Here is a 70,107-nt window from a genome sequence, read left to right as displayed (position 1 = left end):
TCGGCAGAGGACTTGCTAAGGGTAAATAGTCTTAATTTTTTTCTCCCCCCCCCCCAAGTTAGGTTCTTGTATTTTAGGGTGTGCTAAGTTAGTGAAAGTAGAAGAGAAAAAGGTTCAGGTACAGTTAGGCACAAAGCATGCTTTCCTAAAAACGGACTTGTGTCTTTTTCCTTTTTAGCATACCAACCCCTGGCAAGATGTAATCATCGAAGGGTCCAGTCTGCTAAACAAAGACAGAGGCTGGCATAGAACTCGGAGGAGGACTTGCCAAGGGTAAATAGTATTACTTTTTTCTTCCCCCCCCAAGTTAGTTTTTTTGTCTTTTGGGTTGTGCTAAGTTAGGGAAAGTAGAAGAGAAAAAGGTTCAGGGACAATTAGAAATAAGCAAAGCATGCTTTCCTAAAAACGGACTTGTGTCTTTTTCCTTTTTAGCATACTAACCCATGGCAAGACGTAATTATTGAAGGGGCCAGTCTGCTAAACAAAGACAGAGGCTGGCATAGAGCTCGGCAGAGGACTTGCTAAGGGTAAATAGTCTTATTTTTTTCTTTTTCTTCCCCCCCAAAAGATAGGTTTTTGTCTTTTGGGGTGTGCTAAGTTAGGGAAAGCAGAAGAGCAAAGGTTTCAGAGACAGTTAGTAGCAAACAAAGCATGCTTTCCTAAAAACTGACTGTTGTGTCTTTTTCTTTATAGCTTACCGACACCTGGCAAGACAGAATCTGCTAAACAAAGACAGAGGCTTTCCCCCCCCAAAAAAAAGATAGGTTTTTGTCTTTTGGGGTGTGCTAAATTAGGGAAAGCAGAACAACAAAGTTTTCAGAGACAGTTAGTAGCAAACAAAGCATGCTTTCCTAAAAACTGACTGTTGTGTCTTTTTTTCTTTATAGCATACCGACACCTGGCAAGACAGAATCGGCGAAGGGTCCAGTCTGCTAAACAAAGACAGAGGCTGGCATAGATCTCGGCAGAGGACTTGCTAAATGTAAATAGTCTTAATTTTTTACTTCCCCCCTCCCCCCCATGTTAGGTACTTGTAGTTTGGGTTGTGCTAAGTTAGGGAAAGTAGAAGAGAAAAAGGTTCAGGGACAATTAGAAATAAACAAAGCATGCTTTCCTAAAAACTGACTTGTGTCTTTTTCCTTTTTAGCATACCAACCCATGGCAAGACGTAATCATTGAAGGGGCCAGTCTGCTAAACAAAGACAGAGGCTGGCATAGAGCTCGGCAGAGGACTTGCTAAGGGTAAATAGTCTTAATTTTTTCTTTTTCTTCCCCCCCAAAAGATAGGTTTTTGTCTTTTGGGGTGTGCTAAGTTAGGGAAAGCAGAACAGCAAATGTTTCAGAGACAGTTAGTAGCAAACAAAGCATGCTTTCCTAAAAACTGACTGTTGTGTCTTTTTCTTTATAGCTTACCGACACCTGGCAAGACAGAATCGGCGAAGGGTCCAGTCTGCTAAACAATGACAGAGGCTTTTTCTCCCCCCCCCCCCCCCCCCCAAAAGATAGGTTTTTGTCTTTTGGGGTGTGCTAAATTAGGGAAAACAGAACAACAAAGGTTTCAGAGACAGCTAGTAGCAAACAAAGCATGCTTTCCTAAAAACTGACTGTTGTGTCTTTTTTTCTTTATAGCATACCGACACCTGGCAAGACAGAATCGGCGAAGGGTCCAGTCTGCTAAACAAAAACAGAGGTTGGCATAGAGCTTGGCGGATGACTTGCTATGGGTAAATAATCTTAATTTTTTCTTTCCCCCCTTCCTAAGTTATGTTTTTGTCTTTTGGGGTTTGCTAAGTTAGGGAAAGCAGAACTGCAAAGTTTTCAAAGACAGTTAGTGGCAAACAAAGCATGCTTTCCTAAAAACTGACTGTTGTGTCTTTTTTCTTTATAGCATACCAACACCTGGCAAGACAGAGTCGACGAAGGGTCCAGTCTGCTAAACAAAGACAGAGGGTGGCATAGAGCTCGGCAGAGGACTTGCTAAGGGTAAATAGTCTTAATTTTTTTCTTCCCCCCCAAGTTAGGTTCTTGTATTTTAGGGTGTGCTAAGTTAGTGAAAGTAGAAGAGAAAAAGGTTCAGGTACAGTTAGGCACAAAGCATGCTTTCCTAAAAACGGACTTGTGTCTTTTTCCTTTTTAGCATACCAACCCCTGGCAAGATGTAATCATCGAAGGGTCCAGTCTGCTAAACAAAGACAGAGGCTGGCATAGAACTCGGAGGAGGACTTGCCAAGGGTAAATAGTCTTCATTTTTTCTTTCCCCCCCCCAAGTTAGTTTTTTTGTCTTTTGGGTTGTGCTAAGTTAGGGAAAGTAGAAGAGAAAAAGGTTCAGGGACAATTAGAAATAAGCAAAGCATGCTTTCCTAAAAACTGACTTGTGTCTTTTTCCTTTTTAGCATACTAACCCATGGCAAGACGTAATCATTGAAGGGGCCAGTCTGCTAAACAAAGACAGAGGCTGGCATAGAGCTCGGCAGAGGACTTGCTAAGGGTAAATAGTCTTATTTTTTTCTTTTTCTTCCCCCCCAAAAGATAGGTTTTTGTCTTTTGGGGTGTGCTAAGTTAGGGAAAGCAGAAGAGCAAAGGTTTCAGAGACAGTTAGTAGCAAACAAAGCATGCTTTCCTAAAAACTGACTGTTGTGTCTTTTTCTTTATAGCTTACCGACACATGGCAAGACAGAATCTGCTAAACAAAGACAGAGGCTTTCCCCCCCCCCCCCCAAAAAAAAAAGATAGGTTTTTGTCTTTTGGGGTGTGCTAAATTAGGGAAAGCAGAACAACAAAGTTTTCAGAGACAGTTAGTAGCAAACAAAGCATGCTTTCCTAAAAACTGACTGTTGTGTCTTTTTTTCTTTATAGCATACCGACACCTGGCAAGACAGAATCGGCGAAGGGTCCAGTCTGCTAAACAAAGACAGAGGCTGGCATAGATCTCGGCAGAGGACTTGCTAAATGTAAATAGTCTTAATTTTTTTCTTCCCCCCTCCCCCCCATGTTAGGTACTTGTAGTTTGGGTTGTGCTAAGTTAGGGAAAGTAGAAGAGAAAAAGGTTCAGGGACAATTAGAAATAAACAAAGCATGCTTTCCTAAAAACTGACTTGTGTCTTTTTCCTTTTTGGCATACCAACCCATGGCAAGACGTAATCATTGAAGGGGCCAGTCTGCTAAACAAAGACAGAGACTGGCATAGAGCTCGGCAGAGGACTTGCTAAAGGTAAATAGTCTTAATTTTTTCTTTCCATCCCCCCCAAAAGATAGGTTTTTGTCTTTTGGGGTGTGCTAATTTAGGGAAAGCAGAAGAGCAAAGGTTTCAGAGACAGTTAGTAGCAAACATAGCATGCTTTCCTAAAAACTGACTGTTGTGTCTTTTTCTTTATAGCTTGCCGACACCTGGCAAGTCAGAATCGGCGAAGGGTCCAGTCTGCTAAACAAAGACAGAGGCTTTTTCTTCCCCCCCCCCCAAAAGATAGGTTTTTGTCTTTTGGGGTGTGCTAAATTAGGGAAAGCAGAACAACAAAGGTTTCAGAGACAGTTAGTAGCAAACAAAGCATGCTTTCCTAAAAACTGACTGTTGTGTCTATTTTTCTTTATAGCATACCGACACCTGGCAAGATAGAATCGCGAAGGGTCCAGTCTGCTAAACAAAGACAGAGGTTGGCATAGAGCTTGGCGGAGGACTTGCTATGGGTAAATAATCTTATTTTTTTCTTTCCCCCCTTCCTAAGTTAGGTTTTTGTCTTTTGGGGTTTGCTAAGTTAGGGAAAGCAGAACTGCAAAGTTTTCGAGTACAGTTAGTGGCAAACAAAGTATGCTTTCCTAAAAACTGACTGTTGTGTCTTTCTTTCTTTATAGCATACCGACACCTGGCAAGACAGAATCGGCGAAGGATCCAGTCTGCTAAACAAAGACAGAGGCTGGCATAGATCTCGGCAGAGGACTTGCTAAAGGTAAATAGTCTTAATTTTTTCTTCCCCCCTCCCCCCCATGTTAGGTACTTGTAGTTTGGGGTGTGCTAAGTTAGTCAAAGTAGAAGAGAAAAAGGTTCAGGGACAGTTAGGAACAAACAAAGCATGCTTTCCTAAAAACTGACTTGTGTCTTTTTCCTTTTCAGCATACCAACCCCTGGCAAGATGTAATCATCGAAGGGTCCAGTCTGCTAAACAAAGACAGAGGCTGGCATAGAGCTCGGAGGAGGACTTGCCAAGAGTAAATAGTCTTATTTTTTTCTTTTTCTCCCCCCCCCCCCCAAGTTAGTTTTTTTGTCTTTTGGGTTGTGCTAAGTTAGGGAAAGTAGAAGAGAAAAAGGTTCAGGGACAATTAGAAATAAACAAAGCATGCTTTCCTAAAAACTGACTTGTGTCTTTTTCCTTTTTAGCATACCAACCCATGGCAAGACGTAATCATTGAAGGGACCAGTCTGCTAAACAAAGACAGAGGCTGGCATAGAGCTCGGCAGAGGACTTGCTAAGGGTAAATAGTCTTAATTTTTTCTTTTTCTTCCCCCCCAAAAGATAGGTTTTTGTCTTTTGGGGTGTGCTAAGTTAGGGAAAGCAGAACAGCAAATGTTTCAGAGACAGTTAGTAGCAAACAAAGCATGCTTTCCTAAAAACTGACTGTTGTGTCTTTTTCTTTATAGCTTACCGACACCTGGCAAGACAGAATCGGCGAAGGGTCCAGTCTGCTAAACAAAGATAGAGGCTTTTTCTCCCCCCCCCCCCCCAAAAAAAAAAAAGATAGGTTTTTGTCTTTTGGGGTGTGCTAAATTAGGGAAAGCAGAACAACAAAGGTTTCAGAGACAGTTAGTAGCAAACAAAGCATGCTTTCCTAAAAACTGACTGTTGTGTCTTTTTTTCTTTATAGCATACCGACACCTGGCAAGACAGAATCGGCGAAGGGTCCAGTCTGCCAAACAAAGACAGAGGTTGGCATAGAGCTTGGCGGAGGACTTGCTATGGGTAAATAATCTTAATTTTTTCTTTCCCCCCTTCCTAAGTTATGTTTTTGTCTTTTGGGGTTTGCTAAGTTAGGGAAAGCAGAACTGCAAAGTTTTCAAAGACAGTTAGTGGCAAACAAAGCATGCTTTCCTAAAAAACTGACTGTTGTGTCTTTTTTCTTTATAGCATACCAACACCTGGCAAGACAGAGTCGACGAAGGGTCCAGTCTGCTAAACAAAGACAGAGGGTGGCATAGAGCTCGGCAGAGGACTTGCTAAGGGTAAATAGTCTTAATTTTTTTCTCCCCCCCCCCAAGTTAGGTTCTTGTATTTTAGGGTGTGCTAAGTTAGTGAAAGTAGAAGAGAAAAAGGTTCAGGTACAGTTAGGCACAAAGCATGCTTTCCTAAAAACGGACTTGTGTCTTTTTCCTTTTTAGCATACCAACCCCTGGCAAGATGTAATCATCGAAGGGTCCAGTCTGCTAAACAAAGACAGAGGCTGGCATAGAACTCGGAGGAGGACTTGCCAAGGGTAAATAGTATTAATTTTTTCTTCCCCCCCCAAGTTAGTTTTTTTGTCTTTTGGGTTGTGCTAAGTTAGGGAAAGTAGAAGAGAAAAAGGTTCAGGGACAATTAGAAATAAGCAAAGCATGCTTTCCTAAAAACGGACTTGTGTCTTTTTCCTTTTTAGCATACTAACCCATGGCAAGACGTAATTATTGAAGGGGCCAGTCTGCTAAACAAAGACAGAGGCTGGCATAGAGCTCGGCAGAGGACTTGCTAAGGGTAAATAGTCTTATTTTTTTCTTTTTCTTCCCCCCCAAAAGATAGGTTTTTGTCTTTTGGGGTGTGCTAAGTTAGGGAAAGCAGAAGAGCAAAGGTTTCAGAGACAGTTAGTAGCAAACAAAGCATGCTTTCCTAAAAACTGACTGTTGTGTCTTTTTCTTTATAGCTTACCGACACCTGGCAAGACAGAATCTGCTAAACAAAGACAGAGGCTTTCCCCCCCCAAAAAAAAGATAGGTTTTTGTCTTTTGGGGTGTGCTAAATTAGGGAAAGCAGAACAACAAAGTTTTCAGAGACAGTTAGTAGCAAACAAAGCATGCTTTCCTAAAAACTGACTGTTGTGTCTTTTTTTCTTTATAGCATACCGACACCTGGCAAGACAGAATCGGCGAAGGGTCCAGTCTGCTAAACAAAGACAGAGGCTGGCATAGATCTCGGCAGAGGACTTGCTAAATGTAAATAGTCTTAATTTTTTTCTTCCCCCCTCCCCCCCATGTTAGGTACTTGTAGTTTGGGTTGTGCTAAGTTAGGGAAAGTAGAAGAGAAAAAGGTTCAGGGACAATTAGAAATAAACAAAGCATGCTTTCCTAAAAACTGACTTGTGTCTTTTTCCTTTTTAGCATACCAACCCATGGCAAGACGTAATCATTGAAGGGGCCAGTCTGCTAAACAAAGACAGAGGCTGGCATAGAGCTCGGCAGAGGACTTGCTAAGGGTAAATAGTCTTAATTTTTTCTTTTTCTTCCCCCCCAAAAGATAGGTTTTTGTCTTTTGGGGTGTGCTAAGTTAGGGAAAGCAGAACAGCAAATGTTTCAGAGACAGTAGCAAACAAAGCATGCTTTCCTAAAAACTGACTGTCGTGTCTTTTTCTTTATAGCTTACCGACACCTGGCAAGACAGAATCGGCGAAGGGTCCAGTCTGCTAAACAAAGACAGAGGCTTTTTCTCCCCCCCCCCCCCCAAAAGATAGGTTTTTGTCTTTTGGGGTGTGCTAAATTAGGGAAAGCAGAACAACAAAGGTTTCAGAGACAGTTAGTAGCAAACACAGCATGCTTTCCTAAAAACTGACTGTTGTGTCTTTTTTTCTTTATAGCATACCGACACCTGGCAAGACAGAATCGGCGAAGGGTCCAGTCTGCTAAACAAAGACAGAGGTTGGCATAGAGCTTGGCGGAGGACTTGCTATGGGTAAATAATCTTAATTTTTTCTTTCCCCCCCTTCCTAAGTTAGGTTTTTGTCTTTTGGGGTTTGCTAAGTTAGGGAAAGCAGAACTGCAAAGTTTTCAAAGACAGTTAGTGGCAAACAAAGCATGCTTTCCTAAAAACTGACTGTTGTGTCTTTTTTCTTTATAGCATACCAACACCTGGCAAGACAGAATCGGCGAAGGGTCCAGTCTGCTAAACAAAGACAGAGGCTGGCATAGATCTCGGCAGAGGACTTGCTAAAGGTAAATAGTCTTAATTTTTTTCTTCCCCCCTCCCCCCCATGTTAGGTACTTGTATTTTAGGGTGTGTTAAGTTAGTGAAAGTAGAAGAGAATAAGGTTCAGGTACAGTTAGGAACAAAGCATGCTTTCCTAAAAACTGACTTGTGTCTTTTTCCTTTTTAGCATACCAACCCCTGGCAAGATGTAATCATCAAAGGGTCCAGTCTGCTAAACAAAGACAGAGGCTGGCATAGAGCTCGGAGGAGGACTTGCCAAGGGTAAATAGTCTTAATTTTTTCTTTTTCTTCCCCCCCAAAAGATAGGTTTTTGTCTTTTGGGGTGTGCTAAGTTAGGGAAAGCAGAACAGCAAATGTTTCAGAGACAGTTAGTAGCAAACAAAGCATATGCTTTCCTAAAAACTGACTGTTGTGTCTTTTTTTCTTTATAGCATACCGACACCTGGCAAGACAGAATCGGCGAAGGGTCCAGTCTGCTAAACAAAAACAGAGGTTGGCATAGAGCTTGGCGGAGGACTTGCTATGGGTAAATAATCTTAATTTTTTCTTTCCCCCCTTCCTAAGTTATGTTTTTGTCTTTTGGGGTTTGCTAAGTTAGGGAAAGCAGAACTGCAAAGTTTTCAAAGACAGTTAGTGGCAAACAAAGCATGCTTTCCTAAAAACTGACTGTTGTGTCTATTTTCTTTATAGCATACCAACACCTGGCAAGACAGAATCGATGAAGGGTCCAGTCTGCTAAACAAAGACAGAGGCTGGCATAGAGCTCGGCAGAGGACTTGCTAAGGGTAAATAGTCTTAATTTTTTTCTTCCACCCCCCCCCCCCCCCCCCCAAGTTAGGTTCTTGTATTTTAGGGTGTGCTCAGTTAGTGAAAGTAGAAGAGAAAAAGGTTCAGGTACAGTCAGGAACAAAGCATGCTTTCCTAAAAACTGACTTGTGTCTTTTTCCTTTTTAGCATACCAACCCCTGGCAAGATGTAATCATCGAAGGGTCCAGTCTGCTAAACAAAGACAGAGGATGGCATAGAGCTCGGAGGATGTCTTTCCAAGGGTAAATAGTCTTAATTTTTTCTCCCCCCCCCCCAAGTTAGTTTTTTGGTCTTTTGGGTTGTGCTAAGTTAGGGAAAGTAGAAGAGAAAAAGGTTCAGGGACAATTAGAAATAAACAAAGCATGCTTTCCTAAAAACTGACTGTTGTGTCTTTTTCTTTATAGCTTACCGACACCTGGCAAGACAGAATCGGCGAAGGGTCCAGTCTGCTAAACAAAGACAGAGGTTGGCATAGAGCTTGGCGGAGGACTTGCTATGGGTAAATAATCTTAATTTTTTCTTTCCCCCCCTTCCTAAGTTAGGTTTTTGTCTTTTGGGGTTTGCTAAGTTAGGGAAAGCAGAACTGCAAAGTTTTCAAAGACAGTTAGTGGCAAACAAAGCATGCTTTCCTAAAAACTGACTGTTGTGTCTTTTTTCTTTATAGCATACCAACACCTGGCAAGACAGAATCGGCGAAGGGTCCAGTCTGCTAAACAAAGACAGAGGCTGGCATAGATCTCGGCAGAGGACTTGCTAAAGGTAAATAGTCTTAATTTTTTTCTTCCCCCCTCCCCCCCATGTTAGGTACTTGTATTTTAGGGTGTGTTAAGTTAGTGAAAGTAGAAGAGAATAAGGTTCAGGTACAGTTAGGAACAAAGCATGCTTTCCTAAAAACTGACTTGTGTCTTTTTCCTTTTTAGCATACCAACCCCTGGCAAGATGTAATCATCAAAGGGTCCAGTCTGCTAAACAAAGACAGAGGCTGGCATAGAGCTCGGAGGAGGACTTGCCAAGGGTAAATAGTCTTAATTTTTTCTTTTTCTTCCCCCCCAAAAGATAGGTTTTTGTCTTTTGGGGTGTGCTAAGTTAGGGAAAGCAGAACAGCAAATATTTCAGAGACAGTTAGTAGCAAACAAAGCATGCTTTCCTAAAAACTGACTGTTGTGTCTTTTTTTCTTTATAGCATACCGACACCTGGCAAGACAGAATCAGCGAAGGGTCCAGTCTGCTAAACAAAGACAGAGGCTGGCATAAATCTCGGCAGAGTGCTTGCTAAAGGTAAATAGTCTTAATTTTTTTCTTCCCCCCTCCCCCCCATGTTAGGTACTTGTAGTTTGGGGTGTGCTAAGTTAGTCAAAGTAGAAGAGAAAAAGGTTCAGGGACAGTTAGGAACAAACAAAGCATGCTTTCCTAAAAACTGACTTGTGTCTTTTTCCTTTTCAGCATACCAACCCCTGGCAAGATGTAATCATCGAAGGGTCCAGTCTGCTAAACAAAGACAGAGGCTGGCATAGAGCTCGGAGGAGGACTTGCCAAGAGTAAATAGTCTTATTTTTTTCTTTTTCTCCCCCCCTTCCAAGTTAGTTTTTTTGTCTTTTGGGTTGTGCTAAGTTAGGGAAAGTAGAAGAGAAAAAGGTTCAGGGACAATTAGAAATAAACAAAGCATGCTTTCCTAAAAACTGACTTGTGTCTTTTTCCTTTTTAGCATACCAACCCATGGCAAGACGTAATCATTGAAGGGACCAGTCTGCTAAACAAAGACAGAGGCTGGCATAGAGCTCGGCAGAGGACTTGCTAAGGGTAAATAGTCTTAATTTTTTCTTTTTCTTCCCCCCCAAAAGATAGGTTTTTGTCTTTTGGGGTGTGCTAAGTTAGGGAAAGCAGAACAGCAAATGTTTCAGAGACAGTTAGTAGCAAACAAAGCATGCTTTCCTAAAAACTGACTGTTGTGTCTTTTTCTTTATAGCTTACCGACACCTGGCAAGACAGAATCGGCGAAGGGTCCAGTCTGCTAAACAAAGATAGAGGCTTTTTCTCCCCCCCCCCCCCAAAAAAAAAAAAGATAGGTTTTTGTCTTTTGGGGTGTGCTAAATTAGGGAAAGCAGAACAACAAAGGTTTCAGAGACAGTTAGTAGCAAACAAAGCATGCTTTCCTAAAAACTGACTGTTGTGTCTTTTTTTCTTTATAGCATACCGACACCTGGCAAGACAGAATCGGCGAAGGGTCCAGTCTGCCAAACAAAGACAGAGGTTGGCATAGAGCTTGGCGGAGGACTTGCTATGGGTAAATAATCTTAATTTTTTCTTTCCCCCCTTCCTAAGTTATGTTTTTGTCTTTTGGGGTTTGCTAAGTTAGGGAAAGCAGAACTGCAAAGTTTTCAAAGACAGTTAGTGGCAAACAAAGCATGCTTTCCTAAAAACTGACTGTTGTGTCTTTTTTCTTTATAGCATACCAACACCTGGCAAGACAGAGTCGACGAAGGGTCCAGTCTGCTAAACAAAGACAGAGGGTGGCATAGAGCTCGGCAGAGGACTTGCTAAGGGTAAATAGTCTTAATTTTTTTCTCCCCCCCCCCAAGTTAGGTTCTTGTATTTTAGGGTGTGCTAAGTTAGTGAAAGTAGAAGAGAAAAAGGTTCAGGTACAGTTAGGCACAAAGCATGCTTTCCTAAAAACGGACTTGTGTCTTTTTCCTTTTTAGCATACCAACCCCTGGCAAGATGTAATCATCGAAGGGTCCAGTCTGCTAAACAAAGACAGAGGCTGGCATAGAACTCGGAGGAGGACTTGCCAAGGGTAAATAGTATTAATTTTTTCTTCCCCCCCCCAAGTTAGTTTTTTTGTCTTTTGGGTTGTGCTAAGTTAGGGAAAGTAGAAGAGAAAAAGGTTCAGGGACAATTAGAAATAAGCAAAGCATGCTTTCCTAAAAACGGACTTGTGTCTTTTTCCTTTTTAGCATACTAACCCATGGCAAGACGTAATTATTGAAGGGGCCAGTCTGCTAAACAAAGACAGAGGCTGGCATAGAGCTCGGCAGAGGACTTGCTAAGGGTAAATAGTCTTATTTTTTTCTTTTTCTTCCCCCCCAAAAGATAGGTTTTTGTCTTTTGGGGTGTGCTAAGTTAGGGAAAGCAGAAGAGCAAAGGTTTCAGAGACAGTTAGTAGCAAACAAAGCATGCTTTCCTAAAAACTGACTGTTGTGTCTTTTTCTTTATAGCTTACCGACACCTGGCAAGACAGAATCTGCTAAACAAAGACAGAGGCTTTCCCCCCCCAAAAAAAAGATAGGTTTTTGTCTTTTGGGGTGTGCTAAATTAGGGAAAGCAGAACAACAAAGTTTTCAGAGACAGTTAGTAGCAAACAAAGCATGCTTTCCTAAAAACTGACTGTTGTGTCTTTTTTTCTTTATAGCATACCGACACCTGGCAAGACAGAATCGGCGAAGGGTCCAGTCTGCTAAACAAAGACAGAGGCTGGCATAGATCTCGGCAGAGGACTTGCTAAATGTAAATAGTCTTAATTTTTTTCTTCCCCCCTCCCCCCCATGTTAGGTACTTGTAGTTTGGGTTGTGCTAAGTTAGGGAAAGTAGAAGAGAAAAAGGTTCAGGGACAATTAGAAATAAACAAAGCATGCTTTCCTAAAAACTGACTTGTGTCTTTTTCCTTTTTAGCATACCAACCCATGGCAAGACGTAATCATTGAAGGGGCCAGTCTGCTAAACAAAGACAGAGGCTGGCATAGAGCTCGGCAGAGGACTTGCTAAGGGTAAATAGTCTTAATTTTTTCTTTTTCTTCCCCCCCAAAAGATAGGTTTTTGTCTTTTGGGGTGTGCTAAGTTAGGGAAAGCAGAACAGCAAATGTTTCAGAGACAGTTAGTAGCAAACAAAGCATGCTTTCCTAAAAACTGACTGTTGTGTCTTTTTCTTTATAGCTTACCGACACCTGGCAAGACAGAATCGGCGAAGGGTCCAGTCTGCTAAACAAAGACAGAGGCTTTTTCTCCCCCCCCCCCCCCCCCCCAAAAGATAGGTTTTTGTCTTTTGGGGTGTGCTAAATTAGGCAAAGCAGAACAACAAAGGTTTCAGAGACAGTTAGTAGCAAACACAGCATGCTTTCCTAAAAACTGACTGTTGTGTCTTTTTTTCTTTATAGCATACCGACACCTGGCAAGACAGAATCGGCGAAGGGTCCAGTCTGCTAAACAAAGACAGAGGTTGGCATAGAGCTTGGCGGAGGACTTGCTATGGGTAAATAATCTTAATTTTTTCTTTCCCCCCCTTCCTAAGTTAGGTTTTTGTCTTTTGGGGTTTGCTAAGTTAGGGAAAGCAGAACTGCAAAGTTTTCAAAGACAGTTAGTGGCAAACAAAGCATGCTTTCCTAAAAACTGACTGTTGTGTCTTTTTTCTTTATAGCATACCAACACCTGGCAAGACAGAATCGGCGAAGGGTCCAGTCTGCTAAACAAAGACAGAGGCTGGCATAGATCTCGGCAGAGGACTTGCTAAAGGTAAATAGTCTTAATTTTTTTCTTCCCCCCTCCCCCCCATGTTAGGTACTTGTATTTTAGGGTGTGTTAAGTTAGTGAAAGTAGAAGAGAATAAGGTTCAGGTACAGTTAGGAACAAAGCATGCTTTCCTAAAAACTGACTTGTGTCTTTTTCCTTTTTAGCATACCAACCCCTGGCAAGATGTAATCATCAAAGGGTCCAGTCTGCTAAACAAAGACAGAGGCTGGCATAGAGCTCGGAGGAGGACTTGCCAAGGGTAAATAGTCTTAATTTTTTCTTTTTCTTCCCCCCCAAAAGATAGGTTTTTGTCTTTTGGGGTGTGCTAAGTTAGGGAAAGCAGAACAGCAAATGTTTCAGAGACAGTTAGTAGCAAACAAAGCATATGCTTTCCTAAAAACTGACTGTTGTGTCTTTTTTTCTTTATAGCATACCGACACCTGGCAAGACAGAATCGGCGAAGGGTCCAGTCTGCTAAACAAAAACAGAGGTTGGCATAGAGCTTGGCGGAGGACTTGCTATGGGTAAATAATCTTAATTTTTTCTTTCCCCCCTTCCTAAGTTATGTTTTTGTCTTTTGGGGTTTGCTAAGTTAGGGAAAGCAGAACTGCAAAGTTTTCAAAGACAGTTAGTGGCAAACAAAGCATGCTTTCCTAAAAACTGACTGTTGTGTCTATTTTCTTTATAGCATACCAACACCTGGCAAGACAGAATCGATGAAGGGTCCAGTCTGCTAAACAAAGACAGAGGCTGGCATAGAGCTCGGCAGAGGACTTGCTAAGGGTAAATAGTCTTAATTTTTTTCTTCCACCCCCCCCCCCCCCCCCCAAGTTAGGTTCTTGTATTTTAGGGTGTGCTCAGTTAGTGAAAGTAGAAGAGAAAAAGGTTCAGGTACAGTCAGGAACAAAGCATGCTTTCCTAAAAACTGACTTGTGTCTTTTTCCTTTTTAGCATACCAACCCCTGGCAAGATGTAATCATCGAAGGGTCCAGTCTGCTAAACAAAGACAGAGGATGGCATAGAGCTCGGAGGATGTCTTTCCAAGGGTAAATAGTCTTAATTTTTTCTCCCCCCCCCCAAGTTAGTTTTTTGGTCTTTTGGGTTGTGCTAAGTTAGGGAAAGTAGAAGAGAAAAAGGTTCAGGGACAATTAGAAATAAACAAAGCATGCTTTCCTAAAAACTGACTGTTGTGTCTTTTTCTTTATAGCTTACCGACACCTGGCAAGACAGAATCGGCGAAGGGTCCAGTCTGCTAAACAAAGACAGAGGTTGGCATAGAGCTTGGCGGAGGACTTGCTATGGGTAAATAATCTTAATTTTTTCTTTCCCCCCCTTCCTAAGTTAGGTTTTTGTCTTTTGGGGTTTGCTAAGTTAGGGAAAGCAGAACTGCAAAGTTTTCAAAGACAGTTAGTGGCAAACAAAGCATGCTTTCCTAAAAACTGACTGTTGTGTCTTTTTTCTTTATAGCATACCAACACCTGGCAAGACAGAATCGGCGAAGGGTCCAGTCTGCTAAACAAAGACAGAGGCTGGCATAGATCTCGGCAGAGGACTTGCTAAAGGTAAATAGTCTTAATTTTTTTCTTCCCCCCTCCCCCCCATGTTAGGTACTTGTATTTTAGGGTGTGTTAAGTTAGTGAAAGTAGAAGAGAATAAGGTTCAGGTACAGTTAGGAACAAAGCATGCTTTCCTAAAAACTGACTTGTGTCTTTTTCCTTTTTAGCATACCAACCCCTGGCAAGATGTAATCATCAAAGGGTCCAGTCTGCTAAACAAAGACAGAGGCTGGCATAGAGCTCGGAGGAGGACTTGCCAAGGGTAAATAGTCTTAATTTTTTCTTTTTCTTCCCCCCCAAAAGATAGGTTTTTGTCTTTTGGGGTGTGCTAAGTTAGGGAAAGCAGAACAGCAAATGTTTCAGAGACAGTTAGTAGCAAACAAAGCATGCTTTCCTAAAAACTGACTGTTGTGTCTTTTTTTCTTTATAGCATACCGACACCTGGCAAGACAGAATCGGCGAAGGGTCCAGTCTGCTAAACAAAAACAGAGGTTGGCATAGAGCTTGGCGGAGGACTTGCTATGGGTAAATAATCTTAATTTTTTCTTTCCCCCCTTCCTAAGTTATGTTTTTGTCTTTTGGGGTTTGCTAAGTTAGGGAAAGCAGAACTGCAAAGTTTTCAAAGACAGTTAGTGGCAAACAAAGCATGCTTTCCTAAAAACTGACTGTTGTGTCTTTTTTCTTTATAGCATACCAACACCTGGCAAGACAGAATCGATGAAGGGTCCAGTCTGCTAAACAAAGACAGAGGCTGGCATAGAGCTCGGCAGAGGACTTGCTAAGGGTAAATAGTCTTAATTTTTTTCTTCCACCCCCCCCCCCCCCCCAAGTTAGGTTCTTGTATTTTAGGGTGTGCTCAGTTAGTGAAAGTAGAAGAGAAAAAGGTTCAGGTACAGTCAGGAACAAAGCATGCTTTCCTAAAAACTGACTTGTGTCTTTTTCCTTTTTAGCATACCAACCCCTGGCAAGATGTAATCATCGAAGGGTCCAGTCTGCTAAACAAAGACAGAGGATGGCATAGAGCTCGGAGGATGTCTTTCCAAGGGTAAATAGTCTTAATTTTTTTCTTCCACCCCCCATCCCCAAGTTAGGTTCTTGTATTTTAGGGTGTGCTAAGTTAGTGAAAGTAGAAGAGAAAAAGGTTCAGGTACAGTTAGGCACAAAGCATGCTTTCCTAAAAACGGACTTGTGTCTTTTTCCTTTTTAGCATACCAACCCCTGGCAAGATGTAATCATCGAAGGGTCCAGTCTGCTAAACAAAGACAGAGGCTGGCATAGAACTCGGAGGAGGACTTGCCAAGGGTAAATAGTATTAATTTTTTCTTCCCCCCCCCCCCCAAGTTAGTTTTTTTGTCTTTTGGGTTGTGCTAAGTTAGGGAAAGTAGAAGAGAAAAAGGTTCAGGGACAATTAGAAATAAACAAAGCATGCTTTCCTAAAAACTGACTTGTGTCTTTTTCCTTTTTAGCATACCAACCCATGGCAAGACGTAATCATTGAAGGGGCCAGTCTACTAAACAAAGACAGAGGCTGGCATAGAGCTCGGCAGAGGACTTGCTAAGGGTAAATAGTCTTAATTTTTTCTTTCCATCCCCCCCCCAAAAGATAGGTTTTTGTCTTTTGGGGTGTGCTAAGTTAGGGAAAGCAGAAGAGCAAAGGTTTCAGAGACAGTTAGTAGCAAACATAGCATGCTTTCCTAAAAACTGACTGTTGTGTCTTTTTCTTTATAGCTTGCCGACACCTGGCAAGTCAGAATCGGCGAAGGGTCCAGTCTGCTAAACAAAGACAGAGGCTTTTTCTTCTCCCCCCCAAAAGATAGGTTTTTGTCTTTTGGGGTGTGCTAAATTAGGGAAAGCAGAACAACAAAGGTTTCAGAGACAGTTAGTAGCAAACAAAGCATGCTTTCCTAAAAACTGACTGTTGTGTCTATTTTTCTTTATAGCATACCGACACCTGGCAAGACAGAATCGCGAAGGGTCCAGTCTGCTAAACAAAGACAGAGGTTGGCATAGAGCTTGGCGGAGGACTTGCTATGGGTAAATAATCTTATTTTTTTCTTTCCCCCCTTCCTAAGTTAGGTTTTTGTCTTTTGGGGTTTGCTAAGTTAGGGAAAGCAGAACTGCAAAGTTTTCGAGTACAGTTAGTGGCAAACAAAGTATGCTTTCCTAAAAACTGACTGTTGTGTCTTTTTTTCTTTATAGCATACCGACACCTGGCAAGACAGAATCGGCGAAGGATCCAGTCTGCTAAACAAAGACAGAGGCTGGCATAGATCTCGGCAGAGGACTTGCTAAAGGTAAATAGTCTTATTTTTTTCTTCCCCCCTCCCCCCCATGTTAGGTACTTGTAGTTTGGGGTGTGCTAAGTTAGTCAAAGTAGAAGAGAAAAAGGTTCAGGGACAGTTAGGAACAAACAAAGCATGCTTTCCTAAAAACTGACTTGTGTCTTTTTCCTTTTCAGCATACCAACCCCTGGCAAGATGTAATCATCGAAGGGTCCAGTCTGCTAAACAAAGACAGAGGCTGGCATAGAGCTCGGAGGAGGACTTGTCAAGAGTAAATAGTCTTAATTTTTTCTTTTTCTCCCCCCCCCCAAGTTAGTTTTTTTGTCTTTTGGGTTGTGCTAAGTTAGGGAAAGTAGAAGAGAAAAAGGTTCAGGGACAATTAGAAATAAACAAAGCATGCATTCCTAAAAACTGACTTGTGTCTTTTTCCTTTTTAGCATACCAACCCATGGCAAGACGTAATCATTGAAGGGGCCAGTCTGCTAAACAAAGACAGAGGCTGGCATAGAGCTCGGCAGAGGACTTGCTAAGGGTAAATAGTCTTAATTTTTTCTTTTTCTTCCCCCCGAAAAGATAGGTTTTTGTCTTTTGGGGTGTGCTAAGTTAGGGAAAGCAGAACAGCAAATGTTTCAGAGACAGTTAGTAGCAGACAAAGCATGCTTTCCTAAAAACTGACTGTTGTGTCTTTTTCTTTATAGCTTACCGACACCTGGCAAGACAGAATCGGCGAAGGGTCCAGTCTGCTAAACAAAGACAGAGGCTTTTTCTCCCCCCCCCCCAAAAAAAAAAGATAGGTTTTTGTCTTTTGGGGTGTGCTAAATTAGGGAAAGCAGAACAACAAAGGTTTCAGAGACAGTTAGTAGCAAACAAAGCATGCTTTCCTAAAAACTGACTGTTGTGTCTTTTTTTCTTTATAGCATACCGACACCTGGCAAGACAGAATCGGCGAAGGGTCCAGTCTACTAAACAAAGACAGAGGTTGGCATAGAGCTTGGCGGAGGACTTGCTATGGGTAAATAATCTTAATTTTTTCTTTCCCCCCTTCCTAAGTTATGTTTTTGTCTGTTGGGGTTTGCTAAGTTAGGGAAAGCAGAACTGCAAAGTTTTCAAAGACAGTTAGTGGCAAACAAAGCATGCTTTCCTAAAAACTGACTGTTGTGTCTTTTTTCTTTATAGCATACCAACACCTGGCAAGACAGAATCGACGAAGGGTCCAGTCTGCTAAACAAAGACAGAGGCTGGCATAGAGCTCGGCAGAGGACTTGCTAAGGGTAAATAGTCTTAATTTTTTCTTTTTCTTCCCCCCGAAAAGATAGGTTTTTGTCTTTTGGGGTGTGCTAAGTTAGGGAAAGCAGAACAGCAAATGTTTCAGAGACAGTTAGTAGCAGACAAAGCATGCTTTCCTAAAAACTGACTGTTGTGTCTTTTTCTTTATAGCTTACCGACACCTGGCAAGACAGAATCGGCGAAGGATCCAGTCTGCTAAACAAAGACAGAGGCTTTTTCTTTCCCCCCCCCCCCCAAAAGATAGGTTTTTGTCTTCTGGGGTGTGCTAAATTAGGGAAAGCAGAACAACAAAGGTTTCAGAGACAGTTAGTAGCAAACAAAGCATGCTTTCCTAAAAACTGACTTGTGTCTATTTTTCTTTATAGCATACCGACACCTGGCAAGACAGAATCGGCGAAGGATCCAGTCTGCTAAACAAAGACAGAGGTTGGCATAGAGCTTGGCGGAGGACTTGCTATGGGTAAATAATCTTAATTTTTTCTTTCCCCCCTTCCAAAATTAGGTTTTTGTCTTTTGGGGTTTGCTAAGTTAGGGAAAGCAGAACTGCAAAGTTTTCAAGTACAGTTAGTGGCAAACAAAGTATGCTTTCCTAAAAACTGACTGTTGTGTCTTTTTTTCTTTATAGCATACCGACACCTGGCAAGACACTATCGGCGAAGGGTCCAGTCTGCTAAACAAAGACAGAGGCTGGCATAGATCTCGGCAGAGGACTTGCTAAAGGTAAATAGTCTTAATTTTTTTCTTCCCCCCTCCCCCCCATGTTAGGTACTTGTAGTTTGGGGTGTGCTAAGTTAGTGAAAGTAGAAGAGAAAAAGGTTCAGGGACAGTTAGGAACAAACAAAGCATGCTTTCCTAAAAACTGACTGTTGTGTCTTTTTCTTTATAGCTTACCGACACCTGGCAAGACACTATCGGCGAAGGGTCCAGTCTGCTAAACAAAGACAGAGGCTGGCATAGATCTCGGCAGAGGACTTGCTAAAGGTAAATAGTCTTAATTTTTTTCTTCCCCCCTCCCCCCCATGTTAGGTACTTGTAGTTTGGGGTGTGCTAAGTTAGTGAAAGTAGAAGAGAAGAAGGTTCAGGTACAGTTAGGAACAAAGCATGCTTTCCTAAAAACTGACTTGTGTCTTTTTACTTTTTAGCATACCAACCCCTGGCAAGATGTAATCATCGAAGGGTCCAGTCTGCTAAACAAAGACAGAGGCTGGCATAGAGCTCGGAGGAGGACTAGCCAAGGGTAAATAGTCTTAATTTTGTCTTTTTCTTTTACCCCCCAAGTTAGTTTTTTGTCTTTTGGGTTGTGCTAAGTTAGGGAAAGTAGAAGAGAAAAAGGTTCAGGGACAATTAGAAATAAACAAAGCATGCTTTCCTAAAAACTGACTTGTGTCTTTTTCCTTTTTAGCATACCAACCCATGGCAAGACGTAATCATTGAAGGGTCCAGTCTGCTAAACAAAGACAGAGGCTGGCATAGAGCTCGGAGGAGAACTTGCCAAGGGTAAATAGTCTTAATTTTTTCTTTTTCTTCCCCCCCAAAAGATAGGTTTTTGTCTTTTGGGTTGTGCTAAGTTAGGGAAAGCAGAACAGCAAATGTTTCAGAGACAGTTAGTAGCAAACAAAGCATGCTTTCCTAAAAACTGACTGTTGTGTCTTTTTTTCTTTATAGCATACCGACACCTGGCAAGACAGAATCGGCGAAGGGTCCAGTCTGCTAAACAAAGACAGAGGCTGGCATAAATCTCGGCAGAGTGCTTGCTAAAGGTAAATAGTCTTAATTTTTTTCTTCCCTCCTTCCTCCTTCATGTTAGGTACTTGTAGTTTGGGGTGTGCTAAGTTAGTGAAAGTAGAAGAGAAAAAGGTTCAGGGACAGTTAGGAACAAACAAAGCATGCTTTCCTAAAAACTGACTTGTGTCTTTTTCCTTTTTAGCATACCAACCCCTGGCAAGATGTAATCATCGAAGGGTCCAGTCTGCTAAACAAAGACAGAGGCTGGCATAGAGCTCGGAGGAGGACTAGCCACGGGTAAATAGTCTTAATTTTTCTTTTTCTTTTCCCCCCCAAGATAGTTTTTTGTCTTTTGGGTTGTGCTAAGTTAGGGAAAGTAGAAGAGAAAAAGGTTCAGGGACAATTAGAAATAAACAAAGCATGCTTTCCTAAAAACTGACTTGTGTCTTTTTCCTTTTTAGCATACCAACCCATGGCAAGACGTAATCATTGAAGGGTCCAGTCTGCTAAACAAAGACAGAGGCTGGCATAGAGCTCGGAGGAGGACTTGCCAAGGGTAAATAGTCTTAATTTTTTCTTTTTCTTCCCCCCCAAAAGATAGGTTTTTGTCTTTTGGGTTGTGCTAAGTTAGGGAAAGCAGAAGAGCAAAGGTTTCAGAGACAGTTAGTAGCAAACATAGCATGCTTTCCTTAAAACTGACTGTTGTGTCTTTTTCTTTATAGCTTGCCGACACCTGGCAAGTCAGAATCGGCGAAGGGTCCAGTCTGCTAAACAAAGACAGAGGCTTTTTCTTCTCCCCCCCAAAAGATAGGTTTTTGTCTTTTGGGGTGTGCTAAATTAGGGAAAGCAGAACAACAAAGGTTTCAGAGACAGTTAGTAGCAAACAAAGCATGCTTTCCTAAAAACTGACTGTTGTGTCTATTTTTCTTTATAGCATACCGACACCTGGCAAGACAGAATCGCGAAGGGTCCAGTCTGCTAAACAAAGACAGAGGTTGGCATAGAGCTTGGCGGAGGACTTGCTATGGGTAAATAATCTTATTTTTTTCTTTCCCCCCTTCCTAAGTTAGGTTTTTGTCTTTTGGGGTTTGCTAAGTTAGGGAAAGCAGAACTGCAAAGTTTTCGAGTACAGTTAGTGGCAAACAAAGTATGCTTTCCTAAAAACTGACTGTTGTGTCTTTTTTTCTTTATAGCATACCGACACCTGGCAAGACAGAATCGGCGAAGGATCCAGTCTGCTAAACAAAGACAGAGGCTGGCATAGATCTCGGCAGAGGACTTGCTAAAGGTAAATAGTCTTAATTTTTTCTTCCCCCCTCCCCCCCATGTTAGGTACTTGTAGTTTGGGGTGTGCTAAGTTAGTCAAAGTAGAAGAGAAAAAGGTTCAGGGACAGGAACAAACAAAGCATGCTTTCCTAAAAACTGACTTGTGTCTTTTTCCTTTTCAGCATACCAACCCCTGGCAAGATGTAATCATCGAAGGGTCCAGTCTGCTAAACAAAGACAGAGGCTGGCATAGAGCTCGGAGGAGGACTTGTCAAGAGTAAATAGTCTTAATTTTTTCTTTTTCTCCCCCCAAGTTAGTTTTTTTGTCTTTTGGGTTGTGCTAAGTTAGGGAAAGTAGAAGAGAAAAAGGTTCAGGGACAATTAGAAATAAACAAAGCATGCATTCCTAAAAACTGACTTGTGTCTTTTTCCTTTTTAGCATACCAACCCATGGCAAGACGTAATCATTGAAGGGGCCAGTCTGCTAAACAAAGACAGAGGCTGGCATAGAGCTCGGCAGAGGACTTGCTAAGGGTAAATAGTCTTAATTTTTTCTTTTTCTTCCCCCCGAAAAGATAGGTTTTTGTCTTTTGGGGTGTGCTAAGTTAGGGAAAGCAGAACAGCAAATGTTTCAGAGACAGTTAGTAGCAGACAAAGCATGCTTTCCTAAAAACTGACTGTTGTGTCTTTTTCTTTATAGCTTACCGACACCTGGCAAGACAGAATCGGCGAAGGGTCTAGTCTGCTAAACAAAGACAGAGGCTTTTTCTCCCCCCCCCCAAAAAAAAAAGATAGGTTTTTGTCTTTTGGGGTGTGCTAAATTAGGGAAAGCAGAACAACAAAGGTTTCAGAGACAGTTAGTAGCAAACAAAGCATGCTTTCCTAAAAACTGACTGTTGTGTCTTTTTTTCTTTATAGCATACCGACACCTGGCAAGACAGAATCGGCGAAGGGTCCAGTCTACTAAACAAAGACAGAGGTTGGCATAGAGCTTGGCGGAGGACTTGCTATGGGTAAATAATCTTAATTTTTTCTTTCCCCCCTTCCTAAGTTATGTTTTTGTCTGTTGGGGTTTGCTAAGTTAGGGAAAGCAGAACTGCAAAGTTTTCAAAGACAGTTAGTGGCAAACAAAGCATGCTTTCCTAAAAACTGACTGTTGTGTCTTTTTTCTTTATAGCATACCAACACCTGGCAAGACAGAATCGACGAAGGGTCCAGTCTGCTAAACAAAGACAGAGGCTGGCATAGAGCTCGGCAGAGGACTTGCTAAGGGTAAATAGTCTTAATTTTTTCTTTTTCTTCCCCCCGAAAAAATAGGTTTTTGTCTTTTGGGGTGTGCTAAGTTAGGGAAAGCAGAACAGCAAATGTTTCAGAGACAGTTAGTAGCAGACAAAGCATGCTTTCCTAAAAACTGACTGTTGTGTCTTTTTCTTTATAGCTTACCGACACCTGGCAAGACAGAATCGGCGAAGGGTCCAGTCTGCTAAACAAAGACAGAGGCTTTTTCTTCCCCCCCCCCAAAAGATAGGTTTTTGTCTTCTGGGGTGTGCTAAATTAGGGAAAGCAGAACAACAAAGGTTTCAGAGACAGTTAGTAGCAAACAAAGCATGCTTTCCTAAAAACTGACTTGTGTCTATTTTTCTTTATAGCATACCGACACCTGGCAAGACAGAATCGGCGAAGGATCCAGTCTGCTAAACAAAGACAGAGGTTGGCATAGAGCTTGGCGGAGGACTTGCTATGGGTAAATAATCTTAATTTTTTCTTTCCCCCCCTTCCAAAATTAGGTTTTTGTCTTTTGGGGTTTGCTAAGTTAGGGAAAGCAGAACTGCAAAGTTTTCAAGTACAGTTAGTGGCAAACAAAGTATGCTTTCCTAAAAACTGACTGTTGTGTCTTTTTTTCTTTATAGCATACCGACACCTGGCAAGACAGAATCGGCGAAGGGTCCAGTCTGCTAAACAAAGACAGAGGCTGGCATAGATCTCGGCAGAGGACTTGCTAAAGGTAAATAGTCTTAATTTTTTTCTTCCCCCCTCCCCCCCATGTTAGGTACTTGTAGTTTGGGGTGTGCTAAGTTAGTGAAAGTAGAAGAGAAAAAGGTTCAGGGACAGTTAGGAACAAACAAAGCATGCTTTCCTAAAAACTGACTTGTGTCTTTTTCCTTTTTAGCATACCAACCCCTGGCAAGATGTAATCATCGAAGGGTCCAGTCTGCTAAACAAAGACAGAGGCTGGCATAGAGCTCGGAGGAGGACTAGCCAAGCGTAAATAGTCTTAATTTTTTCTTTTTCTTTTCCCCCCCAAGTTAGTTTTTTGTCTTTTGGGTTGTGCTAAGTTAGGGAAAGTAGAAGAGAAAAAGGTTCAGGGACAATTAGAAATAAACAAAGCATGCTTTCCTAAAAACTGACTTGTGTCTTTTTCCTTTTTAGCATACCAACCCATGGCAAGACGTAATCATTGAAGGGTCCAGTCTGCTAAACAAAGACAGAGGCTGGCATAGAGCTCGGAGGAGGACTTGCCAAGGGTAAATAGTCTTAATTTTTTCTTTTTCTTCCCCCCCAAAAGATAGGTTTTTGTCTTTTGGGTTGTGCTAAGTTAGGGAAAGCAGAAGAGCAAAGGTTTCAGAGACAGTTAGTAGCAAACAAAGCATGCTTTCCTAAAAACTGACTGTTGTGTCTTTTTCTTTATAGCTTACCGACACCTGGCAAGACAGAATCGGCGAAGGGTCCAGTCTGCTAAACAAAGACAGAGGCTGGCATAAATCTCGGCAGAGTGCTTGCTAAAGGTAAATAGTCTTAATTTTTTTCTTCCCTCCTTCCTCCTTCATGTTAGGTACTTGTAGTTTGGGGTGTGCTAAGTTAGTGAAAGTAGAAGAGAAAAAGGTTCAGGGACAGTTAGGAACAAACAAAGCATGCTTTCCTAAAAACTGACTTGTGTCTTTTTCCTTTTTAGCATACCAACCCCTGGCAAGACGTAATCATTGAAGGGGCCAGCCTGCTAAACAAAGACAGAGGCTGGCATAGAGCTCGGCAGAGGACTTGCTAAGGGTAAATAGTCTTAATTTTTTCTTTTTCTTCCCCCCGAAAAGATAGGTTTTTGTCTTTTGGGGTGTGCTAAGTTAGGAAAAGCAGAAGAGCAAAGGTTTCAGAGACAGTTAGTAGCAAACAAAGCATGCTTTCCTAAAAACTGACTGTTGTGTCTTTTTCTTTATAGCTTACCGACACCTGGCAAGACAGAATCGGCGAAGGGTCCAGTCTGCTTAACAAAGACAGAGGCTTTTTCTCCCCCCCCCCAAAAGATAGGTTTTTGTCTTTTGGGGTGTGCTAAATTAGGGAAAGCAGAACAACAAAGGTTTCAGAGACAGTTAGTAGCAAACAAAGCATGCTTTCCTAAAAGCTGACTGTTGTGTCTTTTTTTCTTTATAGCATACCGACACCTGGCAAGACAGAATCGGCGAAGGGTCCAGTCTGCTAAACAAAGACAGAGGTTGGCATAGAGCTTGGCGGAGGACTTGCTAAGGGTAAATAATCTTAATTTTTTCTTTCCCCCCCTTCCTAAGTTAGGTTTTTGTCTTTTGGGGTTTGCTAAGTTAGGGAAAGCAGAACTGCAAAGTTTTCAAAGACAGTTAGTGGCAAACAAAGCATGCTTTCCTAAAAACTGACTGTTGTGTCTTTTTTCTTTATAGCATACCAACACCTGGCAAGACAGAATCGGCGAAGGGTCCAGTCTGCTAAACAAAGACAGAGGCTGGCATAGATCTCGGCAGAGGACTTGCTAAAGGTAAATAGTCTTAATTTTTTTCTTCCCCCCTCCCCCCCATGTTAGGTACATGTATTTTAGGGTGTGCTAAGTTAGTGAAAGTAGAAGAGAAAAAGGTTCAGGTACAGTTATGAACAAAGCATGCTTTCCTAAAAACTGACTTGTGTCTTTTTCCTTTTTAGCATACCAACCCCTGGCAAGATGTAATCATCAAAAGGTCCAGTCTGCTAAACAAAGACAGAGGCTGGCATAGAGCTCGGAGGAGGACTTGCCAAGGGTAAATAGTCTTAATTTTTTCTTTTTCTTCCTCCCCAAAAGATAGGTTCTTGTCTTTTGGGTTGTGCTAAGTTAGGGAAAGCAGAACAGCAAATGTTTCAGAGACAGTTAGTAGCAAACAAAGCATGCTTTCCTAAAAACTGACTGTTGTGTCTTTTTCTTTATAGCTTACCGACACCTGGCAAGACAGAATCGGCAAAGGGTCCAGTCTGCTAAACAATGACAGAGGCTTTTTCTCTCCTCCCCCCCCCCCCCCCAAAGATAGGTTTTTGTCTTTTGGGGTGTGCTAAATTAGGGAAAGCAGAACAACAAAGGTTTCAGAGACAGTTAGTAGCAAACACAGCATGCTTTCCTAAAAACTGACTGTTGTGTCTTTTTTTCTTTATAGCATACCGACACCTGGCAAGACAGAATCGGCGAAGGGTCCAATCTGCTAAACAAAGACAGAGGTTGGTATAGAGCTTGGCGGAGGACTTGCTATGGGTAAATAATCTTAATTTTTTCTTTCCCCCCCTTCCTAAGTTAGGTTTTTGTCTTTTGGGGTTTGCTAAGTTAGGGAAAGCAGAACTGCAAAGTTTTCAAAGACAGATAGTGGCAAACAAAGCATGCTTTCCTAAAAACTGACTGTTGTGTCTTTTTTCTTTATAGCATACCAACACCTGGCAAGACAGAATCGGCGAAGGGTCCAGTCTGCTAAACAAAGACAGAGGCTGGCATATATCTCGGCAGAGGACTTGCTAAAGGTAAATAGTCTTAATTTTTTTCTTCCCCCCTCCCCCCCATGTTAGGTACTTGTATTTTAGGGTGTGCTAAGTTAGTGAAAGTAGAAGAGAAAAAGGTTCAGGTACAGTTATGAACAAAGCATGCTTTCCTAAAAACTGACTTGTGTCTTTTTCCTTTTTAGCATACCAACCCCTGGCAAGATGTAATCATCAAAAGGTCCAGTCTGCTAAACAAAGACAGAGGCTGGCATAGAGCTCGGAGGAGGACTTGCCAAGGGTAAATAGTCTTCATTTTTTTTTTCTCCCCCCCCCCCCCCCCCCCCCAAGTTAGTTTTTTTGTCTTTTGGGTTGTGCTAAGTTAGGGAAAGTAGAAGAGAAAAAGGTTCAGGGACAATTAGAAATAAGCAATGCATGCATTCCTAAAAACTGACTTGTGTCTTTTTCCTTTTTAGCATACCAACCCATGGGAAGACGTAATCATTGAAGGGGCCAGTCTGCTAAACAAAGACAGAGGCTGGCATAGAGCTCGGCAGAGGACTTGCTAAGGGTAAATAGTCTTAATTTTTTCTTTTTCTTCCCCCCCAAAAGATAGGTTTTTGTCTTTTGGGTTGTGCTAAGTTAGGGAAAGCAGAACAGCAAATGTTTCAGAGACAGTTAGTAGCAAACAAAGCATGCTTTCCTAAAAACTGACTGTTGTGTCTTTTTCTTTATAGCTTACCGACACCTGGCAAGACAGAATCGGCGAAGGATCCAGTCTGCTAAACAAAGACAGAGGCTGGCATAGATCTCGGCAGAGGACTTGCTAAAGGTAAATAGTCTTAATTTTTTCTTCCCCCCTCCCCCCCATGTTAGGTACTTGTAGTTTGGGGTGTGCTAAGTTAGTCAAAGTAGAAGAGAAAAAGGTTCAGGGACAGTTAGGAACAAACAAAGCATGCTTTCCTAAAAACTGACTTGTGTCTTTTTCCTTTTCAGCATACCAACCCCTGGCAAGATGTAATCATCGAAGGGTCCAGTCTGCTAAACAAAGACAGAGGCTGGCATAGAGCTCGGAGGAGGACTTGTCAAGAGTAAATAGTCTTCATTTTTTTTTTCTCCCCCCCCCCCCCCCCCCCAAGTTAGTTTTTTTGTCTTTTGGGTTGTGCTAAGTTAGGGAAAGTAGAAGAGAAAAAGGTTCAGGGACAATTAGAAATAAGCAATGCATGCATTCCTAAAAACTGACTTGTGTCTTTTTCCTTTTTAGCATACCAACCCATGGGAAGACGTAATCATTGAAGGGGCCAGTCTGCTAAACAAAGACAGAGGCTGGCATAGAGCTCGGCAGAGGACTTGCTAAGGGTAAATAGTCTTAATTTTTTCTTTTTCTTCCCCCCGAAAAGATAGGTTTTTGTCTTTTGGGGTGTGCTAAGTTAGGGAAAGCAGAACAGCAAATGTTTCAGAGACAGTTAGTAGCAGACAAAGCATGCTTTCCTAAAAACTGACTGTTGTGTCTTTTTCTTTATAGCTTACCGACACCTGGCAAGACAGAATCGGCGAAGGGTCCAGTCTGCTAAACAAAGACAGAGGCTTTTTCTCCCCCCCCCAAAAAAAAAAAGATAGGTTTTTGTCTTTTGGGGTGTGCTAAATTAGGGAAAGCAGAACAACAAAGGTTTCAGAGACAGTTAGTAGCAAACAAAGCATGCTTTCCTAAAAACTGACTGTTGTGTCTTTTTTTCTTTATAGCATACCGACACCTGGCAAGACAGAATCGGCGAAGGGTCCAGTCTACTAAACAAAGACAGAGGTTGGCATAGAGCTTGGCGGAGGACTTGCTATGGGTAAATAATCTTAATTTTTTCTTTCCCCCCTTCCTAAGTTATGTTTTTGTCTGTTGGGGTTTGCTAAGTTAGGGAAAGCAGAACTGCAAAGTTTTCAAAGACAGTTAGTGGCAAACAAAGCATGCTTTCCTAAAAACTGACTGTTGTGTCTTTTTTCTTTATAGCATACCAACACCTGGCAAGACAGAATCGACGAAGGGTCCAGTCTGCTAAACAAAGACAGAGGCTGGCATAGAGCTCGGCAGAGGACTTGCTAAGGGTAAATAGTCTTAATTTTTTCTTTTTCTTCCCCCCGAAAAGATAGGTGTTTGTCTTTTGGGGTGTGCTAAGTTAGGGAAAGCAGAACAGCAAATGTTTCAGAGACAGTAGCAGACAAAGCATGCTTTCCTAAAAACTGACTGTTGTGTCTTTTTCTTTATAGCTTACCGACACCTGGCAAGACAGAATCGGCGAAGGGTCCAGTCTGCTAAACAAAGACAGAGGCTTTTTCTTCCCCCCCCCCCCCCCCCAAAAGATAGGTTTTTGTCTTCTGGGGTGTGCTAAATTAGGGAAAGCAGAACAACAAAGGTTTCAGAGACATTTAGTAGCAAACAAAGCATGCTTTCCTAAAAACTGACTTGTGTCTATTTTTCTTTATAGCATACCGACACCTGGCAAGACAGAATCGGCGAAGGATCCAGTCTGCTAAACAAAGACAGAGGTTGGCATAGAGCTTGGCGGAGGACTTGCTATGGGTAAATAATCTTAATTTTTTCTTTCCCCCCTTCCAAAATTAGGTTTTTGTCTTTTTGGGTTTGCTAAGTTAGGGAAAGCAGAACTGCAAAGTTTTCAAGTACAGTTAGTGGCAAACAAAGTATGCTTTCCTAAAAACTGACTGTTGTGTCTTTTTTTCTTTATAGCATACCGACACCAGGCAAGACAGAATCGGCGAAGGGTCCAGTCTGCTAAACAAAGACAGAGGCTGGCATAGATCTCGGCAGAGGACTTGCTAAAGGTAAATAGTCTTAATTTTTTTCTTCCCCCCTCCCCCCCATGTTAGGTACTTGTAGTTTGGGGTGTGCTAAGTTAGTGAAAGTAGAAGAGAAAAAGGTTCAGGGACAGTTAGGAACAAACAAAGCATGCTTTCCTAAAAACTGACTTGTGTCTTTTTCCTTTTTAGCATACCAACCCCTGGCAAGATGTAATCATCGAAGGGTCCAGTCTGCTAAACAAAGACAGAGGCTGGCATAGAGCTCGGAGGAGGACTAGCCAAGGGTAAATAGTCTTAATTTTTCTTTTTCTTTTCCCCCCAAGTTAGTTTTTTGTCTTTTGGGTTGTGCCAAGTTAGGGAAAGTAGAAGAGAAAAAGGTTCAGGGACAATTAGAAATAAACAAAGCATGCTTTCCTAAAAACTGACTTGTGTCTTTTTCCTTTTTAGCATACCAACCCATGGCAAGACGTAATCATTGAAGGGTCCAGTCTGCTAAACAAAGACAGAGGCTGGCATAGAGCTCGGAGGAGGACTTGCCAAGGGTAAATAGTCTTAATTTTTTCTTTTTCTTCCCCCCCAAAAGATAGGTTTTTGTCTTTTGGGTTGTGCTAAGTTAGGGAAAGCAGAACAGCAAATGTTTCAGAGACAGTTAGTAGCAAACAAAGCATGCTTTCCTAAAAACTGACTGTTGTGTCTTTTTTTCTTTATAGCATACCGACACCTGGCAAGACAGAATCGGCGAAGGGTCCAGTCTGCTAAACAAAGACAGAGGCTGGCATAAATCTCGGCAGAGTGCTTGCTAAAGGTAAATAGTCTTAATTATTTTCTTCCCTCCTTCCTCCTTCATGTTAGGTACTTGTAGTTTGGGGTGTGCTAAGTTAGTGAAAGTAGAAGAGAAAAAGGTTCAGGGACAGTTAGGAACAAACAAAGCATGCTTTCCTAAAAACTGACTTGTGTCTTTTTCCTTTTTAGCATACCAACCCCTGGCAAGATGTAATCATCGAAGGGTCCAGTCTGCTAAACAAAGACAGAGGCTGGCATAGAGCTCGGAGGAGGACTAGCCAAGGGTAAATAGTCTTAATTTTTCTTTTTCTTTTCCCCCCCAAGATAGTTTTTTGTCTTTTGGGTTGTGCTAAGTTAGGGAAAGTAGAAGAGAAAAAGGTTCAGGGACAATTAGAAATAAACAAAGCATGCTTTCCTAAAAACTGACTTGTGTCTTTTTCCTTTTTAGCATACCAACCCATATCAAGACGTAATCATTGAAGGGGCCAGCCTGCTAAACAAAGACAGAGGCTGGCATAGAGCTCGGCAGAGGACTTGCTAAGGGTAAATAGTCTTAATTTTTTCTTTTTCTTCCCCCCGAAAAGATAGGTTTTTGTCTTTTGGGGTGTGCTAAGTTAGGAAAAGCAGAAGAGCAAAGGTTTCAGAGACAGTTAGTAGCAAACAAAGCATGCTTTCCTAAAAACTGACTGTTGTGTCTTTTTCTTTATAGCTTACCGACACCTGGCAAGACAGAATCGGCGAAGGGTCCAGTCTGCTTAACAAAGACAGAGGCTTTTTCTCCCCCCCCCCCCCCCCCAAAAGATAGGTTTTTGTCTTTTGGGGTGTGCTAAATTAGGGAAAGCAGAACAACAAAGGTTTCAGAGACAGTTAGTAGCAAACAAAGCATGCTTTCCTAAAAGCTGACTGTTGTGTCTTTTTTTCTTTATAGCATACCGACACCTGGCAAGACAGAATCGGCGAAGGGTCCAGTCTGCTAAACAAAGACAGAGGTTGGCATAGAGCTTGGCGGAGGACTTGCTAAGGGTAAATAATCTTAATTTTTTCTTTCCCCCCCTTCCTAAGTTAGGTTTTTGTCTTTTGGGGTTTGCTAAGTTAGGGAAAGCAGAACTGCAAAGTTTTCAAAGACAGTTAGTGGCAAACAAAGCATGCTTTCCTAAAAACTGACTGTTGTGTCTTTTTTCTTTATAGCATACCAACACCTGGCAAGACAGAATCGGCGAAGGGTCCAGTCTGCTAAACAAAGACAGAGGCTGGCATAGATCTCGGCAGAGGACTTGCTAAAGGTAAATAGTCTTAATTTTTTTCTTCCCCCCTCCCCCCCATGTTAGGTACATGTATTTTAGGGTGTGCTAAGTTAGTGAAAGTAGAAGAGAAAAAGGTTCAGGTACAGTTATGAACAGAGCATGCTTTCCTAAAAACTGACTTGTGTCTTTTTCCTTTTTAGCATACCAACCCCTGGCAAGATGTAATCATCAAAAGGTCCAGTCTGCTAAACAAAGACAGAGGCTGGCATAGAGCTCGGAGGAGGACTTGCCAAGGGTAAATAGTCTTAATTTTTTCTTTTTCTTCCCCCCCAAAAGATAGGTTTTTGTCTTTTGGGTTGTGCTAAGTTAGGGAAAGCAGAACAGCAAATGTTTCAGAGACAGTTAGTAGCAAACAAAGCATGCTTTCCTAAAAACTGACTGTTGTGTCTTTTTCTGTATAGCTTACCGACACCTGGCAAGACAGAATCGGCGAAGGGTCCAGTCTGCTAAACAATGACAGAGGCTTTTTCTCTCCTCCCCCCCCCCCCCCCCCAAAGATAGGTTTTTGTCTTTTGGGGTGTGCTAAATTAGGGAAAGCAGAACAACAAAGGTTTCAGAGACAGTTAGTAGCAAACACAGCATGCTTTCCTAAAAACTGACTGTTGTGTCTTTTTTTCTTTATAGCATACCGACACCTGGCAAGACAGAATCGGCGAAGGGTCCAATCTGCTAAACAAAGACAGAGGTTGGTATAGAGCTTGGCGGAGGACTTGCTATGGGTAAATAATCTTAATTTTTTCTTTCCCCCCCTTCCTAAGTTAGGTTTTTGTCTTTTGGGGTTTGCTAAGTTAGGGAAAGCAGAACTGCAAAGTTTTCAAAGACAGATAGTGGCAAACAAAGCATGCTTTCCTAAAAACTGACTGTTGTGTCTTTTTTCTTTATAGCATACCAACACCTGGCAAGACAGAATCGGCGAAGGGTCCAGTCTGCTAAACAAAGACAGAGGCTGGCATATATCTCGGCAGAGGACTTGCTAAAGGTAAATAGTCTTAATTTTTTTCTTCCCCCCTCCCCCCCATGTTAGGTACTTGTATTTTAGGGTGTGCTAAGTTAGTGAAAGTAGAAGAGAAAAAGGTTCAGGTACAGTTATGAACAAAGCATGCTTTCCTAAAAACTGACTTGTGTCTTTTTCCTTTTTAGCATACCAACCCCTGGCAAGATGTAATCATCAAAAGGTCCAGTCTGCTAAACAAAGACAGAGGCTGGCATAGAGCTTGGAGGAGGACTTGCCAAGGGTAAATAGTCTTAATTTTTTCTTTTTCTTCCCCCCCAAAAGATAGGTTTTTGTCTTTTGGGTTGTGCTAAGTTAGGGAAAGCAGAACAGCAAATGTTTCAGAGACAGTTAGTAGCAAACAAAGCATGCTTTCCTAAAAACTGACTGTTGTGTCTTTTTCTTTATAGCTTACCGACACCTGGCAAGACAGAATCGGCGAAGGGTCCAGTCTGCTAAACAATGACAGAGGCTTTTTCTCCCCCCCCCCCCCCCCCAAAAGATAGGTTTTTGTCTTTTGGGGTGTGCTAAATTAGGGAAAACAGAACAACAAAGGTTTCAGAGACAGCTAGTAGCAAACAAAGCATGCTTTCCTAAAAACTGACTGTTGTGTCTTTTCTTCTTTATAGCATACCGACACCTGGCAAGACAGAATCGGCGAAGGGTCCAGTCTGCTAAACAAAGACAGAGGTTGGCATAGAGCTTGGCGGAGGACTTGCTATGGGTAAATAATCTTAATTTTTTCTTTCCCCCCTTCCTAAGTTAGGTTTTTGTCTTTTGAGGTATGCTAAGTTAGGGAAAGCAGAAATGCAAAGTTTTCAAAGACAGTTAGTGGCAAACAAAGCATGCTTTCCTAAAAACTGACTGTTGTGTCTTTTTTCTTTATAGCATACCAACACCTGGCAAGACAGAATCGACGAAGGGTCCAGTCTGCTAAACAAAGACAGAGGCTGGCATAGAGCTCGGCAGAGGACTTGCTAAGGGTAAATAGTCTTAATTTTTTTCTTCCACCCCCCCCCCCAAGTTAGGTTCTTGTATTTTAGGGTGTGCTAAGTTAGTGAAAGTAGAAGAGAAAAAGGTTCAGGTACAGTTAGGAACAAAGCATGTTTTCCTAAAAACTGACTTGTGTCTTTTTCCTTTTTAGCATACCAACCCCTGGCAAGATGTAATCATCGAAGGGTCCAGTCTGCTAAACAAAGACAGAGGCTGGCATAGAGCTTGGAGGAGGACTTGCCAAGGGTAGATAGTCTTAATTTTTTCTTTTTCTTCCCCCCCCCCCAAGTTAGTTTTTTTGTCTTTTGGGTTGTGCTAAGTTAGGGAAAGTAGAAGAGAAAAAGGTTCAGGGACAATTAGAAATATACAAAGCATGCTTTCCTAAAAACTGACTTGTGTCTTTTTCCTTTTTAGCATACCAACCCATATCAAGACGTAATCATTGAAGGGGCCAGCCTGCTAAACAAAGACAGAGGCTGGCATAGAGCTCGGCAGAGGACTTGCTAAGGGTAAATAGTCTTAATTTTTTCTTTTTCTTCCCCCCGAAAAGATAGGTTTTTGTCTTTTGGGGTGTGCTAAGTTAGGAAAAGCAGAAGAGCAAAGGTTTCAGAGACAGTTAGTAGCAAACAAAGCATGCTTTCCTAAAAACTGACTGTTGTGTCTTTTTCTTTATAGCTTACCGACACCTGGCAAGACAGAATCGGCGAAGGGTCCAGTCTGCTTAACAAAGACAGAGGCTTTTTCTCCCCCCCCCCCCCCAAAAGATAGGTTTTTGTCTTTTGGGGTGTGCTAAATTAGGGAAAGCAGAACAACAAAGGTTTCAGAGACAGTTAGTAGCAAACAAAGCATGCTTTCCTAAAAACTGACTGTTGTGTCTTTTTTTCTTTATAGCATACCGACACCTGGCAAGACAGAATCGGCGAAGGGTCCAGTCTGCTAAACAAAGACAGAGGTTGGCATAGAGCTTGGCGGAGGACTTGCTATGGGTAAATAATCTTAATTTTTCTTTCCCCCCTTCCTAAGTTAGGTTTTTGTCTTTTGGGGTTTGCTAAGTTAGGGAAAGCAGAACTGCAAAGTTTTCAAGTACAGTTAGTGGCAAACAAAGTATGCTTTCCTAAAAACTGACTGTTGTGTCTTTTTTCTTTATAGCATACCAACACCTGGCAAGACAGAATCGGCGAAGGGTCCAGTCTGCTAAACAAAGGCAGAGGTTGGCATAGAGCTCGGCAGAGGACTTGCTAAGGTAAATAGTCTTAATTTTTTTCTTTCCCCCCCCAAGTTAGGTTCTTGTATTTTAGGGTGTGCTAAGTTAGTGAAAGTAGAAGAGAAGAAGGTTCAGGTACAGTTAGGAACAAAGCATGCTTTCCTAAAAACTGACTTGTGTCTTTTTCCTTTTTAGCATACCAACCCCTGGCAAGAAGTAATCATCGAAGGGTCCAGTCTGCTAAACAAAGACAGAGGCTGGCATAGAGCTCGGAGGAGGACTTGCCAAGGGTAAATAGTCTTAATTTTTTCTTTCCCCCCCCAAGTTAATTTTTTTGTCTTTTGGGTTGTGCTAAGTTAGGGAAAGTAGAAGAGAAAAAGGTTCAGGGACAATTAGAAATAAACAAAGCATGCTTTCCTAAAAACTGACTTGTGTCTTTTTCCTTTTTAGCATACCAACCCATGACAAGACGTAATCATTGAAGGGGCCAGTCTGCTAAACAAAGACAGAGGCTTGCATGGAGCTCGGTAGAGGACTTGCTATGGGTAAATAATCTTAATTTTTTCTTTCCCCGCTTCCAAAGTTAGGCTTTTGTCTTTTGGGGTTTGCTAAGTTAGGGAAAGCAGAACTGCAAAGTTTTCAAGTACAGTTAGTGGCAAACAAAGTATGCTTTCCTAAAAACTGACTGTTGTGTCTTTTTTACTTTATAGCATACCGACACCTGGCAAGACAGAATCGGCGAAGGGTCCAGTCTGCTAAACAAAGACAGAGGCTGGCATAGATCTCGGCAGAGGACTTGCTAAAGGTAAATAGTCTTAATTTTTTTCTTCCCCCCTCCCCCCCATGTTAGGTACTTGTAGTTTGGGGTGTGCTAAGTTAGTGAAAGTAGAAGAGAAAAAGGTTCAGGGACAGTTAGGAACAAACAAAGCATGCTTTCCTAAAAATTGACTTGTGTCTTTTTCCTTTTTAGCATACCAACCCCTGGCAAGATGTAATTATCGAAGGGTCCAGTCTGCTAAACAAAGACAGAGGCTGGCATAGAGCTCGGAGGAGGACTAGCCAAGGGTAAATAGTCTTAATGTTGTCTTTTTCTTTTCCCCCCCAAGTTAGTTTTTTGTCTTTTGGGTTGTGCTAAGTTAGGGAAAGTAGAAGAGAAAAAGGTTCAGGGACAATTAGAAATAAACAAAGCATGCTTTCCTAAAAACTGACTTGTGTCTTTTTCCTTTTTAGCATACCAACCCATGGCAAGACGTAATCATTGAAGGGTCCAGTCTGCTAAACAAAGACAGAGGCTGGCATAGAGCTCGGCAGAGGACTTGCTAAGGGTAAATAGTCTTAATTTTTTTCTTTCCCCCCCCCCCCAAAAGATAGGTTTTTGTCTTTTGGGGTGTGCTAAGTTAGGGAAAGCAGAACAGCAAAGGTTTCAGAGACAGTTAGTAGCAAACAAAGCATGCTTTCCTAAAAACTGACTGTTGTGTCTTTTTCTTTATATCTTACCGACACCTGGCAAGACAGAATCGGCGAAGGTTCCAGTCTGCTAAACAAAGACAGAGGCTTTTTCTCCCCCCCCCCCCACCCCCCAAAAGATAGGTTTTTGTCTTTTGGGGTGTGCTAAATTAGGGAAAGCAGAACAACAAAGGTTTCAGAGACAGTTAGTAGCAAACAAAGCATGCTTTCCTAAAAACTGACTGTTGTGTCTACTTTTCTTTATAGCATACCGACACCTGGCAAGACAGAATCGGCGAAGGGTCCAGTCTGCTAAACAAAGACAGAGGTTGGCATAGAGCTTGGCGGAGGACTTGCTATGGGTAAATAATCTTAATTTTTTTCTTTCCCCGCTTCCAAAGTTAGGCTTTTGTCTTTTGGGGTTTGCTAAGTTAGGGAAAGCAGAACTGCAAAGTTTTCAAGTACAGTTAGTGGCAAACAAAGTATGCTTTCCTAAAAACTGACTGTTGTGTCTTTTTTTCTTTATAGCATACCGACACCTGGCAAGACAGAATCGGTGAAGGGTCCAGTCTGCTAAACAAAGACAGAGGCTGGCATAGATCTCGGCAGAGGACTTGCTAAAGGTAAATAGTCTTAATTTTTTTCTTCCCCCCTCCCCCCCATGTTAGGTACTTGTAGTTTGGGGTGTGCTAAGTTAGTGAAAGTAGAAGAGAAAAAGGTTCAGGGACAGTTAGGAACAAATAAAGCATGCTTTCCTAAAAACTGACTTGTGTCTTTTTCCTTTTTAGCATACCAACCCCTGGCAAGATGTAATCATCGAAGGGTCCAGTCTGCTAAACAAAGACAGAGGCTGGCATAGAGCTCGGAGGAGGACTAGCCAAGGGTAAATAGTCTTAATTTTGTCTTTTTCTTTTCCCCCCCAAGTTAGTTTTTTGTCTTTTGGGTTGTGCTAAGTTAGGGAAAGTAGAAGAGAAAAAGGTTCAGGGACAATTAGAAATAAACAAAGCATGCTTTCCTAAAAACTGACTTGTGTCTTTTTCCTTTTTAGCATACCAACCCATGGCAAGACGTAATCATTGAAGGGTCCAGTCTGCTAAACAAAGACAGAGGCTGGCATAGAGCTCGGCAGAGGACTTGCTAAGGGTAAATAGTCTTAATTTTTTTCTTCCCCCCCCCCCCCCCAAAGATAGGTTTTTGTCTTTTGGGGTGTGCTAAGTTAGGGAAAGCAGAACAGCAAAGGTTTCAGAGACAGTTAGTAGCAAACAAAGCATGCTTTCCTAAAAACTGACTGTTGTGTCTTTTTCTTTATATCTTACCGACACCTAGCAAGACAGAATCGGCGAAGGTTCCAGTCTGCTAAACAAAGACAGAGGCTTTTTCTCCCCCCCCCCCACCCCCCAAAAGATAGGTTTTTGTCTTTTGGGGTGTGCTAAATTAGGGAAAGCAGAACAGCAAAGGTTTTAGAGACAGTCAGTAGCAAACAAAGCATGCTTTCCTAAAAACTGACTGTTGTGTCTTTTTCTTTATAGCTTACCGACACCTGGCAAGACAGAATCGGCGAAGGTTCCAGTCTGCTAAACAAAGACAGAGGTTGGCATAGAGCTTGGCGGAGGACTTGCTATGGGTAAATAATCTTAATTTTTTCTTTCCCCCCTTCCTAAATTAGGTTTTTGTCTATTGGGGTTTGCTAAGTTAGGGAAAGCAGAACTGCAAAGTTTTCAAGGACAGTTAGTGGCAAACAAAGCATGCTTTCCTAAAAACTGACTGTTGTGTCTTTTCTCTTTATATCATACCAACACCTGGCAAGACAGAATCGATGAAGGGTCCAGTCTGCTAAATAAAGACAGAGGCTGGCATAGAGCTCGGTAGAGGACTTGCTAAGGGTAAATAGTCTTAATTTTTTTCTTCCCCCCTCCCCCCCATGTTAGGTACTTGTAGTTTGGGGTGTGCTAAGTTTGTGAAAGTAGAAGAGAAAAAGGTTCAGGGACAGTTAGGAACAAACAAAGCATGCTTTCCTAAAAACTGACTTGTGTCTTTTTCCTTTTTAGCATACCAACCCCTGGCAAGATGTAATCATCGAAGGGTCCAGTCTGCTAAACAAAGACAGAGGCTGGCATAGAGCTCGGCAGAGGACTTGCTAAGGGTAAATAGTCTTAATTTTTTCTTTTTCTTTCCCCCCCCCCAAGTTAGATTTTTGTCTTTTGGGTTGTGCTAAGTTAGGGAAAGTAGAAGAGAAAAAGGTTCAGGGACAATTAGAAATAAACAAAGCATGCTTTCCTAAAAACTGACTTGTGTCTTTTCCTTTTTAGCATACCAACCCATGGCAAGACGTAATCATTGAAGGGTCCAGTCTGCTAAACAAAGACAGAGGCTGGCATAGAGCTCGGCAGAGGACTTGCTAAGGGTAAATAGTCTTAATTTTTTCTTTTTCTTCCCCCCCCAAAAGATAGGTTTTTGTCTTTTGGGGTGTGCTAAGTTAGGGAAAGCAGAACAGCAAAGGTTCCAGAGACAGTTAGTAGCAAACAAAGCATGCGTTCCTAAAAACTGACTGTTGTGTCTTTTTCTTTATAGCTTACCGACACCTGGCAAGACAGAATCGGCGAAGGGTCCAGTTTGCTAAACTCAGACAGAGGCTTTTTCTCTCCCCCCCCCCCCCCCCCCCCCAAAAGATAGGTTTTTGTCTTTTGGGGTGTGCTAAATTAGGGAAAGCAGAACAACAAAGGTTTCAGAGACAGTTAGTAGCAAACAAAGCATGCTTTCCTAAAAACTGACTGTTGTGTCTTTTTTTCTTTATAGCATACCGACACCTGGCAAGACAGAATCGGCGAAGGTTCCAGTCTGCTAAACAAAGACGGAGGTTGGCATAGAGCTTGGCGGAGCACTTGCTATGGGTAAATAATCTTAATTTTTTCTTTCCCCCCTTCCCAAGTTAGGTTTTTTTCTATTGGGGTTTGCTAAGTTAGGGAAAGCAGAACTGCAAAGTTTTAAAGGACAGTTAGTGGCAAACAAAGCATGCTTTCCTAAAAACTGACTGTTGTGTCTTTTTTCTTTATATCATACCAACACCTGGCAAGACAGAATCTACGAAGGGTCCAGTCTGCTAAACAAAGACAGAGGCTGGCATAGAGCTCGGCAGAGGACTTGCTAAGGGTAAATAGTCTTAATTTTTTTCTTCCCCCCTCCCCCCCATGTTAGGTTCTTGTAGTTTGGGGTGTGCTAAGTTAGTGAAAGTAGAAGAGAAAAAGGTTCAGGGATAGTTAAGGACAAACAAAGCATGCTTTCCTAAAAACTCACTTGTGTCTTTTTCCTTTTTAGCATACCAACCCCTGGCAAGATGTAATCATCGAAGGGTCCAGTCTGCTAAACAAAGACAGAGGCTGGCATAGAGCTCGGCAGAGGACTTGCTAAGGGTAAATAGTATTAATTTTTTCTTTTTCTTCCCCCCCAAAAGATAGGTTTTTGTCTTTTGGGTGTGCTAAGTTAGGGAAAGAAGAACTTCAAAGGTTTAAGAGACAGTTAGTAGCAAACAAAGCATGCTTTCCTAAAAACAGACTGTTGTGTCTTTTTATTTATAGCTTACCGACACCTGGCAAGACAGAATCGGCGAAGGGTCCAGTCTGCTAAACAAAGACAGAGGCTGGCATAGAGCTCGGCAGAGGACTTGCTAAGGATAAATAGTCTTAATTTTTTTCTTCCCCCCTCCCCCCCATGTTAGGTTCTTGTAGTTTGTGGTGTGCTAAGTTAGTGAAAGTAGAAGAGAAAAAGGTTCAGGGACAGTTAAGGACAAACAAAGCATGCTTTCCTAAAAACTCACTTGTGTCTTTTTCCTTTTTAGCATACCAACCCCTGGCAAGATGTAATCATCGAAGGGTCTTGTCTGCTAAACAAAGACAGAGGCTGGCATAGAGCTCAGAGGAGGACTTGCCAAGGGTAAATAGTCTTAATTTTTTCTTTTTCTTTTCCTCACCAAGTTAGTTTTTTGTCATTTGGGTTGTGCTAAGTTAGGGAAAGTAGAAGAGAAAAAGGTTCAGGGACAATTAGAAATAAACAAAGCATGCTTTCCTAAAAACTGACTTGTGTCTTTTTCCTTTTTAGCATACCAACTCATGGCAAGACGTAATCATTGAAGGGTCCAGTCTGCTAAACAAAGACAGAGGCTGGCATAGAGCTCGGCAGAGGACTTGCTAAGGGTAAATAGTCTTAATTTTTTCTTTTTCTTCCCCCCCAAAAGATAGGTTTTTGTCTTTTGAGGTGTGCTAAGTTAGAGAAAGCAGAACAGCAAAGGTTTCAGAGACAGTTAGTAGCAAACAAAGCATGCTTTCCTAAAAACTGACTGTTGTGTCTTTTTCTTTATAGCTTACCGACACCTGGCAAGACAGAATCGGCGAAGGGTCCAGTCTGCTAAACAAAGACAGAGGCTGGCATAGAGCTCGGCAGAGGACTTGCTAAGGGTAAATAGTCTTAATTTTTTTCTTCCCCCCCCCCAGTTAGGTTCTTGTATTTTAGGGTGTGCTAAGTAAGTGAAAGTAGAAGAGAAAAAGGTTCAGGTACAGTTAGGAACAAACAAAGCATGCTTTCCTAAAAACTGACTTATGTCTTTTTCCTTTTTAGCATACCAACCCCTGGCAAGATGTAATCATCGAAGGGTCCAGTCTGCTAAACAAAGACAGAGGCTGGCATAGAGCTCGGCAGAGGACTTGCTAAGGGTAAATAGTATTAATTTTTTCTTTTTCTTCCCCCCCAAAAGATAGATTTTTGTCTTTTGGGTGTGCTAAGTTAGGGAAAGCAGAACAGCAAAGGTTTCAGAGACAGTTAGTAGCAAACAAAGCATGCTTTCCTAAAAACTGACTGTTGTGTCTTTTTCTTTATATCTTACCGACACCTGGCAAGACAGAATCGGCGAAGGTTCCAGTCTGCTAAACAAAGACAGAGGCTTTTTCTCCCCCCCCCCCCCCCCCACCCCCCAAAAGATAGGTTTTTGTCTTTTGGGGTGTGCTAAATTAGGGAAAGCAGAACAACAAAGGTTTCAGAGACAGTTAGTAGCAAACAAAGCATGCTTTCCTAAAAACTGACTGTTGTGTCTACTTTTCTTTATAGCATACCGACACCTGGCAAGACAGAATCGGCGAAGGGTCCAGTCTGCTAAACAAAGACAGAGGTTGGCATAGAGCTTGGCGGAGGACTTGCTATGGGTAAATAATCTTAATTTTTTTCTTTCCCCGCTTCCAAAGTTAGGCTTTTGTCTTTTGGGGTTTGCTAAGTTAGGGAAAGCAGAACTGCAAAGTTTTCAAGTACAGTTAGTGGCAAACAAAGTATGCTTTCCTAAAAACTGACTGTTGTGTCTTTTTTTCTTTATAGCATACCGACACCTGGCAAGACAGAATCGGTGAAGGGTCCAGTCTGCTAAACAAAGACAGAGGCTGGCATAGATCTCGGCAGAGGACTTGCTAAAGGTAAATAGTCTTAATTTTTTTCTTCCCCCCTCCCCCCCATGTTAGGTACTTGTAGTTTGGGGTGTGCTAAGTTAGTGAAAGTAGAAGAGAAAAAGGTTCAGGGACAGTTAGGAACAAATAAAGCATGCTTTCCTAAAAACTGACTTGTGTCTTTTTCCTTTTTAGCATACCAACCCCTGGCAAGATGTAATCATCGAAGGGTCCAGTCTGCTAAACAAAGACAGAGGCTGGCATAGAGCTCGGAGGAGGACTAGCCAAGGGTAAATAGTCTTAATTTTGTCTTTTTCTTTTCCCCCCCAAGTTAGTTTTTTGTCTTTTGGGTTGTGCTAAGTTAGGGAAAGTAGAAGAGAAAAAGGTTCAGGGACAATTAGAAATAAACAAAGCATGCTTTCCTAAAAACTGACTTGTGTCTTTTTCCTTTTTAGCATACCAACCCATGGCAAGACGTAATCATTGAAGGGTCCAGTCTGCTAAACAAAGACAGAGGCTGGCATAGAGCTCGGCAGAGGACTTGCTAAGGGTAAATAGTCTTAATTTTTTTCTTCCCCCCCCCCCCCCCCAAAGATAGGTTTTTGTCTTTTGGGGTGTGCTAAGTTAGGGAAAGCAGAACAGCAAAGGTTTCAGAGACAGTTAGTAGCAAACAAAGCATGCTTTCCTAAAAACTGACTGTTGTGTCTTTTTCTTTATATCTTACCGACACCTAGCAAGACAGAATCGGCGAAGGTTCCAGTCTGCTAAACAAAGACAGAGGCTTTTTCTCCCCCCCCCCCACCCCCCAAAAGATAGGTTTTTGTCTTTTGGGGTGTGCTAAATTAGGGAAAGCAGAACAGCAAAGGTTTTAGAGACAGTCAGTAGCAAACAAAGCATGCTTTCCTAAAAACTGACTGTTGTGTCTTTTTCTTTATAGCTTACCGACACCTGGCAAGACAGAATCGGCGAAGGTTCCAGTCTGCTAAACAAAGACAGAGGTTGGCATAGAGCTTGGCGGAGGACTTGCTATGGGTAAATAATCTTAATTTTTTCTTTCCCCCCTTCCTAAATTAGGTTTTTGTCTATTGGGGTTTGCTAAGTTAGGGAAAGCAGAACTGCAAAGTTTTCAAGGACAGTTAGTGGCAAACAAAGCATGCTTTCCTAAAAACTGACTGTTGTGTCTTTTCTCTTTATATCATACCAACACCTGGCAAGACAGAATCGATGAAGGGTCCAGTCTGCTAAATAAAGACAGAGGCTGGCATAGAGCTCGGTAGAGGACTTGCTAAGGGTAAATAGTCTTAATTTTTTTCTTCCCCCCTCCCCCCCATGTTAGGTACTTGTAGTTTGGGGTGTGCTAAGTTTGTGAAAGTAGAAGAGAAAAAGGTTCAGGGACAGTTAGGAACAAACAAAGCATGCTTTCCTAAAAACTGACTTGTGTCTTTTTCCTTTTTAGCATACCAACCCCTGGCAAGATGTAATCATCGAAGGGTCCAGTCTGCTAAACAAAGACAGAGGCTGGCATAGAGCTCGGCAGAGGACTTGCTAAGGGTAAATAGTCTTAATTTTTTCTTTTTCTTTCCCCCCCCCCAAGTTAGATTTTTGTCTTTTGGGTTGTGCTAAGTTAGGGAAAGTAGAAGAGAAAAAGGTTCAGGGACAATTAGAAATAAACAAAGCATGCTTTCCTAAAAACTGACTTGTGTCTTTTCCTTTTTAGCATACCAACCCATGGCAAGACGTAATCATTGAAGGGTCCAGTCTGCTAAACAAAGACAGAGGCTGGCATAGAGCTCGGCAGAGGACTTGCTAAGGGTAAATAGTCTTAATTTTTTCTTTTTCTTCCCCCCCCAAAAGATAGGTTTTTGTCTTTTGGGGTGTGCTAAGTTAGGGAAAGCAGAACAGCAAAGGTTCCAGAGACAGTTAGTAGCAAACAAAGCATGCGTTCCTAAAAACTGACTGTTGTGTCTTTTTCTTTATAGCTTACCGACACCTGGCAAGACAGAATCGGCGAAGGGTCCAGTTTGCTAAACTCAGACAGAGGCTTTTTCTCTCCCCCCCCCCCCCCCCCCCCCAAAAGATAGGTTTTTGTCTTTTGGGGTGTGCTAAATTAGGGAAAGCAGAACAACAAAGGTTTCAGAGACAGTTAGTAGCAAACAAAGCATGCTTTCCTAAAAACTGACTGTTGTGTCTTTTTTTCTTTATAGCATACCGACACCTGGCAAGACAGAATCGGCGAAGGTTCCAGTCTGCTAAACAAAGACGGAGGTTGGCATAGAGCTTGGCGGAGCACTTGCTATGGGTAAATAATCTTAATTTTTTCTTTCCCCCCTTCCCAAGTTAGGTTTTTTTCTATTGGGGTTTGCTAAGTTAGGGAAAGCAGAACTGCAAAGTTTTAAAGGACAGTTAGTGGCAAACAAAGCATGCTTTCCTAAAAACTGACTGTTGTGTCTTTTTTCTTTATATCATACCAACACCTGGCAAGACAGAATCTACGAAGGGTCCAGTCTGCTAAACAAAGACAGAGGCTGGCATAGAGCTCGGCAGAGGACTTGCTAAGGGTAAATAGTCTTAATTTTTTTCTTCCCCCCTCCCCCCCATGTTAGGTTCTTGTAGTTTGGGGTGTGCTAAGTTAGTGAAAGTAGAAGAGAAAAAGGTTCAGGGATAGTTAAGGACAAACAAAGCATGCTTTCCTAAAAACTCACTTGTGTCTTTTTCCTTTTTAGCATACCAACCCCTGGCAAGATGTAATCATCGAAGGGTCCAGTCTGCTAAACAAAGACAGAGGCTGGCATAGAGCTCGGCAGAGGACTTGCTAAGGGTAAATAGTATTAATTTTTTCTTTTTCTTCCCCCCCAAAAGATAGGTTTTTGTCTTTTGGGTGTGCTAAGTTAGGGAAAGAAGAACTTCAAAGGTTTAAGAGACAGTTAGTAGCAAACAAAGCATGCTTTCCTAAAAACAGACTGTTGTGTCTTTTTATTTATAGCTTACCGACACCTGGCAAGACAGAATCGGCGAAGGGTCCAGTCTGCTAAACAAAGACAGAGGCTGGCATAGAGCTCGGCAGAGGACTTGCTAAGGATAAATAGTCTTAATTTTTTTCTTCCCCCCTCCCCCCCATGTTAGGTTCTTGTAGTTTGTGGTGTGCTAAGTTAGTGAAAGTAGAAGAGAAAAAGGTTCAGGGACAGTTAAGGACAAACAAAGCATGCTTTCCTAAAAACTCACTTGTGTCTTTTTCCTTTTTAGCATACCAACCCCTGGCAAGATGTAATCATCGAAGGGTCTTGTCTGCTAAACAAAGACAGAGGCTGGCATAGAGCTCAGAGGAGGACTTGCCAAGGGTAAATAGTCTTAATTTTTTCTTTTTCTTTTCCTCACCAAGTTAGTTTTTTGTCATTTGGGTTGTGCTAAGTTAGGGAAAGTAGAAGAGAAAAAGGTTCAGGGACAATTAGAAATAAACAAAGCATGCTTTCCTAAAAACTGACTTGTGTCTTTTTCCTTTTTAGCATACCAACTCATGGCAAGACGTAATCATTGAAGGGTCCAGTCTGCTAAACAAAGACAGAGGCTGGCATAGAGCTCGGCAGAGGACTTGCTAAGGGTAAATAGTCTTAATTTTTTCTTTTTCTTCCCCCCCAAAAGATAGGTTTTTGTCTTTTGAGGTGTGCTAAGTTAGAGAAAGCAGAACAGCAAAGGTTTCAGAGACAGTTAGTAGCAAACAAAGCATGCTTTCCTAAAAACTGACTGTTGTGTCTTTTTCTTTATAGCTTACCGACACCTGGCAAGACAGAATCGGCGAAGGGTCCAGTCTGCTAAACAAAGACAGAGGCTGGCATAGAGCTCGGCAGAGGACTTGCTAAGGGTAAATAGTCTTAATTTTTTTCTTCCCCCCCCCCAGTTAGGTTCTTGTATTTTAGGGTGTGCTAAGTAAGTGAAAGTAGAAGAGAAAAAGGTTCAGGTACAGTTAGGAACAAACAAAGCATGCTTTCCTAAAAACTGACTTATGTCTTTTTCCTTTTTAGCATACCAACCCCTGGCAAGATGTAATCATCGAAGGGTCCAGTCTGCTAAACAAAGACAGAGGCTGGCATAGAGCTCGGCAGAGGACTTGCTAAGGGTAAATAGTATTAATTTTTTCTTTTTCTTCCCCCCCAAAAGATAGATTTTTGTCTTTTGGGTGTGCTAAGTTAGGGAAAGCAGAACAGCAAAGGTTTCAGAGACAGTTAGTAGCAAACAAAGCATGCTTTCCTAAAAACTGACTGTTGTGTCTTTTTCTTTATATCTTACCGACACCTGGCAAGACAGAATCGGCGAAGGTTCCAGTCTGCTAAACAAAGACAGAGGCTTTTTCTCCCCCCCCCCCCCCCCACCCCCCAAAAGATAGGTTTTTGTCTTTTGGGGTGTGCTAAATTAGGGAAAGCAGAACAACAAAGGTTTCAGAGACAGTTAGTAGCAAACAAAGCATGCTTTCCTAAAAACTGACTGTTGTGTCTACTTTTCTTTATAGCATACCGACACCTGGCAAGACAGAATCGGCGAAGGGTCCAGTCTGCTAAACAAAGACAGAGGTTGGCATAGAGCTTGGCGGAGGACTTGCTATGGGTAAATAATCTTAATTTTTTTCTTTCCCCGCTTCCAAAGTTAGGCTTTTGTCTTTTGGGGTTTGCTAAGTTAGGGAAAGCAGAACTGCAAAGTTTTCAAGTACAGTTAGTGGCAAACAAAGTATGCTTTCCTAAAAACTGACTGTTGTGTCTTTTTTTCTTTATAGCATACCGACACCTGGCAAGACAGAATCGGTGAAGGGTCCAGTCTGCTAAACAAAGACAGAGGCTGGCATAGATCTCGGCAGAGGACTTGCTAAAGGTAAATAGTCTTAATTTTTTTCTTCCCCCCTCCCCCCCATGTTAGGTACTTGTAGTTTGGGGTGTGCTAAGTTAGTGAAAGTAGAAGAGAAAAAGGTTCAGGGACAGTTAGGAACAAATAAAGCATGCTTTCCTAAAAACTGACTTGTGTCTTTTTCCTTTTTAGCATACCAACCCCTGGCAAGATGTAATCATCGAAGGGTCCAGTCTGCTAAACAAAGACAGAGGCTGGCATAGAGCTCGGAGGAGGACTAGCCAAGGGTAAATAGTCTTAATTTTGTCTTTTTCTTTTCCCCCCCAAGTTAGTTTTTTGTCTTTTGGGTTGTGCTAAGTTAGGGAAAGTAGAAGAGAAAAAGGTTCAGGGACAATTAGAAATAAACAAAGCATGCTTTCCTAAAAACTGACTTGTGTCTTTTTCCTTTTTAGCATACCAACCCATGGCAAGACGTAATCATTGAAGGGTCCAGTCTGCTAAACAAAGACAGAGGCTGGCATAGAGCTCGGCAGAGGACTTGCTAAGGGTAAATAGTCTTAATTTTTTTCTTCCCCCCCCCCCCCCCCCCCCCCCAAAGATAGGTTTTTGTCTTTTGGGGTGTGCTAAGTTAGGGAAAGCAGAACAGCAAAGGTTTCAGAGACAGTTAGTAGCAAACAAAGCATGCTTTCCTAAAAACTGACTGTTGTGTCTTTTTCTTTATATCTTACCGACACCTAGCAAGACAGAATCGGCGAAGGTTCCAGTCTGCTAAACAAAGACAGAGGCTTTTTCTCCCCCCCCCCCACCCCCCAAAAGATAGGTTTTTGTCTTTTGGGGTGTGCTAAATTAGGGAAAGCAGAACAGCAAAGGTTTTAGAGACAGTCAGTAGCAAACAAAGCATGCTTTCCTAAAAACTGACTGTTGTGTCTTTTTCTTTATAGCTTACCGACACCTGGCAAGACAGAATCGGCGAAGGTTCCAGTCTGCTAAACAAAGACAGAGGTTGGCATAGAGCTTGGCGGAGGACTTGCTATGGGTAAATAATCTTAATTTTTTCTTTCCCCCCTTCCTAAATTAGGTTTTTGTCTATTGGGGTTTGCTAAGTTAGGGAAAGCAGAACTGCAAAGTTTTCAAGGACAGTTAGTGGCAAACAAAGCATGCTTTCCTAAAAACTGACTGTTGTGTCTTTTCTCTTTATATCATACCAACACCTGGCAAGACAGAATCGACGAAGGGTCCAGTCTGCTAAATAAAGACAGAGGCTGGCATAGAGCTCGGTAGAGGACTTGCTAAGGGTAAATAGTCTTAATTTTTTTCTTCCCCCCTCCCCCCCATGTTAGGTACTTGTAGTTTGGGGTGTGCTAAGTTTGTGAAAGTAGAAGAGAAAAAGGTTCAGGGACAGTTAGGAACAAACAAAGCATGCTTTCCTAAAAACTGACTTGTGTCTTTTTCCTTTTTAGCATACCAACCCCTGGCAAGATGTAATCATCGAAGGGTCCAGTCTGCTAAACAAAGACAGAGGCTGGCATAGAGCTCGGCAGAGGACTTGCTAAGGGTAAATAGTCTTAATTTTTTCTTTTTCTTCCCCCCCCCCCAAGTTAGATTTTTGTCTTTTGGGTTGTGCTAAGTTAGGGAAAGTAGAAGAGAAAAAGGTTCAGGGACAATTAGAAATAAACAAAGCATGCTTTCCTAAAAACTGACTTGTGTCTTTTCCTTTTTAGCATACCAACCCATGGCAAGACGTAATCATTGAAGGGTCCAGTCTGCTAAACAAAGACAGAGGCTGGCATAGAGCTCGGCAGAGGACTTGCTAAGGGTAAATAGTCTTAATTTTTTCTTTTTCTTCCCCCCCCAAAAGATAGGTTTTTGTCTTTTGGGGTGTGCTAAGTTAGGGAAAGCAGAACAGCAAAGGTTCCAGAGACAGTTAGTAGCAAACAAAGCATGCGTTCCTAAAAACTGACTGTTGTGTCTTTTTCTTTATAGCTCACCGACACCTGGCAAGACAGAATCGGCGAAGGGTCCAGTTTGCTAAACTCAGACAGAGGCTTTTTCTCTCTCCCCCCCCCCAAAAGATAGGTTTTTGTCTTTTGGGGTGTGCTAAATTAGGGAAAGCAGAACAACAAAGGTTTCAGAGACAGTTAGTAGCAAACAAAGCATGCTTTCCTAAAAACTGACTGTTGTGTCTTTTTTTCTTTATAGCATACCGACACCTGGCAAGACAGAATCGGCGAAGGTTCCAGTCTGCTAAACAAAGACGGAGGTTGGCATAGAGCTTGGCGGAGCACTTGCTATGGGTAAATAATCTTAATTATTTCTTTCCCCCCTTCCCAAGTTAGGTTTTTTTCTATTGGGGTTTGCTAAGTTAGGGAAAGCAGAACTGCAAAGTTTTAAAGGACAGTTAGTGGCAAACAAAGCATGCTTTCCTAAAAACTGACTGTTGTGTCTTTTTTCTTTATATCATACCAACACCTGGCAAGACAGAATCTACGAAGGGTCCAGTCTGCTAAACAAAGACAGAGGCTGGCATAGAGCTCGGCAGAGGACTTGCTAAGGGTAAATAGTCTTAATTTTTTTCTTCCCCCCTCCCCCCCATGTTAGGTTCTTGTAGTTTGGGGTGTGCTAAGTTAGTGAAAGTAGAAGAGAAAAAGGTTCAGGGATAGTTAAGGACAAACAAAGCATGCTTTCCTAAAAACTCACTTGTGTCTTTTTCCTTTTTAGCATACCAACCCCTGGCAAGATGTAATCATCGAAGGGTCCAGTCTGCTAAACAAAGACAGAGGCTGGCATAGAGCTCGGCAGAGGACTTGCTAAGGGTAAATAGTATTAATTTTTTCTTTTTCTTCCCCCCCAAAAGATAGGTTTTTGTCTTTTGGGTGTGCTAAGTTAGGGAAAGAAGAACTTCAAAGGTTTAAGAGACAGTTAGTAGCAAACAAAGCATGCTTTCCTAAAAACAGACTGTTGTGTCTTTTTATTTATAGCTTACCGACACCTGGCAAGACAGAATCGGCGAAGGGTCCAGTCTGCTAAACAAAGACAGAGGCTGGCATAGAGCTCGGCAGAGGACTTGCTAAGGATAAATAGTCTTAATTTTTTTCTTCCCCCCTCCCCCCCATGTTAGGTTCTTGTAGTTTGTGGTGTGCTAAGTTAGTGAAAGTAGAAGAGAAAAAGGTTCAGGGACAGTTAAGGACAAACAAAGCATGCTTTCCTAAAAACTCACTTGTGTCTTTTTCCTTTTTAGCATACCAACCCCTGGCAAGATGTAATCATCGAAGGGTCTTGTCTGCTAAACAAAGACAGAGGCTGGCATAGAGCTCAGAGGAGGACTTGCCAAGGGTAAATAGTCTTAATTTTTTCTTTTTCTTTTCCTCACCAAGTTAGTTTTTTGTCATTTGGGTTGTGCTAAGTTAGGGAAAGTAGAAGAGAAAAAGGTTCAGGGACAATTAGAAATAAACAAAGCATGCTTTCCTAAAAACTGACTTGTGTCTTTTTCCTTTTTAGCATACCAACTCATGGCAAGACGTAATCATTGAAGGGTCCAGTCTGCTAAACAAAGACAGAGGCTGGCATAGAGCTCGGCAGAGGACTTGCTAAGGGTAAATAGTCTTAATTTTTTCTTTTTCTTCCCCCCCAAAAGATAGGTTTTTGTCTTTTGGGGTGTGCTAAGTTAGAGAAAGCAGAACAGCAAAGGTTTCAGAGACAGTTAGTAGCAAACAAAGCATGCTTTCCTAAAAACTGACTGTTGTGTCTTTTTCTTTATAGCTTACCGACACCTGGCAAGACAGAATCGGCGAAGGGTCCAGTCTGCTAAACAAAGACAGAGGCTGGCATAGAGCTCGGCAGAGGACTTGCTAAGGGTAAATAGTCTTAATTTTTTTCTCCCCCCCCCCCCAGTTAGGTTCTTGTATTTTAGGGTGTGCTAAGTAAGTGAAAGTAGAAGAGAAAAAGGTTCAGGTACAGTTAGGAACAAACAAAGCATGCTTTCCTAAAAACTGACTTATGTCTTTTTCCTTTTTAGCATACCAACCCCTGGCAAGATGTAATCATCGAAGGGTCCAGTCTGCTAAACAAAGACAGAGGCTGGCATAGAGCTCGGCAGAGGACTTGCTAAGGGTAAATAGTATTAATTTTTTCTTTTTCTTCCCCCCCAAAAGATAGATTTTTGTCTTTTGGGTGTGCTAAGTTAGGGAAAGAAGAACAGCAAAGGTTTTAGAGACAGTTAGTAGCAAACAAAGCATGCTTTCCTAAAAACTGACTGTTGTGTCTTTTTATTTATAGCTTACCGACACCTGGCAAGACAGAATCGGCGAAGGGTCCAGTCTGCTAAACAAAGACAGACGCTGGCATAGAGCTCGGCAGAGGACTTGCTAAGGGTAAATAGTCTTAATTCCCCCCCCCCCCCCAAGTTAGGATCTTGTATTTTAGGGTGTGCTAAGTAAGTGAAAGTAGAAGAGAAAAAGGTTCAGGTACAGTTAGGAACAAACAAAGCATGCTTTCCTACAAACTGACTTATGTCTTTTTCCTTTTTAGCATACCAACCCCTGGCAAGATGTAATCATCGAAGGGTCCAGTCTGCTAAACAAAGACAGAGGCTGGCATAGAGCTCGGCAGAGGACTTGCTAAGGGTAAATAGTCTTAATTTTTTCTTTTTCTTCCCCCCCAAAAGATAGGTTTTTGTCTTTTGGGGTGTGCTAAATTAGGGAAAGCAGAACAACAAAGGTTTCAGAGACATTTAGTAGCAAACAAAGCATGCTTTCCTAAAAACTGAGTGTTGTGTCTATTTTTCTTTATAGCATACCGACACCTGGCAAGACAGAATCGGCGAAGGGTCCAGTCTGCTAAACAAAGACAGAGGTTGGCATAGAGCTTGGCGGAGGACTTGCTATGGGTAAATAATCTTAATTTTTTCTTTCCCCGCTTCCAAAGTTAGGCTTTTGTCTTTTGGGGTTTGCTAAGTTAGGGAAAGCAGAACTGCAAAGTTTTCAAGGACAGTTAGTGGCAAACAAAGCATGCTTTCCTAAAAACTGACTGTTGTGTCTTTTTTCTTTATATCATACCAACACCTGGCAAGACAGAATCGACGAAGGGTCCAGTCTGCCAAACAAAGACAGAGGCTGGCATAGAGCTCGGCAGAGGACTTGCTAAGGGTAAATAGTCTTAATTTTTTTCTTCCTCCCTCCCCCCCATGTTAGGTTCTTGTAGTTTGGGGTGTGCTAAGTTAGTGAAAGTAGAAGAGAAAAAGGTTCAGGGACAGTTAAGGACAAACAAAGCATGCTTTCCTAAAAACTCACTTGTGTCTTTTTCCTTTTTAGCATACCAACCCCTGGCAAGATGTAATCATCGAAGGGTCCAGTCTGCTAAACAAAGACAGAGGCTGGCATAGAGCTCGGAGGAGGACTTGCCAAGGGTAAATAGTCTTAATTTTTTCTTTTTCTTTTCCTCCCCAAGTTAGTTTTTTGTCTTTTGGGTTGTGCTAAGTTAGGGAAAGTAGAAGAGAAAAAGGTTCAGGGACAATTAGAAATAAACAAAGCATGCTTTCCTAAAAACTGACTTGTGTCTTTTTCCTTTTTAGCATACCAACTCATGGCAAGACGTAATCATTGAAGGGTCCAGTCTGCTAAACAAAGACAGAGGCTGGCATAGAGCTCGGCAGAGGACTTGCTAAGGGTAAATAGTCTTAATTTTTTCTTTTTCTTCCCCCCCAAAAGATAGGTTTTTGTCTTTTGGGGTTTGCTAAGTTAGAGAAAGCAGAACAGCAAAGGTTTCAGAGACAGTTAGTAGCAAACAAAGCATGCTTTCCTAAAAACTGACTGTTGTGTCTTTTTCTTTATAGCTTACCGACACCTGGCAAGACAGAATCGGCGAAGGGTCCAGTCTGCTAAACAAAGACAGAGGCTGGCATAGAGCTCGGCAGAGGACTTGCTAAGGGTAAATAGTCTTAATTTTTTCTTTTTCTTCCCCCCCAAAAGATAGGTTTTTGTCTTTTGGGTTGTGCTAAGTTAGGGAAAGCAGAACAGCAAAGGTTTCAGAGACAGTTAGTAGCAAACAAAGCATGCGTTCCTAAAAACTGACTGTTGTGTCTTTTTCTTTATAGCTTACCGACACCTGGCAAGACAGAATCGGCGAAGGGTCCAGTCTGCTAAACTCAGACAGAGGCTTTTTCTCCCCCCCCCAAAAGATAGGTTTTTGTCTTTTGGGGTGTGCTAAATTAGGGAAAGCAGAACAACAAAGGTTTCAGAGACAGTTAGTAGCAAACAAAGCATGCTTTCCTAAAAACTGACTGTTGTGTCTTTTTTTCTTTATAGCATACCGACACCTGGCAAGACAGAATCGGCGAAGGTTCCAGTCTGCTAAACAAAGACAGAGGTTGGCATAGAGCTTGGCGGAGCACTTGCTATGGGTAAATAATCTTAATTTTTTCTTTCCCCCCTTCCTAAGTTAGGTTTTTTTCTTTTGGGGTTTGCTAAGTTAGGGAAAGCAGAACTGCAAAGTTTTAAAGGACAGTTAGTGGCAAACAAAGCATGCTTTCCTAAAAACTGACTGTTGTGTCTTTTTTCTTTATATCATACCAACACCTGGCAAGACAGAATCTACGAAGGGTCCAGTCTGCTAAACAAAGACAGAGGCTGGTATAGAGCTCGGCAGAGGACTTGCTAAGGGTAAATAGTCTTAATTTTTTTCTTCCCCCCTCCCCCCCATGTTAGGTTCTTGTAGTTTGGGGTGTGCTAAGTTAGTGAAAGTAGAAGAGAAAAAGGTTCAGGGATAGTTAAGGACAAACAAAGCATGCTTTCCTAAAAACTCACTTGTGTCTTTTTCCTTTTTAGCATACCAACCCCTGGCAAGATGTAATCATCGAAGGGTCCAGTCTGCTAAACAAAGACAGAGGCTGACATAGAGCTCGGAGGAGGACTTGCCAAGGGTAAATAGTCTTAATTTTTTCTTTTTCTTTTCCTCCCCAAGTTAGTTTTTTGTCTTTTGGGTTGTGCTACGTTAGGGAAAGTAGAAGAGAAAAAGGTTCAGGGACAATTAGAAATAAACAAAGCATGCTTTCCTAAAAACTGACTTGTGTCTTTTTCCTTTTTAGCATACCAACCCATGGCAAGACGTAATCATTGAAGGGTCCAGTCTGCTAAACAAAGACAGAGGCTGGCATAGAGCTCGGCAGAGGACTTGCTAAGGGTAAATAGTCTTAATTTTTTCTTTTTCTTCCCCCCCAAAAGATAGGTTTTTGTCTTTTGGGGTGTGCTAAGTTAGGGAAAGCAGAACAGCAAAGGTTTCAGAGACAGTAGCAAACAAAGCATGCTTTCCTAAAAACTGACTGTTGTGTCTTTTTCTTTATAGCTTACCGACACCTGACAAGACAGAATCGGCGAAGGGTCCAGTCTGCTAAACAAAGATAGAGGCTTTTTCTCCCCCCCCCCAAAAAAAAAAAAGATAGGTTTTTGTCTTCTGGGGTGTGCTAAATTAGGGAAAGCAGAAGAGCAAAGGTTTCAGAGACAGTTAGTAGCAAACAAAGCATGCTTTCCTAAAAACTGACTGTTGTGTCTTTTTCTTTATAGCTTACCGACACCTGGCAAGACAGAATCGGCGAAGGGTCCAGTCTGCTAAACAAAGACAGGGGCTTTTTCTCCCCCCCCTCCCCCCAAAAGATAGGTTTTTGTCTTCTGGGGTGTGCTAAATTAGGGAAAGCAGAACAACAAAGGTTTCAGAGACAGTTAGTAGCAAACACAGAATGCTTTCCTAAAAACTGACTGTTGTGTCTTTTTTCTTTATAGCATACCGACACCTGGCAAGACAGAATCGACGAAGGGTCCAGTCTGCTAAACAAAGACAGAGGTTGGCATAGAGCTTGGCAGAGGACTTGCTAAGGGTAAATAGTCTTAATTTTTTTCTTCCACCCCCCCCCCAAGTTAGGTTCTTGTATTTTAGGGTGTGCTAAGTTAGTGAAAGTAGAAGAGAAAAAGGATCAGGTACAGTTAGGCACAAAGCATGCTTTCCTAAAAACGGACTTGTGTCTTTTTCCTTTTTAGCATACCAACCCCTGGCAAGATGTAATCATCGAAGGGTCCAGTCTGCTAATCAAAGACAGAGGCTGGCATAGAGCTCGGAGGAGGACTTGCCAAGGGTAAATAGTCTTAATTTTTTCTTTTTCTTCCCCCCCATAAGATAGGTTTTTGTCTTTTGGGTTGTGCTAAGTTAGGGAAAGCAGAACAGCAAATGTTTCAGAGACAGTTAGTAGCAAACAAAGCATGCTTTCCTAAAAACTGACTGTTGTGTCTTTTTCTTTATAGCTTACCGACACCTGGCAAGACAGAATCGGCGAAGGGTCCAGTCTGCTAAACAATGACAGAGGCTTTTTCTCCCCCCCCCCAAAAGATAGGTTTTTGTCTTTTGGGGTGTGCTAAATTAGGGAAAACAGAACAACAAAGGTTTCAGAGACAGCTAGTAGCAAACAAAGCATGCTTTCCTAAAAACTGACTGTTGTGTCTTTTCTTCTTTATAGCATACCGACACCTGGCAAGACAGAATCGGCGAAGGGTCCAGTCTGCTAAACAAAGACAGAGGTTGGCATAGAGCTTGGCGGAGGACTTGCTATGGGTAAATAATCTTAATTTTTTCTTTCCCCCCTTCCTAAGTTAGGTTTTTGTCTTTTGAGGTTTGCTAAGTTAGGGAAAGCAGAACTGCAAAGTTTTCAAAGACAGTTAGTGGCAAACAAAGCATGCTTTCCTAAAAACTGACTGTTGTGTCTTTTTTCTTTATAGCATACCAACACCTGGCAAGACAGAATCGACGAAGGGTCCAGTCTGCTAAACAAAGACAGAGGCTGGCATAGAGCTCGGCAGAGGACTTGCTAAGGGTAAATAGTCTTAATTTTTTTCTCCCCCCCCCCCAAGTTAGGTTCTTGTATTTTAGGGTGTGCTAAGTTAGTGAAAGTAGAAGAGAAAAAGGTTCAGGTACAGTTAGGCACAAAGCATGCTTTCCTAAAAACGGACTTGTGTCTTTTTCCTTTTTAGCATACCAACCCCTGGCAAGATGTAATCATCGAAGGGTCCAGTCTGCTAAACAAAGACAGAGGCTGGCATAGAACTCGGAGGAGGACTTGCCAAGGGTAAATAGTATAAATTTCTTCTCCCCCCCCCAAGTTAGTTTTTTTGTATTTTGGGTTGTGCTAAGTTAGGGAAAGTAGAAGAGAAAAAGGTTCAGGGACAATTAGAAATAAACAAAGCATGCTTTCCTAAAAACTGACTTGTGTCTTTTTCCTTTTTAGCATACCAACCCATGGCAAGACGTAATCATTGAAGGGGCCAGTCTGCTAAACAAAGACAGAGGCTGGCATAGAGCTCGGCAGAGGACTTGCTAAGGGTAAATAGTCTTAAATTTTTCTTTTTCTTCCCCCCCAAAAGATAGGTTTTTGTCTTTTGGGGTGTGCTAAGTTAGGGAAAGCAGAAGAGCAAAGGTTTCAGAGACAGTTAGTAGCAAACAAAGCATGCTTTCCTAAAAACTGACTGTTGTGTCTTTTTCTTTATAGCTTACCGACACCTGGCAAGACAGAATCGGCGAAGGGTCCAGTCTGCTAAACAAAGACAGAGGCTTTTTCTCCCCCCCCCAAAAGATAGGTTTTTGTCTTCTGGGGTGTGCTAAATTAGGGAAAGCAGAACAACAAAGGTTTCAGAGACAGTTAGTAGCAAACAAAGCATGCTTTCCTAAAAACTGACTGTTGTGTCTATTTTTCTTTATAGCATACCGACACCTGGCAAGACAGAATCGGCGAAGGGTCCAGTCTGCTAAACAAAGACAGAGGTTGGCATAGAGCTTGGCGGAGGACTTGCTATGGGTAAATAATCTTAATTTTTTCTTTCCCCCCTTCCAAAATTAGGTTTTTGTCTTTTGGGGTTTGCTAAGTTAGGGAAAGCAGAACTGCAAAGTTTTCAAGTACAGTTAGTGGCAAACAAAGTATGCTTTCCTAAAAACTGACTGTTGTGTCTTTTTTTCTTTATAGCATACCGACACCTGGCAAGACAGAATCGGCGAAGGGTCCAGTCTGCTAAACAAAGACAGAGGCTGGCATAGATCTCGGCAGAGGACTTGCTAAAGGTAAATAGTCTTAATTTTTTTCTTCCCCCCTCCCCCCCATGTTAGGTACTTGTAGTTTGGGGTGTGCTAAGTTAGTGAAAGTAGAAGAGAAAAAGGTTCAGGGACAGTTAGGAACAAACAAAGCATGCTTTCCTAAAAACTGACTTGTGTCTTTTTCCTTTTTAGCATACCAACCCCTGGCAAGATGTAATCATCGAAGGGTCCAGTCTGCTAAACAAAGACAGAGGCTGGCATAGAGCTCGGCAGAGGACTAGCCAAGGGTAAATAGTCTTCATTTTTTCTTTTTCTTTTCCCCCCCAAGTTAGTTTTTTGTCTTTTGGGTTGTGCTAAGTTAGGGAAAGTAGAAGAGAAAAAGGTTCAGGGACAATTAGAAATAAACAAAGCATGCTTTCCTAAAAACTGACTTGTGTCTTTTTCCTTTTTAGCATACCAACCCATGGCAAGACGTAATCATTGAAGGGTCCAGTCTGCTAAACAAAGACAGAGGCTGGCATAGAGCTCGGAGGAGGACTTGCCAAGGGTAAATAGTCTTAATTTTTTTCTTTTTCTTCCCCCCCAAAAGATAGGTTTTTGTCTTTTGGGTTGTGCTAAGTTAGGGAAAGCAGAACAGCAAATGTTTCAGAGGCAGTTAGTAGCAAACAAAGCATGCTTTCCTAAAAACTGACTGTTGTGTCTTTTTCTTTATAGCTTACCGACACCTGGCAAGACAGAATCGGCGAAGGGTCCAGTCTGCTAAACAATGACAGAGGCTTTTTCTCTCCCCCCCCCCCCCAAAGATAGGTTTTTGTCTTTTGAGGTGTGCTAAATTAGGGAAAGCAGAACAACAAAGGTTTCAGAGACAGTTAGTAGCAAACACAGCATGCTTTCCTAAAAACTGACTGTTGTGTCTTTTTTTCTTTATAGCATACCGACACCTGGCAAGACAGAATCGGCGAAGGGTCCAATCTGCTAAACAAAGACAGAGGTTGGCATAGAGCTTGGCGGAGGACTTGCTATGGGTAAATAATCTTAATTTTTTCTTTCCCCCTTCCTAAGTTAGGTTTTTGTCTTTTGAGGTTTGCTAAGTTAGGGAAAGCAGAACTGCAAAGTTTTCAAAGACAGTTAGTGGCAAACAAAGCATGCTTTCCTAAAAACTGACTGTTGTGTCTTTTTTCTTTATAGCATACCAACACCTGGCAAGACAGAATCGACGAAGGGTCCAGTCTGCTAAACAAAGACAGAGGCTGGCATAGAGCTCGGCAGAGGACTTGCTAAGGGTAAATAGTCTTAATTTTTTTCTCCCCCCCCCCCAAGTTAGGTTCTTGTATTTTAGGGTGTGCTAAGTTAGTGAAAGTAGAAGAGAAAAAGGTTCAGGTACAGTTAGGCACAAAGCATGCTTTCCTAAAAACGGACTTGTGTCTTTTTCCTTTTTAGCATACCAACCCCTGGCAAGATGTAATCATCGAAGGGTCCAGTCTGCTAAACAAAGACAGAGGCTGGCATAGAACTCGGAGGAGGACTTGCCAAGGGTAAATAGTATAAATTTCTTCTCCCCCCCCCAAGTTAGTTTTTTTGTATTTTGGGTTGTGCTAAGTTAGGGAAAGTAGAAGAGAAAAAGGTTCAGGGACAATTAGAAATAAACAAAGCATGCTTTCCTAAAAACTGACTTGTGTCTTTTTCCTTTTTAGCATACCAACCCATGGCAAGACGTAATCATTGAAGGGGCCAGTCTGCTAAACAAAGACAGAGGCTGGCATAGAGCTCGGCAGAGGACTTGCTAAGGGTAAATAGTCTTAAATTTTTCTTTTTCTTCCCCCCCAAAAGATAGGTTTTTGTCTTTTGGGGTGTGCTAAGTTAGGGAAAGCAGAAGAGCAAAGGTTTCAGAGACAGTTAGTAGCAAACAAAGCATGCTTTCCTAAAAACTGACCGTTGTGTCTTTTTCTTTATAGCTTACCGACACCTGGCAAGACAGAATCGGCGAAGGGTCCAGTCTGCTAAACAAAGACAGAGGCTTTTTCTCCCCCCCCCCCCCCCCCCCAAAAGATAGGTTTTTGTCTTCTGGGGTGTGCTAAATTAGGGAAAGCAGAACAACAAAGGTTTCAGAGACAGTTAGTAGCAAACAAAGCATGCTTTCCTAAAAACTGACTGTTGTGTCTATTTTTCTTTATAGCATACCGACACCTGGCAAGACAGAATCGGCGAAGGGTCCAGTCTGCTAAACAAAGACAGAGGTTGGCATAGAGCTTGGCGGAGGACTTGCTATGGGTAAATAATCTTAATTTTTTCTTTCCCCCCTTCCAAAATTAGGTTTTTGTCTTTTGGGGTTTGCTAAGTTAGGGAAAGCAGAACTGCAAAGTTTTCAAGTACAGTTAGTGGCAAACAAAGTATGCTTTCCTAAAAACTGACTGTTGTGTCTTTTTTTCTTTATAGCATACCGACACCTGGCAAGACAGAATCGGCGAAGGGTCCAGTCTGCTAAACAATGACAGAGGCTGGCATAGATCTCGGCAGAGGACTTGCTAAAGGTAAATAGTCTTAATTTTTTTCTTCCCCCCTCCCCCCCATGTTAGGTACTTGTAGTTTGGGGTGTGCTAAGTTAGTGAAAGTAGAAGAGAAAAAGGTTCAGGGACAGTTAGGAACAAACAAAGCATGCTTTCCTAAAAACTGACTTGTGTCTTTTTCCTTTTTAGCATACCAACCCCTGGCAAGATGTAATCATCGAAGGGTCCAGTCTGCTAAACAAAGACAGAGGCTGGCATAGAGCTCGGAGGAGGACTAGCCAAGGGTAAATAGTCTTAATTTTTTCTTTTTCTTTTCCCCCCCAAGTTAGTTTTTTGTCTTTTGGGTTGTGCTAAGTTAGGGAAAGTAGAAGAGAAAAAGGTTCAGGGACAATTAGAAATAAACAAAGCATGCTTTCCTAAAAACTGACTTGTGTCTTTTTCCTTTTTAGCATACCAACCCATGGCAAGACGTAATCATTGAAGGGTCCAGTCTGCTAAACAAAGACAGAGGCTGGCATAGAGCTCGGAGGAGGACTTGCCAAGGGTAAATAGTCTTAATTTTTTCTTTTTCTTCCCCCCCAAAAGATAGGTTTTTGTCTTTTGGGTTGTGCTAAGTTAGGGAAAGCAGAACAGCAAATGTTTCAGAGACAGTTAGTAGCAAACAAAGCATGCTTTCCTAAAAACTGACTGTTGTGTCTTTTTTTCTTTATAGCATACCGACACCTGGCAAGACAGAATCGGCGAAGGGTCCAGTCTGCTAAACAAAGACAGAGGCTGGCATAAATCTCGGCAGAGTACTTGCTAAAGGTAAATAGTCTTAATTTTTTTCTTCCCTCCTTCCTCCTTCATGTTAGGTACTTGTAGTTTGGGGTGTGCTAAGTTAGTGAAAGTAGAAGAGAAAAAGGTTCAGGGACAGTTAGGAACAAACAAAGCATGCTTTCCTAAAAACTGACTTGTGTCTTTTTCCTTTTTAGCATACCAACCCCTGGCAAGATGTAATCATCGAAGGGTCCAGTCTGCTAAACAAAGACAGAGGCTGGCATAGAGCTCGGAGGAGGACTAGCCAAGGGTAAATAGTCTTAATTTTTCTTTTTCTTTTCCCCCCCAAGATAGTTTTTTGTCTTTTGGGTTGTGCTAAGTTAGGGAAAGTAGAAGAGAAAAAGGTTCAGGGACAATTAGAAATAAACAAAGCATGCTTTCCTAAAAACTGACTTGTGTCTTTTTCCTTTTTAGCATACCAACCCATGGCAAGACGTAATCATTGAAGGGTCCAGTCTGCTAAACAAAGACAGAGGCTGGCATAGAGCTTGGCAGAGGACTTGCTAAGGGTAAATAGTCTTAATTTTTTCATTTTCTTCCCCCCCAAAAGATAGGTTTTTGTCTTTTGGGGTGTGCTAAGTTAGCGAAAGCAGAACAGCAAATGTTTCAGAGACAGTTAACAGCAAACAAAGCATGCTTTCCTAAAAACTGACTGTTGTGTCTTTTTCTTTATAGCTTAACGACACCTGGCAAGACAGAATCGGCGAAGGGTCCAGTCTGCTAAACAAAGACAGAGGCTCTTTCTTCCCCCCCCCCCAAAAAAAAAAAAAAAAAGATAGGTTTTTGTCTTTTGGGGTGTGCTAAATTAGGGAAAGCAGAACAACAAAGGTTTCAGAGACAGTTAGTAGCAAACACAGCATGCTTTCCTAAAAACTGACTGTTGTGTCTTTTTTTCTTTATAGCATACCGACACCTGGCAAGACAGAATCGGCGAAGGGTCCAGTCTGCTAAACAAAGACAGAGGTTGGCATAGAGCTTGGCGGAGGACTTGCTATGGGTAAATAATCTTAATTTTTTCTTTCCCCCCCTTCCTAAGTTAGGTTTTTGTCTTTTGGGGTTTGCTAAGTTAGGGAAAGCAGAACTGCAAAGTTTTCAAAGACAGTTAGTGGCAAACAAAGCATGCTTTCCTAAAAACTGACTGTTGTGTCTTTTTTCTTTATAGCATAACAACACCTGGCAAGACAGAATCGGCGAAGGGTCCAGTCTGCTAAACAAAGACAGAGGCTGGCATAGATCTCGGCAGAGGACTTGCTAAAGGTAAATAGTCTTAATTTTTTTCTTCCCCCCTCCCCCCCATGTTAGGTACTTGTAGTTTGGGGTGTGCTAAGTTAGTCAAAGTGGAAGAGAAAAAGGTTCAGGGACAGTTAGGAACAAACAAAGCATGCTTTCCTAAAAACTGACTTGTGTCTTTTTCCTTTTTAGCATACCAACCCCTGGCAAGATGTAATCATCGAAGGGTCCAGTCTGCTAAACAAAGACAGAGGCTGGCATAGAGCTCGGAGGAGGACTTGCCAAGAGTAAATAGTCTTATTTTTTTTCTTTTTCTCCCCCCCCCCCCCCCTTCCCCCAAGTTAGTTTTTTTGTCTTTTGGGTTGTGCTAAGTTAGGGAAAGTAGAAGAGAAAAAGGTTCAGGGACAATTAGAAATAAACAAAGCATGCTTTCCTAAAAGCTGACTTGTGTCTTTTTCCTTTTTAGCATACCAACCCATGGCAAGACGTAATCATTGAAGGGGCCAGTCTGCTAAACAAAGACAGAGGCTGGCATAGAGCTCGGCAGAGGACTTGCTAAGGGTAAATAGTCTTAATTTTTTCTTTTTCTTCCCCCCCAAAAGATAGGTTTTTGTCTTTTGGGGTGTGCTAAGTTAGGGAAAGCAGAACAGCAAATGTTTCAGAGACAGTTAGTAGCAAACAAAGCATGCTTTCCTAAAAACTGACTGTTGTGTCTTTTTCTTTATAGCTTACCGACACCTGGCAAGACAGAATCGGCGAAGGGTCCAGTCTGCTAAACAAAGATAGAGGCTTTTTCTCCCCCCCCCCCCAAAAAAAAAAGATAGGTTTTTGTCTTCTGGGGTGTGCTAAATTAGGGAAAGCAGAAGAGCAAAGGTTTCAGAGACAGTTAGTAGCAAACAAAGCATGCTTTCCTAAAAACTGACTGTTGTGTCTTTTTCTTTATAGCTTACCGACACCTGGCAAGACAGAATCGGCGAAGGGTCCAGTCTGCTAAACAAAGACAGGGGCTTTTTCTTCCCCCCCCCCCCCCCCCCAAAAGATAGGTTTTTGTCTTCTGGGGTGTGCTAAATTAGGGAAAGCAGAACAACAAAGGTTTCAGAGACAGTTAGTAGCAAACACAGCATGCTTTCCTAAAAACTGACTGTTGTGTCTTTTTTCTTTATAGCATACCGACACCTGGCAAGACAGAATCGACGAAGGGTCCAGTCTGCTAAACAAAGACAGAGGTTGGCATAGAGCTTGGCAGAGGACTTGCTAAGGGTAAATAGTCTTAATTTTTTCTTCCACCCCCCCCAAGTTAGGTTCTTGTATTTTAGGGTGTGCTAAGTTAGTGAAAGTAGAAGAGAAAAAGGATCAGGTACAGTTAGGCACAAAGCATGCTTTCCTAAAAACGGACTTGTGTCTTTTTCCTTTTTAGCATACCAACCCCTGGCAAGATGTAATCATCGAAGGGTCCAGTCTGCTAATCAAAGACAGAGGCTGGCATAGAACTCGGAGGAGGACTTGCCAAGGGTAAATAGTATTATTTTTTTCTCCCCCCCCCCCCCAAGTTAGTTTTTTTGTCTTTTGGGTTGTGCTAAGTTAGGGAAAGTAGAAGAGAAAAAGGTTCAGGGACAATTAGAAATAAACAAAGCATGCTTTCCTAAAAACTGACTTGTGTCTTTTTCCTTTTTAGCATACCAACCCATGGCAAGACGTAATCATTGAAGGGGCCAGTCTGCTAAACAAAGACAGAGGCTGGCATAGAGCTCGGCAGAGGACTTGCTAAGGGTAAATAGTCTTAATTTTTTCTTTTTCTTCCCCCCCAAAAGATAGGTTTTTGTCTTTTGGGGTGTGCTAAATTAGGGAAAGCAGAAGAGCAAAGGTTTCAGAGACAGTTAGTAGCAAACAAAGCATGCTTTCCTAAAAACTGACTGTTGTGTCTTTTTCTTTATAGCTTACCGACACCTGGCAAGACAGAATCGGCGAAGGGTCCAGTCTGCTAAACAATGACAGAGGCTTTTTCTCCCCCCCCCCAAAAGATAGGTTTTTGTCTTTTGGGGTGTGCTAAATTAGGGAAAACAGAACAACAAAGGTTTCAGAGACAGCTAGTAGCAAACAAAGCATGCTTTCCTAAAAACTGACTGTTGTGTCTTTTCTTCTTTATAGCATACCGACACCTGGCAAGACAGAATCGGCGAAGGGTCCAGTCTGCTAAACAAAGACAGAGGTTGGCATAGAGCTTGGCGGAGGACTTGCTATGGGTAAATAATCTTAATTTTTTCTTTCCCCCCTTCCTAAGTTAGGTTTTTGTCTTTTGAGGTTTGCTAAGTTAGGGAAAGCAGAACTGCAAAGTTTTCAAAGACAGTTAGTGGCAAACAAAGCATGCTTTCCTAAAAACTGACTGTTGTGTCTTTTTTCTTTATAGCATACCAACACCTGGCAAGACAGAATCGACGAAGGGTCCAGTCTGCTAAACAAAGACAGAGGCTGGCATAGAGCTCGGCAGAGGACTTGCTAAGGGTAAATAGTCTTAATTTTTTTCTCCCCCCCCCCCAAGTTAGGTTCTTGTATTTTAGGGTGTGCTAAGTTAGTGAAAGTAGAAGAGAAAAAGGTTCAGGTACAGTTAGGCACAAAGCATGCTTTCCTAAAAACGGACTTGTGTCTTTTTCCTTTTTAGCATACCAACCCCTGGCAAGATGTAATCATCGAAGGGTCCAGTCTGCTAAACAAAGACAGAGGCTGGCATAGAACTCGGAGGAGGACTTGCCAAGGGTAAATAGTATAAATTTCTTCTCCCCCCCCCAAGTTAGTTTTTTTGTATTTTGGGTTGTGCTAAGTTAGGGAAAGTAGAAGAGAAAAAGGTTCAGGGACAATTAGAAATAAACAAAGCATGCTTTCCTAAAAACTGACTTGTGTCTTTTTCCTTTTTAGCATACCAACCCATGGCAAGACGTAATCATTGAAGGGGCCAGTCTGCTAAACAAAGACAGAGGCTGGCATAGAGCTCGGCAGAGGACTTGCTAAGGGTAAATAGTCTTAAATTTTTCTTTTTCTTCCCCCCCAAAAGATAGGTTTTTGTCTTTTGGGGTGTGCTAAGTTAGGGAAAGCAGAAGAGCAAAGGTTTCAGAGACAGTTAGTAGCAAACAAAGCATGCTTTCCTAAAAACTGACTGTTGTGTCTTTTTCTTTATAGCTTACCGACACCTGGCAAGACAGAATCGGCGAAGGGTCCAGTCTGCTAAACAAAGACAGAGGCTTTTTCTCCCCCCCCCAAAAGATAGGTTTTTGTCTTCTGGGGTGTGCTAAATTAGGGAAAGCAGAACAACAAAGGTTTCAGAGACAGTTAGTAGCAAACAAAGCATGCTTTCCTAAAAACTGACTGTTGTGTCTATTTTTCTTTATAGCATACCGACACCTGGCAAGACAGAATCGGCGAAGGGTCCAGTCTGCTAAACAAAGACAGAGGTTGGCATAGAGCTTGGCGGAGGACTTGCTATGGGTAAATAATCTTAATTTTTTCTTTCCCCCCTTCCAAAATTAGGTTTTTGTCTTTTGGGGTTTGCTAAGTTAGGGAAAGCAGAACTGCAAAGTTTTCAAGTACAGTTAGTGGCAAACAAAGTATGCTTTCCTAAAAACTGACTGTTGTGTCTTTTTTTCTTTATAGCATACCGACACCTGGCAAGACAGAATCGGCGAAGGGTCCAGTCTGCTAAACAAAGACAGAGGCTGGCATAGATCTCGGCAGAGGACTTGCTAAAGGTAAATAGTCTTAATTTTTTTCTTCCCCCCTCCCCCCCATGTTAGGTACTTGTAGTTTGGGGTGTGCTAAGTTAGTGAAAGTAGAAGAGAAAAAGGTTCAGGGACAGTTAGGAACAAACAAAGCATGCTTTCCTAAAAACTGACTTGTGTCTTTTTCCTTTTTAGCATACCAACCCCTGGCAAGATGTAATCATCGAAGGGTCCAGTCTGCTAAACAAAGACAGAGGCTGGCATAGAGCTCGGCAGAGGACTAGCCAAGGGTAAATAGTCTTCATTTTTTCTTTTTCTTTTCCCCCCCAAGTTAGTTTTTTGTCTTTTGGGTTGTGCTAAGTTAGGGAAAGTAGAAGAGAAAAAGGTTCAGGGACAATTAGAAATAAACAAAGCATGCTTTCCTAAAAACTGACTTGTGTCTTTTTCCTTTTTAGCATACCAACCCATGGCAAGACGTAATCATTGAAGGGTCCAGTCTGCTAAACAAAGACAGAGGCTGGCATAGAGCTCGGAGGAGGACTTGCCAAGGGTAAATAGTCTTAATTTTTTTCTTTTTCTTCCCCCCCAAAAGATAGGTTTTTGTCTTTTGGGTTGTGCTAAGTTAGGGAAAGCAGAACAGCAAATGTTTCAGAGGCAGTTAGTAGCAAACAAAGCATGCTTTCCTAAAAACTGACTGTTGTGTCTTTTTCTTTATAGCTTACCGACACCTGGCAAGACAGAATCGGCGAAGGGTCCAGTCTGCTAAACAATGACAGAGGCTTTTTCTCTCCCCCCCCCCCCAAAGATAGGTTTTTGTCTTTTGAGGTGTGCTAAATTAGGGAAAGCAGAACAACAAAGGTTTCAGAGACAGTTAGTAGCAAACACAGCATGCTTTCCTAAAAACTGACTGTTGTGTCTTTTTTTCTTTATAGCATACCGACACCTGGCAAGACAGAATCGGCGAAGGGTCCAGTCTGCTAAACAAAGACAGAGGTTGGCATAGAGCTTGGCGGAGGACTTGCTATGGGTAAATAATCTTAATTTTTTCTTTCCCCCCTTCCTAAGTTAGGTTTTTGTCTTTTGAGGTTTGCTAAGTTAGGGAAAGCAGAACTGCAAAGTTTTCAAAGACAGTTAGTGGCAAACAAAGCATGCTTTCCTAAAAACTGACTGTTGTGTCTTTTTTCTTTATAGCATACCAACACCTGGCAAGACAGAATCGACGAAGGGTCCAGTCTGCTAAACAAAGACAGAGGCTGGCATAGAGCTCGGCAGAGGACTTGCTAAGGGTAAATAGTCTTAATTTTTTTCTCCCCCCCCCCCAAGTTAGGTTCTTGTATTTTAGGGTGTGCTAAGTTAGTGAAAGTAGAAGAGAAAAAGGTTCAGGTACAGTTAGGCACAAAGCATGCTTTCCTAAAAACGGACTTGTGTCTTTTTCCTTTTTAGCATACCAACCCCTGGCAAGATGTAATCATCGAAGGGTCCAGTCTGCTAAACAAAGACAGAGGCTGGCATAGAACTCGGAGGAGGACTTGCCAAGGGTAAATAGTATAAATTTCTTCTCCCCCCCCCAAGTTAGTTTTTTTGTATTTTGGGTTGTGCTAAGTTAGGGAAAGTAGAAGAGAAAAAGGTTCAGGGACAATTAGAAATAAACAAAGCATGCTTTCCTAAAAACTGACTTGTGTCTTTTTCCTTTTTAGCATACCAACCCATGGCAAGACGTAATCATTGAAGGGGCCAGTCTGCTAAACAAAGACAGAGGCTGGCATAGAGCTCGGCAGAGGACTTGCTAAGGGTAAATAGTCTTAAATTTTTCTTTTTCTTCCCCCCCAAAAGATAGGTTTTTGTCTTTTGGGGTGTGCTAAGTTAGGGAAAGCAGAAGAGCAAAGGTTTCAGAGACAGTTAGTAGCAAACAAAGCATGCTTTCCTAAAAACTGACTGTTGTGTCTTTTTCTTTATAGCTTACCGACACCTGGCAAGACAGAATCGGCGAAGGGTCCAGTCTGCTAAACAAAGACAGAGGCTTTTTCTCCCCCCCCCCCCCCCCCCCCCAAAAGATAGGTTTTTGTCTTCTGGGGTGTGCTAAATTAGGGAAAGCAGAACAACAAAGGTTTCAGAGACAGTTAGTAGCAAACAAAGCATGCTTTCCTAAAAACTGACTGTTGTGTCTATTTTTCTTTATAGCATACCGACACCTGGCAAGACAGAATCGGCGAAGGGTCCAGTCTGCTAAACAAAGACAGAGGTTGGCATAGAGCTTGGCGGAGGACTTGCTATGGGTAAATAATCTTAATTTTTTCTTTCCCCCCTTCCAAAATTAGGTTTTTGTCTTTTGGGGTTTGCTAAGTTAGGGAAAGCAGAACTGCAAAGTTTTCAAGTACAGTTAGTGGCAAACAAAGTATGCTTTCCTAAAAACTGACTGTTGTGTCTTTTTTTCTTTATAGCATACCGACACCTGGCAAGACAGAATCGGCGAAGGGTCCAGTCTGCTAAACAATGACAGAGGCTGGCATAGATCTCGGCAGAGGACTTGCTAAAGGTAAATAGTCTTAATTTTTTTCTTCCCCCCTCCCCCCCATGTTAGGTACTTGTAGTTTGGGGTGTGCTAAGTTAGTGAAAGTAGAAGAGAAAAAGGTTCAGGGACAGTTAGGAACAAACAAAGCATGCTTTCCTAAAAACTGACTTGTGTCTTTTTCCTTTTTAGCATACCAACCCCTGGCAAGATGTAATCATCGAAGGGTCCAGTCTGCTAAACAAAGACAGAGGCTGGCATAGAGCTCGGAGGAGGACTAGCCAAGGGTAAATAGTCTTAATTTTTTCTTTTTCTTTTCCCCCCCAAGTTAGTTTTTTGTCTTTTGGGTTGTGCTAAGTTAGGGAAAGTAGAAGAGAAAAAGGTTCAGGGACAATTAGAAATAAACAAAGCATGCTTTCCTAAAAACTGACTTGTGTCTTTTTCCTTTTTAGCATACCAACCCATGGCAAGACGTAATCATTGAAGGGTCCAGTCTGCTAAACAAAGACAGAGGCTGGCATAGAGCTCGGAGGAGGACTTGCCAAGGGTAAATAGTCTTAATTTTTTCTTTTTCTTCCCCCCCAAAAGATAGGTTTTTGTCTTTTGGGTTGTGCTAAGTTAGGGAAAGCAGAACAGCAAATGTTTCAGAGACAGTTAGTAGCAAACAAAGCATGCTTTCCTAAAAACTGACTGTTGTGTCTTTTTTTCTTTATAGCATACCGACACCTGGCAAGACAGAATCGGCGAAGGGTCCAGTCTGCTAAACAAAGACAGAGGCTGGCATAAATCTCGGCAGAGTACTTGCTAAAGGTAAATAGTCTTAATTTTTTTCTTCCCTCCTTCCTCCTTCATGTTAGGTACTTGTAGTTTGGGGTGTGCTAAGTTAGTGAAAGTAGAAGAGAAAAAGGTTCAGGGACAGTTAGGAACAAACAAAGCATGCTTTCCTAAAAACTGACTTGTGTCTTTTTCCTTTTTAGCATACCAACCCCTGGCAAGATGTAATCATCGAAGGGTCCAGTCTGCTAAACAAAGACAGAGGCTGGCATAGAGCTCGGAGGAGGACTAGCCAAGGGTAAATAGTCTTAATTTTTCTTTTTCTTTTCCCCCCCAAGATAGTTTTTTGTCTTTTGGGTTGTGCTAAGTTAGGGAAAGTAGAAGAGAAAAAGGTTCAGGGACAATTAGAAATAAACAAAGCATGCTTTCCTAAAAACTGACTTGTGTCTTTTTCCTTTTTAGCATACCAACCCATGGCAAGACGTAATCATTGAAGGGTCCAGTCTGCTAAACAAAGACAGAGGCTGGCATAGAGCTTGGCAGAGGACTTGCTAAGGGTAAATAGTCTTAATTTTTTCATTTTCTTCCCCCCCAAAAGATAGGTTTTTGTCTTTTGGGGTGTGCTAAGTTAGCGAAAGCAGAACAGCAAATGTTTCAGAGACAGTTAACAGCAAACAAAGCATGCTTTCCTAAAAACTGACTGTTGTGTCTTTTTCTTTATAGCTTAACGACACCTGGCAAGACAGAATCGGCGAAGGGTCCAGTCTGCTAAACAAAGACAGAGGCTCTTTCTTCCCCCCCCCCCAAAAAAAAAAAAAAAAAGATAGGTTTTTGTCTTTTGGGGTGTGCTAAATTAGGGAAAGCAGAACAACAAAGGTTTCAGAGACAGTTAGTAGCAAACACAGCATGCTTTCCTAAAAACTGACTGTTGTGTCTTTTTTTCTTTATAGCATACCGACACCTGGCAAGACAGAATCGGCGAAGGGTCCAGTCTGCTAAACAAAGACAGAGGTTGGCATAGAGCTTGGCGGAGGACTTGCTATGGGTAAATAATCTTAATTTTTTCTTTCCCCCCCTTCCTAAGTTAGGTTTTTGTCTTTTGGGGTTTGCTAAGTTAGGGAAAGCAGAACTGCAAAGTTTTCAAAGACAGTTAGTGGCAAACAAAGCATGCTTTCCTAAAAACTGACTGTTGTGTCTTTTTTCTTTATAGCATAACAACACCTGGCAAGACAGAATCGGCGAAGGGTCCAGTCTGCTAAACAAAGACAGAGGCTGGCATAGATCTCGGCAGAGGACTTGCTAAAGGTAAATAGTCTTAATTTTTTTCTTCCCCCCTCCCCCCCATGTTAGGTACTTGTAGTTTGGGGTGTGCTAAGTTAGTCAAAGTGGAAGAGAAAAAGGTTCAGGGACAGTTAGGAACAAACAAAGCATGCTTTCCTAAAAACTGACTTGTGTCTTTTTCCTTTTTAGCATACCAACCCCTGGCAAGATGTAATCATCGAAGGGTCCAGTCTGCTAAACAAAGACAGAGGCTGGCATAGAGCTCGGAGGAGGACTTGCCAAGAGTAAATAGTCTTATTTTTTTTCTTTTTCTCCCCCCCCCCCCCCTTCCCCCAAGTTAGTTTTTTTGTCTTTTGGGTTGTGCTAAGTTAGGGAAAGTAGAAGAGAAAAAGGTTCAGGGACAATTAGAAATAAACAAAGCATGCTTTCCTAAAAGCTGACTTGTGTCTTTTTCCTTTTTAGCATACCAACCCATGGCAAGACGTAATCATTGAAGGGGCCAGTCTGCTAAACAAAGACAGAGGCTGGCATAGAGCTCGGCAGAGGACTTGCTAAGGGTAAATAGTCTTAATTTTTTCTTTTTCTTCCCCCCCAAAAGATAGGTTTTTGTCTTTTGGGGTGTGCTAAGTTAGGGAAAGCAGAACAGCAAATGTTTCAGAGACAGTTAGTAGCAAACAAAGCATGCTTTCCTAAAAACTGACTGTTGTGTCTTTTTCTTTATAGCTTACCGACACCTGGCAAGACAGAATCGGCGAAGGGTCCAGTCTGCTAAACAAAGATAGAGGCTTTTTCTCCCCCCCCCCCCCAAAAAAAAAAGATAGGTTTTTGTCTTCTGGGGTGTGCTAAATTAGGGAAAGCAGAAGAGCAAAGGTTTCAGAGACAGTTAGTAGCAAACAAAGCATGCTTTCCTAAAAACTGACTGTTGTGTCTTTTTCTTTATAGCTTACCGACACCTGGCAAGACAGAATCGGCGAAGGGTCCAGTCTGCTAAACAAAGACAGGGGCTTTTCCCCCCCCCCCCCCCCCCCCAAAAGATAGGTTTTTGTCTTCTGGGGTGTGCTAAATTAGGGAAAGCAGAACAACAAAGGTTTCAGAGACAGTTAGTAGCAAACACAGCATGCTTTCCTAAAAACTGACTGTTGTGTCTTTTTTCTTTATAGCATACCGACACCTGGCAAGACAGAATCGACGAAGGGTCCAGTCTGCTAAACAAAGACAGAGGTTGGCATAGAGCTTGGCAGAGGACTTGCTAAGGGTAAATAGTCTTAATTTTTTCTTCCACCCCCCCCAAGTTAGGTTCTTGTATTTTAGGGTGTGCTAAGTTAGTGAAAGTAGAAGAGAAAAAGGATCAGGTACAGTTAGGCACAAAGCATGCTTTCCTAAAAACGGACTTGTGTCTTTTTCCTTTTTAGCATACCAACCCCTGGCAAGATGTAATCATCGAAGGGTCCAGTCTGCTAATCAAAGACAGAGGCTGGCATAGAACTCGGAGGAGGACTTGCCAAGGGTAAATAGTATTATTTTTTTCTCCCCCCCCCCCCCCAAGTTAGTTTTTTTGTCTTTTGGGTTGTGCTAAGTTAGGGAAAGTAGAAGAGAAAAAGGTTCAGGGACAATTAGAAATAAACAAAGCATGCTTTCCTAAAAACTGACTTGTGTCTTTTTCCTTTTTAGCATACCAACCCATGGCAAGACGTAATCATTGAAGGGGCCAGTCTGCTAAACAAAGACAGAGGCTGGCATAGAGCTCGGCAGAGGACTTGCTAAGGGTAAATAGTCTTAATTTTTTCTTTTTCTTCCCCCCCAAAAGATAGGTTTTTGTCTTTTGGGGTGTGCTAAATTAGGGAAAGCAGAAGAGCAAAGGTTTCAGAGACAGTTAGTAGCAAACAAAGCATGCTTTCCTAAAAACTGACTGTTGTGTCTTTTTCTTTATAGCTTACCGACACCTGGCAAGACAGAATCGGCGAAGGGTCCAGTCTGCTAAACAAAGACAGAGGCTTTTTCTCCCCCCCCCCCCCAAAAAAAAAGATAGGTTTTTGTCTTCTGGGGTGTGCTAAATTAGGGAAAGCAGAAGAGCAAAGGTTTCAGAGACAGTTAGTAGCAAACAAAG

Source organism: Pseudophryne corroboree, chromosome 6, assembly GCF_028390025.1.
Source record: "Pseudophryne corroboree isolate aPseCor3 chromosome 6, aPseCor3.hap2, whole genome shotgun sequence".
Taxonomy (NCBI): Eukaryota; Metazoa; Chordata; class Amphibia; order Anura; family Myobatrachidae; genus Pseudophryne; species Pseudophryne corroboree.
The sequence above is the reverse complement of the archived record's forward strand: the minus strand, read 5'-3'. Positions refer to the sequence as shown.